At 38.4% G+C, this 72,089-nt stretch overlaps 1 protein-coding gene across 3 annotated transcripts; it reads left to right on the top strand.

Moving 5' to 3' along the window:
• Positions 1-42,015: 42,015 nt before the first annotated feature.
• CDC7 (cell division cycle 7) lies at positions 42,016-68,450 on the top strand. Of its 3 annotated transcripts, none has more exons than XM_006054477.4 (13): positions 42,016-42,169; positions 42,545-42,744; positions 42,848-43,025; positions 51,588-51,671; positions 53,421-53,556; positions 56,815-56,908; positions 56,994-57,136; positions 58,025-58,277; positions 58,909-59,004; positions 59,769-59,947; positions 60,749-60,831; positions 65,183-65,332; positions 66,648-68,450. In XM_006054477.4, exons 3-13 carry the CDS (start codon positions 42,911-42,913, stop codon positions 67,043-67,045), a joined length of 1,731 nt encoding a protein of 576 aa, XP_006054539.1. In that variant the 5' UTR covers positions 42,016-42,169; positions 42,545-42,744; positions 42,848-42,910; the 3' UTR covers positions 67,046-68,450. The 3 variants fall into 3 exon arrangements, with proteins under 3 accessions (XP_006054539.1, XP_025144073.1, XP_025144074.1); XM_025288288.3 differs by having other exon boundaries at positions 42,831-43,025; XM_025288289.2 differs by lacking the exon at positions 42,545-42,744 and having other exon boundaries at positions 42,061-42,169; positions 42,831-43,025.
• The last annotated feature ends 3,639 nt before the right edge of the window (positions 68,451-72,089 follow it).

Here is a 72,089-nt window from a genome sequence, read left to right as displayed (position 1 = left end):
TGGGGAAAGAAAATCACTTTGGCTTTCCCTCTCTTTGTCCCTGGCATTTAATCTGTCATCAAGCCATGCAGATCCTAATCTTTCCTTGTTATTTACCCCTTTCATCCATCTTTGCTGCCTCTGTTCTCATTGCTGCATTTGGATTCCTACTATAGAAACCTAGCACATCACCCATCTTCCAGTCTTGCCCCTTTCCAAAGTAGCCTCCATACTTCTTTCAATGAACTGATGATCTTTGTAAAACACAAATCTGGTGATGTCAAGTCCACTTTAAAATATTAGTGATTTCCTGCTAAACACACTTAGAAGGAAGCTCAATGTCTTTATTCTAATATACAAGGGTTATCTTGACTTGGCCCAAATGTTGCAAACAGATGTATTTTGTTTGGCTACACAATATTTTAATAAGTTTGGGAAAATTCACATAAAAATCTGTATGTTAGATCTCTTGACAGATAACCAAAAAGATACCTGGCTATATTGGGGCCTTCATTCATAGTGACAACGTCAGGCTGGAGTGAGGAATAGTTGTCCATTTGGACAAAGCATGTGTTCTCTGGTTTGTTACCATCTCCACTCTCCATATTGTATTTCACCTAGTCTATTTCACTCGTTCAGCATATCTGCTTAGCTTCTGGAAGCATTTTTGTTTATGGCCTATGGATACCCTTACATCATCCGCTATTACCTCTTCCCACACACCCTTATTTTACTGAATTATTTATATTAATAGGAAGTGGCAGTATTGCAATGTCATGTAGCTTACAGACTGTGTGACTTTGTAAATGTTGCTTCCTCTGTTTAGAATATTCTGCCTTTACCCTTTATCTATCTAACCTCAGTTTTCCTTCAAAACAACTCTAACTTTCCCCTGATTCCCACTCTCCTTTCTTTGCCTCTTCTTTGCAATTTTCAACTCTTATAACCTCACTTTTATTGACCCCACCACACCTATATCTGCTCTTTCATAGTAACTATCATACCTGCTATAGTTAATAATTAGTATATTTTCTGCATTAGACTGTAACCTTCTTGAGAGATTTGCATGTCGTTTATTTAGCACAGTGCCTGGCATCTTGTAAGAGCTGAGTAAATACTAAGTGACTGCTGCTGAAAAAATTAACTTAGAAGTAATAGGCAAAACCACACAGTACAAAAGAGGACATAAAACAATATGGGAAGAGGGAGAGGACTGAACAACAGCTAATGGGTGAGAAAAGTGAAAGGAAAGAAAGAACTGCTTTAAAGGGGAATTTGTCTATACTGTCACAGAGGCAAAAGGAAGAGAGTTTCAAGTCCAAAGAAAGGAGACACAGAGTCATCAAATGCCCTAGAAATACCAAGGATGGCAGAGTATTGAGAAAGCCCAGGCTTTAGACAAACTGAAGTCTAAACCTTAGTTCATCATTCATTACCAATATGAATCTAGCAAGTTACTTAATTCATTACTTAGCTCTTTTGAAACTCAGTTTCTTAATTTGTCAAGTAAAAGCTACTGTATCAAGGGAATGAGTAGAAATAAAAAGCCAAAAACTAAGAGAACTATTTTCATTAAAAATGCCATCATATGTCTCCTTTGGAGAATTGTCTGTTTAAATCTTCTGCCCATTGTTTGATTGGACTTTTTGTTTTCCTGGTATTGAGCTGTATAAGCTGCTTACATATTCTAGAGATTAATCCTTTGTCAGTTGTTTCATTTGCAATTAAAGACACATGTACCCCCAAATGTTCATTGCAGCACTATTTACAATAGCCAGAACATGACAGCAACCTAGATGTCTATTGACAGATGAATGGATAAAGAAAATGTGGTACATATTTACAATGAAATATTACTCAGCCATAAAAAAGAATGTATTGAGTCAGTTCTAATGAGGTGGATGAAGCTAGAGCCTGTTATACAGAGTGAAGTAAATCAGAAAGAGAAAAACAAATATCATGTATTAATGCATTAATATGGAAATCTAGAAAAATGGTATTGATGAACCTATTTGCAGGGAAGAGAGACACAAACGTAGAGAATGAACTTGCAGACACACTGAGGGAGGGAGAGAGTGGGATGAATGGAGAAAGTAGTATCATAGCATCAACATATATACACTATCATGTGTAAAATGGATAGCTGGTGAGAAGTTGCTGTATAACACAGGGATCCCACTCTAGCACTCTGTGATGACCTAGAGGGATGGGAGGGGGAGAGGAGAGAAGCTCAAAAAGGAGGGAATATATGTATAATCATGGCTGATTTGCATTGCTGTATGGAAGAAACCACGCCAGGAATGTGAAGCCAAGTGGGCCTTAGGAAGCATCACTATGAACAAAGCTAGTGGAGGTGATGGAATTCCAGTTGAGCTATTTCAAATCCCAAAAGATGATGCTCAATGGACATGAGTTTGGGTAAACTCCAGGAGTTGGTGATGGACAGGGAGGCCTGGCATGCTGCAGTTCATGGGGTCGCAAAGAGTCAGACATGACTGAGCGACTGAACTGAACTGAACTGAACAGATGGAAGAAACCAACACAACATTGTAAAAATTAAAAAAGAAAAAAGGAGAAAAAAGAAAGTTCATGTAAATAAAATTTTATTACATGTATTAAAAAAAAGCGCTATCATACCCTGGTACCCTTCTATTAGTGTGTGGCAGATCCATTCTCTTGCATTTTTTCATAGAACAACAAGGCCTCAGGACTTTAGGCCATTAAACAGTGGTAACCAATGGGGTTGATAGTGATGCCCAGCAGAAATAATAGTACCAATAAAAAGCAGCAATGGAGGACCATACAGATGCCCAACAAAGCCCAGAGAAAGCAGCACTAATGCCTGGAAATTTGCAGCAACATGTGCATGCCGGACACAGTGGTACCCAAGAAAGATGGTCACTGGCTGAACTTGTCTGTGAACACAAGAGGTTCCATCTGAGGACTCTCAGAAATATTTTAGTGAAAGGAGGGAGTTTTGAGAAGCATTAGTAGGTAATGGCACCCCACTCCAGTACTCTTACCTAGAAAATCCCATGGACCGGGGAGCCTGGTGGGCTGCAGTCCATAGGGTCGCTAAGAGGACACTACTGAGCGACTTCACTTTCACTTTTCACTTTCATACATTGGAGAAGGAAATGGCAACCCACTCCAGTGTTCTTGCCTGGAGAGTCCCAGGGACGGGGGAGCCTGGTGGGCTGCCGTCTCTGGGGTCACACAGAGTCGGACATGACTGAAGCAACTTAGCAGCAGCAGCAGCAGTAGGTAAGAGCAAAAGCTGGCAAAATTTGGGTTATACTACCATGGACAGCTGTTAAGATTCAAGATAATGCATAGTGGAGAACCTGGCAGTTTGCAGGCACTTTATAGGTACTCACAAAAGATGATATGTATTGCTATTATCATGATGAGAAGAGCCAGTCATCACAAAGACCTCGTCACATTAACTGCCTTCCACTTGCTTTTTATAGGTACTATGTTTTACCTTTTCTTTACCTATGATTATCTCTTTCTAAATTCAACCACAAGACCAGTCTTTTTCTGCATACCTGCCCACGTTTCCTACTTTATTCCATCCTCCACCTTGGGTCCCAATGTTGTAAAGCATCAAAGAAATCCAATTTGAAAGATTTCACTTCATTTAGCCGATACAACGTACCTTCTGCCTTATCTGCAATGGAAAATATGCCATTTATTCTAACTTCTCACTCCTTTCCCTTCAGGCAGAACCTGCTATCTCCTGCGCATTTCCCTCATATTTTTGAAACACTAGCAATAGACATTTATGGAGGGCCCAGTAGGATATTCAGTTTTCCTGTCTCTTCACTAGGAACCAGTGGTTTATCTTTTCCATGTATGACCTGAAGGAATAAAAGAGCTCCTTCATGTTTCTAATAGTCTCGACTGATAACTTACTCAATAACTGAAAGATAACAAGTTGCAATAGTGTGCTTGATCTTTTAAAAAAAAAATACCACTCATATAATTTTACATGCTTGTCTTGATCATAATTTGATTACAAATTACATTGTCCAGTTTTAATGTAAGTATTGTTCACAATTAAAAAATACTTTTCAACTTTGTCATGTTCTAAAGGTTCCTCAAAGCAAAGGACAATTAAAGTTTATTTTTGAAATATTGCAAATTATAAAAAAGAAATTACTTCATAATGTTTATATGATCCTTTAAAATTGTTTGAACAATAGACATACATAAATTTGCAGACATAGAGTCCATATTTTTTTTTCATCAAACTGACCTTTAAATATACTAGAAAGGTAGAGTAACTGTAGTGCCATGTACACACACACACACAAAGTTTATTTATTAATGAAAAATAAAATAATTGCATTTTCTAACAATAAAGCTGAAAAACAGCCTTTCCTACACAAAACTGAATATTTCCAATGAGGACAACCAACAAAATTCTCTAGCAACAAAAAGAAATTGAAGAAGGCGATGAGTTGTTCTAAACTCTAGAGTTAGTTCATTAGGTTCTAGGACCATTAGTTGATTTTCTGACTTTCTGATCATTCTTGACAGCCTGATCTTGATAACACCTAAAAAGGCAAGAGACACTTCAGAAGATCAAGGTAGTGGACTAGAGCAGAGAGTCTGTGTTTACTGAAACCATCATGGCTTCAGGTCACTTATTTTCATCTTCAGAATCTAATCCACTTCATAGGATATTAAATAAACATATATATGCTATCTATGGATAACATATACACATTTGGTAATTTTACTAGAAATTGTCTTAGTGAAATATCATACATGGTTCAAAAGGAGTGTTTTATCTAGGCAGCATATACTTTTATATACTCATAAATATTTAAGAACTCTGAATACATTGGTATGTAACGTAGAATTGCAGATGATTTGAAATTCTTTTTGCCACTGGAGGTTGAAAAGGCAAAGAAGGTTTATAAAACCACAGCAATAGATGTGGATGATGAAACAAAGGAGAAATGACTAAATAGTATACATTTATTTATATACATATTGAAAGTATGATTTTTATATCTAAGTAGCTAAGAGTCGGGCACGACTGAGCGACTTCACTTTAACGCATTGGAGAAGGAAATGGCAACCCACTCCAGTATTCTTGCCTGGAGAATCCCAGGGACAGAGGAGCCTAGTGGGCTGCCGTCTATGGGGCCGCACAGAGTCGGACACAACCAAAGCGACTTAGCAGCAGCAGCAGCAGCTGTTGACTTACATCATCTAGATTTGAAAAACCCTTCTTGATCTCAGACTCTTGAATGATTGCATTGACTTCATTACATAAGGAAAAATCTTGGTAATTAAGGCTTTGGGTATATCTAGCTTACCTCCAAATGGGAACATTTTAATAGGCTTATATTAACTAGACAGCTTCCCCAATGGCTCAGCAGGAAAAAGAATCTGCCTGCAATGCAAGAGACACAGGAGATGCAGCTTCAATTCCTGGGCCTGGAAGATCCCCTGGAGAAGCAAATGGCAATGCACTCCAGTATTCTTGACTGGAGAATTCCATGGACCGAGGAGTCTGGTGGGCTACAATCCAAAGGGTCACAAAGAGTCAGACACGACTGAGCAACTAAGCATGCACACCTGTGTATAAACTAGAAATAGGATGATCGCATAATTTATTGTTCAAGTCGTGACAGTTTGGGGAAAGAAAGGGGACACTAACCAGATTGCTCATGAAGAAAGCAGGCATAAATTAGGACTGGCAAATGGGTGTGCATGTTCCTTCTAGTCTAGCTGGAGATAAATCCCTTCTCCTGTTTCAACTTTCTATAAACATTTCCCAGTTTCAGCCTTGTCCCACCCCCATGGCACTATGGTAGTGTGGAGGGAGAAGTCCATCTTTCATCCCTAACCTAATTTCTCCGTTAATTCAAAGAGGCTTCGTTTTCCCTTTGAGAGATTTCTTCATCAGCAACATTTATTTATGTCCAGCATCAATAAATCAAATGATTATCAAAATTATGTACAACATATCCATCAACTAGATAAAAGATAAAAGACTTTCAAAGACTAAAGACAAAAGAGACTGTAGGTTATCACCTGATGACTCTGTTTAAAATGTAGTGGAATAATATCTATGAAGTATTAATAGATTATTTTTCTTTGACACTTTCTCATCTTTTAACACTCCCCCTCCTTTGTTGCCTCAGGGAAGGGGTATTATAGAAGAAAGCAGATTTTAAGAGAGCCTCTTTCTTGCTTTTAAGTTTCAGAACCTGGGCCCTGAGGGGACCTGAACAGACTCAGGGCAGTTTTTAGAAAAACAGAAAAAAAAGAAAAGAAACAAAAAAGAAAAAACAAGAACCTGGCTTCTGGCCTGGAGGGTGGAAGGAGGAGAGTCAAAGGGAAGAAATAAAATCTTAGAAGCTTGGTCCTTGAGAAAAGAGCATCTGCACTTCCTCACTCCATCTGTCAGGTTGAATTGAGACCTGCAAGAGCCTACAGAAACTCAGGGTAGGTTTAGGAGAGCCAAGAACAGAGGGAAGTCTTGTAGGTGGTGAGACCCTGGGGAAGAGCTGGCACCTTAGACAGCCTCACTCATCTCCCAAGGTGGTGCAGAAACCATGGAATGCCTTCTGTGTGCCCAAGATGGTGATGCCCCGACATCTTACAGAGTCTTCACTGCCCAGCTCGTCATGAGAGTACCTGATCGAGCAGCAGAGTGAGTGCTGTGGCCCAAGAGGAGGGGCCGAAACCCGAGGGTCTTTAGGAATGAGTCTGAGAGCCAACTCAATGACAGGCTGCAATGAGCATGGACTGAGGACCCAGTGAGGTTATAGTGGCCCCAGAGGATGTCAGCTTGGCCAGATGAACTAATATCCAACCCCAAACTCCCACCCTGGCACTCTCTGAACATCAGTACCACCATGGAAAAAGGGAAGAGAAACCCCAATTTAAATGAAGCTATGTTTCAGCCATCCAAGGGAAGTCTCAAAACAGAACCTAGGTTGAGTTGGAAAAAGAGAAAGACATTTATATTTCTTGTTTATCTGTTTTTGTGGATGACAACTTGAGCCCAGTAGATATAGATAAGGACATGCAAGACAATGAGCCATACTGTGACCTATTCCAAAAGAAGAAGGAGGAAGAATATCGGCCAGAACAACATTGAATCCAGACCTCCTCTACTTACACAGTGAGTTCAGATAGGTCCTCTGCCCCTCCATTCTATTAAAGCCACTTTCACCCAGTCTTTTAATAAGTCTTTTCAATGTCATTTCCTTGACACAATCCCCTTCTTTCTATCTCCAATACCACTGCCTTAGCCCAAGCACTCACTGTTTCTCTTTTGCACTAATGTGGTATATTAATAATAATAAAAATAATAGCAAAACAAGCTAATGTTTATTGGGGCCTCCTTAAGTGGCAGGCATTGTGCTGTTTACAGTATCTCTATATTAACTCTTTTCATTGTCACATCAATCCTATGAGGTAGTTACTAGATTTATCCCCATTTCACAGATGACAAGATTGAGGCACAAAGAGGCTAAGTAAATTGTCCATGGCCATACAGCTAGAAAATGAGAAAGTTGGAAAACCCAGGCCTAGGCGTTTGTCTCCAGAGCTATTTCAAATGACTACTCTATCCTTCTTCCTCTTAGTTTCCCAACTCAGCCTGCATCTAATAGTGTACTTCCCTCTTCCACATTATTACTGATGTAATCTTTCTAAACCATAAATCTAAAGTGAGTACATCTTTTATAAAACCCCCTAATTGCTCCCCATTACTTTTACCATAAAATTTAAACTTCTTAGAAAGCTGATATGATTTAGCTCCTGCCTGTCCATTCCCATTCCTGGAAGCATAGAATTTTTCTAACATATAGTACTGGCAGTTATTCCCTGACCCAAATGAATAGACTGGATGTCTTACACACAGACACCCCAATTTCTGCTTGCTCCTTTTATGAGTTCACTTCTCTGCTTCTTGGTTTTCAAAGAACATGTTTAGCACCTTAAACTAAATATATATAATGTTAAGTTCTAATCAATAACTTTCTTGTCTGATTAGTGAATTTTTGGTCTATATTCCCTTCATTACCATGAGCATCCTAAAGTCAAGCTATATTTAATTCTGTTTGACACCAGTCAGAATGGCTGCGATCCAAAAGTCTACAAGTAATAAATGCTGGAGAGGGTGTGGAGAAAAGGGAACCCTCTTACACTGTTGGTGGGAATGCAAACTAGTACAGCCACTATGGAGAACAGTGTGGAGATTCCTTAAAAAACTGGAAATAAAACTGCCTTATGATCCAGCAATCCCACTGCTGGGCATACACACTGAGGAAACCGAAGGGAAAGAGACACGTGTACCCCAATGTTCATCGCAGCACTGTTTATAATAGCCAGGACATGGAAGCAACCTAGATGTCCATCAGCAGATGAATGGATAAGAAAGCTGTGGGACATATACACAATGGAGTATTACTCAGCCATTAAAAAGAAGACATTTGAATCAGTTCTAATGAGGTGGATGAAACTGGAGCCTATTATACAGAGTGAAGTAAGCCAGAAAGAAAAACACCAATACAGTATACTAATGCATATATATGGAATTTAGAAAGATGATAACAATAACCCTGTGTACGAGACAGCAAAAGAGACACTGTTGTATAGAACAGTCTTATGGACTCTGTGGGAGAGGGAGAGGGTGAGAAGATTTGGGAGAATGGCATTGAAACATGTAAAATATCATGTATGAAATGAGTTGCCAGTCCAGGTTCAATGCACAATACTGGATGCTTGGGGCTAGTGCACTGGGACGACCCAGAGGGATGGAATGGGGAGGGAGGAGGGAGGAGGGTTCAGGATGGGGAACACATATATACCTGTGGCAGATTCATTTTGATATTTGGCAAAACTAATACAATTTTGTAAAGTTTAAAAATAAAATAAAATTAAAAAAATAAAAATAAAAAACTAAAACGTGACTCCATCAGTGAGTGACCTAAAAAAAAAAAAAAAAATTCTGTTTGTATTGGACCAGAATGTGGCAGGCACTCAATATAATTGCCAAATGAAACAACTGATCAAAATATTTTTCACATCCTCATCCGTTCTGCTCAATTCAACAATAATGTTACAAATATAAATGTCAGGGACTTTGAAATACTTTTAAATTCAATTCTTCCAGCAAGATTATAAGACAGCCATTAGCATTTCAGTTTTAAAGATAAAGAAAACTGAAACTGAGACGTGCATATAGAGCAAAACAAGAATAAAATGTATTATTCTGCAGGATTTTTTGAGAATTAAAGATAACCTAAATAAGAACAAGTACTAAACATAGCAGTAACTCAATAACTGGTGATCCTTACAATTATTGATTCATGGTAAGTGCCAGGACTGATTAACGTTTCCTAACTATATGTCAGGACTGGTCCAGATATACCACATCTGCTCATAATTTAAAATGAATGGCTCCCTTTTCTTCTAAGAAAGTGACTTCCTTTCTTTAGTGCTCATTCTGATTCTTTGATGCTAGTCCCTGGTTCCCACAAGGTCCACATTTCTAACTTCCAGAAATCATTTCACAAAATGAGGCACAGCTCCCCTCTGGGGACCTCCTGATCCTCCTTTGCAGAATACATTCTTACATTTTTCCCAGCATTTTAAAAGAATTTCCTTCCTGACTTTAAGACACTGGACGCGGTCCGCTTCTTGTCATTTTAAGAGTTGATGAGTTACAGCCTTGCCTATGCACAGCTATGGAGGACTGTGAGAGGACCAGCTGGCTCTGCTCAGATGAACCAAGCTAGACTCCCTCAACCTTCAATTTCACTCTCCAGCCCTTGGAAATGCTCATGGGGTAACACAAAATATTTGCTTCCCATTGCCGGGTGGGATTGGGTTGGTGCTGCCCAACCCAAATAAGCAGTCTCTAATTTTAGGATGCCAGTCCCAACTATGCTCCTAACCTGAAGGCATGCTCCCCCTCCTGGCACTTCTGGGCCTTCTCCCCAGGAATTTTAAGGAAAAAAGAAAGGAAGAGAGGAAGAGTACAAAGAAAAGCCAAGAGGGGGTCCCAGATGAGACCCTCACACTCACTCAGAAAATAGGATCTCAATTTGAAGATCTATTAGAGTGGAAGTGAACAGTGAAGCCGACAAGTTACACTGATGAGTTGTATTTGGGCCACAGTGAAACTGTTTGCAGGTGTTGCACAGATGAATCTTAGCAATTTACCAACTTTTTTTTACTCCATGTTTCCTCCTACCTCACAACCCTTCTCTCTACATAGGTGGCAGATAGAATACAAGGAGTGTGTCAAAGAAAAGATGATGGCAAGCCATAGATAAAAATTCTTATTTTATGCACTTCAAATTCATAAGCTTAATATTATTTTATCAGACTAAACATTTTACATATATTCTCTTCTTTAATCTCCATATAAGTATATGGTGTGGTAGACTTCTGTGCCTCCCTCAAAGATATCCATGCCCTAAGCCCAGAAACCTGTGAATATGTTGCCTCAAATGGTGAAACTTTGTGGATGTGGTTAAGGATCTCAATAAATAAGATGTGGTTCCTGCCCTCAAGGAGCTCATTATCTGACTCTAAAAGTCTTAAACTTTGGCACAAAGAAATGACACTCAACTAGTTAGTCTCCTGGATGTGAAAAAATAATGAACTGCAGAAGCAAAGAACATCTTGTTGGATGTTGCTGTTCTATTTTGTCTAGAAAATTTTAGAAAATAAAATTCTAGTAAACAGCAGGGGCAGTGGGGGGTGGGGAATGTTAGGATATTGAGATAGGGAAATAAGCCTGGATTATCCTGGTAGATATTGCATAAGAACCTGGAATGTTAGGTCCCTGAATCAAGGCAAACTGGAAGTGATCAAACAGGAAATGGCAAGAGTAAACGTCGACATTCTAGGAATCAGCAAACTAAGATGGACTGGAATGGGTGAATTTAACTCAGATGACCATTATATCTACTACTGTGGGCAAGAAACCCTTAGAAGAAATGGAGTAGCCATCATAGTCAAGAAAAGAGTCCCAAATGCAGTACTTGGATGCAATCTCAAAAATCTGTTCATTTTTTGAGATCTCTGTTCGTTTCCAAGGCAAACCATTCAACATCACGGTAATCCAAGTCTATGCCCTGACCAGTAATGCTGAAGAAGCTGAAGTTGAACAGTTCTATGAAAACCTACAAGACCTTTTAGAACTAACACCCCAAAAAGATGTCCTTTTCATTATAGGGGACTGGAATGCAAAAGTAGGAAGTCAAGAAATACTTGGAGTAACAGGCAAATTTGGCTTTGGAGTACAGAATGAAACAGGGCAAAGGCTAATAGAGTTCTGCCAAGAGAACTCACTGGTCATAGCACACACCCTCTTCCAACAACACAAGAGAAGACTCTACACATGGACATCACCAGATGGTCAACACTGAAATCAGATGGATTATATTCTTTGCAGCCAAAGATGGGAAGCTCTATACAGTCAGCAAAAACAAGACCAGGAGCTGACTGTGGCTCAGATAATGAACTCCTTATTGCCAAACAGACTTAAACTGAAGAAACTGGGGAAAACCACTAGACCATTCAGATATGAGCTAAATCAAATCCCTTATGACTATACAGTGGGAGTGAAAATAGATTTAAGGGACTAGATCTGATAGACAGAGTCCCTGATGAATTATGGACAGATGTTCATAACATTGTACAGGAGAGAGGGATCAAGACCATCCCCAAGAGAAAGAAATGAAAAACAAGCAAAATGGTGTCTGAGGAGGACTTACAAACAGCTGTGAAAAGAAGTGAAAAGCAAAGGAGAAAAGGAATGATATACCCATTTGAATGCAGAGTTCCAAAGAATAGCAAGGAGAGATAAGAAAGCCTTCCTCAGTGATCAATGCAAAGAAATAGAGGAAAACAAAAGAATGGGAAAGACTAGAGATCTCTTCAAGAAAATTAGAGATACCAAGGGAATATTTTATGCAAAGATGGGCTCAATAAAGGACAGAAATGGTAGGGACCTAACAGAAGCAGAAGATATTAAGAAGAGGTGGCAAGAATACACAGAAGAACTGTACAAAAAAGATCTTCAAAACCCAGATAATCACGATGGTGTGATCACTCACACTCACCTAGAGCAAGACATCCTTGAATGTGAAGTCGGGTGGGCCTCAGGAAGCATCACTATGAACAAAGCTAGTGGAGGTTATGGAATTCCAGTTGAGCTATTTCAAATCCTGAAAGATGATGCTGGGTGACTGTGCTGTACTCAATATGCCAGCCAATTTGGAAAACTCAGCAGTGGCCACAGGACTGGAAAAGGTCAGTTTTCATTCCAATCCCAAAGAAAGGCAATGCCAAAGAATGCTCAAACTACCCACAATTGCACTCATCTCACACACTAGTAAAGTAATGCTCAAAATTCTCCAAGCCAGGCTTCAGCAATATGTGAACTGTGAACTTCCTGATGTTCAAGCTGGTTTTAGAAAAGGCAGAGGAAGCAGAGATCAAATTGCCAACATCCGCTGGATCATGGAAAAAGCAAGAGAGTTCCAGAAAAACATCTATTTCTGCTTTATTGACTATGCCAAAGCCTTTGACTGTGTGGGTCACAATAAACTGTGGAAAATTTTGAAAGAGATGGAAATACCAGACTACCTTACCTGCCTTTTGAGAAACCTGTATGCAAGTCAGAAAGAAACAGAACTTGACATGGAACAACAGACTGGTTCCAAATAGGAAAAGGCTGTATATTGTCACCCTGCTTATTTAACTTCTATGCAGAGTACATCATGAGAAATGCTGGGCTGGAGGTTGTACAAGCTGGAATCAAGATTGCCAGGAGAAATATCAATAACCTCAGATATGCAGATGACACCACCCTTATGGGAGAAAGTAAAGAAGAACTAAAGAGCCTCTTGATGAAAGTGAAAGAAGAGAGTGAAAAAGTTGGCTTAAAGCTCAACATTCATAAAACTAAGATCATGGCATCTGGTCCATCATCACTTCATGGCAAATAGATGGCGAAACAGTGGCTGACTTTATTTTTCAGGGCTCCAAAATCATTTCAAATGGTGATTGCAGCCATGAAATTAAAAGACCCTTACTCTTTGGAAGGAAAGTTATAACCAACCTAGACAGCAAAAAGCAGAGACATTACTTTGTTAACAAAGGTCCATCTAATCAAGACTATGGTTTTTCCAGTAGTCATGTATGGATGTGAGAGTTGGACTATAAAGAAAGCTGAGCGCCAAAGAATTTTGAACTGTGGTGTTGGAGAAGACTCTTGAGAGTCCCTTGGACTGCAAGGAGATCCAACCAGTCCATCCTAAAGGAGATCAGTCCTGGGTGTTCATTGGAAGGACTGATGTTGAAGCGGAAACTCCAATACTTTGGCCACCTGATGCAAAGAGCTGACTCATTTGAAGAGACCCTGATGCTGGGAAAGATTGAGGGCAGGAGACGAAGGGGATGTCAGAGGATGATACGTTTGGATGCCATCACTGACTCAATGAACATGGGTTTGGGTAGGCTCCAGGAGTAGGTTATGGACAGGGAGGCCTGGCATACTGCACTTCATGGGGTCTCAAAGGGTTGGACACAACTGAGCAATTGAACTGAACTGAACTGATCCTGGTAGATCCAATGTAGTCACAGGGTCCTTATAACAGGGAGGCAGAAGACTCAGAGTCAGAGAAGGAAATATGATGGTGGAGGCAGAGATGAGGTAAGGTGAGGTGAAATGAAGGGGAGAGCAGGGGAGGTGCAGGAATGAAGCTGTCATTCTGTCAAGCTGTCATTCACGGGTCTAACCAGGACCAGGGAATGTTTCTGTGATATTGACAAGATTCGTGTTTTGTCCAGACATAAGAATAGAGTGGACTTGTGTTTGTCTTGATGCATCCTGGTCACAGACTGGCCTTTCAGATGTTGCTGTTTTGTGAAATTGCTTATGTTGAACAGGAGAACAGAATGGCCTCGCCAACAGTACAAGGCTAGCTCTTGTATGTTAGGGGTTGCTTCTTTCTTCCTCATTTTTTACATTGTTTGTACAATCACCCATTTGATGTTTCATTCTTTATTTAACCATGCCTTTCTGTTGAACATATAGGTTGTTTCCATATTTTCAGTATTATAAATAAACTTGTAAATTTAGGCCTCAAACTGCCTTAAATAATAAAGAAGATTTACTGGCTCCTATAACTCATACGTCAAGTAAATGAAAAGCCCAGCCACAGGCTGGGAGAAAATATTTGCAAATCAAATACCTGATAAAAGCCTTATGTGTCTAAAATACATGACGAACTCTCAAAACTCAATAAGAAAACAACCTAATTGTTTTTAATGAACGAAAGGTTTGAACACATTATGAAAAAGTTATACGTTTGGCATTCAAATATAAACATATGAAAATATGCTCTGCATCATAAGTCATTAGGAAAATGGACAATGAGATACTACTATACACTGATTATAATGACAAAAATGAAAAAGACTGATCATACCAAGTCCTGGCAAGGATGTAGAGGAACTGGAATTCTTGTAAACTGTTGGTGGCATGTAAAATGGTACAATCACTTAGGAAAATGGTTTGGCAGTTTCTTAAAGTTCAACATATACTTACTGCATTATACAAGCCTTTCTACTTCTAGGTATTTATCTTAAGAAAAGGAAATATATGTCCATAGAAGTGATCATAGCAATTTTACTCATCATAGCCCCAAACTAGAAACAACCCAAATGTTCATCAACAGGTGCATGGATCAACAATTGTGGTATATCCATACAATAGCACACTACTCAGCAATAAAATGGAATGAAATTTTGATATATACCACATGAACAAATTTTTAAAATAACTATGCCAAATGAAAGAAGCCAGATCAAAAAAGTGCACTTATTTATATAAAAAGTGCATTCTATTTATATAAAACTCAGAAAACACAGTTAGTCTATAGTGAAAGAAAGTGTATCAGATGTTGCCTGGGGAATGAGACAGGTGGGAGTGAGTGATTACAAAGACACAAGAGAAAACTTCTGAAGGGAGAAGTTCACTGTCTTATTTGTAATGATGGTTATACAGGATACACATACACTCATTAAATTATGCAATTTAGGTGCAGCTTATTTTATATCATTATACCTCAATAAAACTTTTTTAAAGTCGGGGAGGGTAGGGACTTCCTGGTGGTCCAGTGGTTAAGACCTTCTAATGCAGGGGGTACAAGTTCAATTTCTGGTCAAGGAGCTAAGATCCCACATGCCTCGTGGCCAAAACACCAAAATGTGAAATAGAAACAATACTATAACAAATCCAATAAAGACCTTAAAATGATCCACATAAAAAAAAAATCTTAAAAAGTGGGAGGGGAGGGGTAGCATGGGGTTTAATGGAACCTGTGACTGTCATCACAGATCCAATTTCTTTCCCTTTCCCCACTGTGCCTCCTGTTCTGCAAGACAGAAAGCATCCCCCAATTGACAGGGAATTTCCAAGCTAGTTGACTGAGACCTGAAATTCACCCTGACTGAATACGCTTAGGTCATGTGGCTACTCTCCATTAACTACAGCCAGGGAAAAAAACTTGGGGAACTGGGTTCACCACTGGAGGTGGGGTCATGTATCTTTGCAGCTCTGAATATTTGTGAGAATCTTAGAAGGAGAATTACTTTGGGGGAAAAAAAAAGTTTTAAAGGGCTAATGTCCTGGAAAAGAAAGGAAAAGAAAAGCACAGTGAAAAGGGGTAATTGAGGGGAGTTTAGTGAAGGACTATTTACAAAGATGGGAGGAAAATTAAAGAGTTAATGAAACTGCTGGGGGGACCAACAGCAGCAGGAAGAATGGGGCGATGGGACAGGGAACCTGCTCCATTTTCCTGACCCAAGGTGAATGGAGGAGCTGTTCTTGGGACCTGGTGAGAGTGAAAACTGAGGGAGAGGAGTTATGGGTTACTGTGGCCCAAGGTAGGGAACATGGTCAGTCAATTTGGAACTCAGCAGGGAAGGAGCTGGGAAAACAAAACCCCAACTTCTCTTTCCTCTTCATCCTTCCCCGGTGGTTAGCCAATCTCATCCAGAGTCTAGAGGGTAAGAGATCCTGGGTGATGTGGTCGAGTCAGTAGGGATTAGCCTCTCAGGGTGCAGAGTAAAGTGGATATTGAACAAAGAGAATGTCTAACCCAGTACTTTTTGCTCGATTGCTTTCCAAAGAACTACCATTTATAATATTGTATTTTCCAAATTACGACATTTTGATTCCACTTGTTTAACTTAGCATGAATAGAATGCTAATTTATTTGAATTGCAAATTTATGCTAATTAGCATTTGAATGCTAATTTACATTCATTCAAAATTTTGATATAGTTCCATGTATCTTAGCATCTAGTATTACTGCTAAAAGTCTAGAAAGTTTATTACCTTAGCGATTTTTTAAAAAAAGTTTTTGAATGAGGCTTGAAATTTCTAATCCAGTTCTGAAAATATAAAGAAATGCTTTCGTAGAAAACTGTATTTTCCTTTCCTGGGACTTCCCTGGAAGTTTAATGGTTAAGACTTCATGCTTCCATTGCAGTGGGGGCACAGGTTCAATCTCTGATCAAAGAACTAAGTCCTGCATGCAGTGCAGTCAAAAAATAAAAATACAATATAAAATATAAAATTTTGTGTTTTCCTTTCTTAACATACCGCTGCCAGATGCTTACTGAGGGACTTCTGTGACCTGCTAAGAAACAGCCTTATGTCTTATCCCTATCACCACACCATTTGCCAAACATGTTTGATGTTGTCTTAGAAAAACTAAAGTTCTCTGAAAGGCAGGGCAGCTAGGCATCTGGTGTCACAAATGGGAAACGGCTTTTTAAAGGAGTGTCTTGCTAGCTTCAAAGGCTTAAGTCAAAAGAAAGTTCAGGTGATTACTTTCTCTAGGTTTCTACCCTCTCCCCAAATTCATAAGCAGAATAGTTCTCAGTTCAGGTCAGTCGTTCAGTCATGTCTGACTCTTTGCGACCCCATGAACTGCAGCACGCCAGACTTCCCTGTCCATCACCAACTCCAGGAGTTTACTCAAACTCATGTTGATTGAGTCGGTGATGCCATCCAACCATCTCATCCTCTGTCATCCCCTCTCCTCCTGCCTTCAATCTTTCCCAACATCAAGGTCTTTTCACATGAGGCAGTTCTTCGTATCAAGTGGCCAAAGTATTGGAGTTTCAGCTTCAGTATCAGTCCTTCCAATGAATATTCAAGACTGATTTCCTTTAGGATGGACTGGTTGGACCTCCTTGCAGTCCAAGAGATTCTCAAGAGTCTTCTCCAACACCACAGTTCAAAAGCATCAATGCTTCAGCACTCAGCTTTCTTTATAGTCCAGCTCTCACATACATACATGACTACTGCAAAAACCATAGCTTTGACTAGACAGACCATTGTTGGCAAAGTAATGTCTCTGCTTTTTAATATGCTGTCTAGGTTGGTCATAGCTTTTCTTCCAAGGAGCAAGCATCTTTTAATTTCATGGCTGCAGTCACCATCTACAGTGATTTTGGAGCCCAGAAAAATAGTCTCTCACTGTTTCCATTGTTTCCCCATCTATTTGTCATGAAGTGATGGGACTGGATACCATGATCTTAGTTTTCTGAATGTTGAGGTTTAAGCCAACTTTTTCACTCTCCTGTTTCACTTTCATGAAGAGGCTCTTTAGTTCTTCTTTGCTTTCTGCCATAAGGGTGGTGTCATCTGCATATCTGAGGTTATTGATATTTCTCCTGGAAATCTTGATTCCAGCTTGTGCTTCCTCCAGCCCGGCATTTCTCATGATGTGCTCTACATAGCAGTTAAATAAGCAGGGTGACAATATACAGCTTTGACATACTCCTTTCCCAATTTGGAACCAGATTTGGAACCAGTCTGTTGTTCCATGTTGAGTTCTAACTGTTGCTTCCTGACCTGCATACAGATTTCTCAGGAGGCAGGTAAGGTGGTCTGGCATTCCCATCTCTTGAAGAATTTTCCAGTTTGTTGTGATCCACATAGTCAAAGGCTTTGGCATAGTCAATAAAGCAGAAGTAGATGTTTTTCTGGAACTCTCTTGCTTTTTCCATGATCCAACGGATGCTGGCAATTTGATCTCTGGTTCCTCTGCCTTTTCTAAATCCAGCTTGAACATTTGGAAATTCATGATTCATATACTGTTGAAGCCTGGCTTGGAGAATTTTGAGCATTTCTTTGCTAGCAAGTGAGAGGAGTGCAATGAGCAGTAGTTTGAGCATTCTTTGGCATTGCCTTTGGGATTGGAATGAAAACTGACCTTTTCCAGTCCTGTGGCCACTGCTGAGTTTTCCAAATTTGCTGGCATATTGAGTGCAGCACTTTCACAGCATCATCTTTTAGGATTTGAAAGAGTTCAACTGGAATTCCATCACCTCCACTAGCTTTGTTCATAGTGATGCTTCCTAAGGCCCACTTGACTTCACATTCCAGGATGTCTGCCTCTAGGTGAGTGATCATACCATTGTGATTATCTGGGTTGTGACGATCATTTTTGTATAGTTCTTCTGTGTATTCTTCCCACTTCTTAATATCTTCTGCTTCTGCTAGATTCATACCATTTCTGTCCTGTATTGTGCCCATCTTTGCATAAAATGTTCCCTTGGTATCTCTAATTTTCTTGAAGAGCTATCCAGACTTTCCCATTCTCTTGTTTCCTAACTGGATACAAATATAAAACAGCAGTCCTCTCTATTTGTCTTTAAAAAATGTAAACACATGGTAGGTGCCACTAAATGAAAGAAAAAGATGGGACATTCCACCTGAAAACAAACCATATTACGAAATAGGAGAGCAACCGAGGAAAGATAGCAACTACTTTCCACTGTAAAACAGGTTCATGCCTTTACTTTCCAAGGTTTGATATCTGTTTTAAAACGATGTTTTCTTGGAGCAGCAGTGGGCACAGTCTAATCATTGAGTCCCTCTGAAGACCACCTTGATCGGCAAATCACTTGAGCCAAAACCTATCCAATGAAGGCTATGCTTCAGGTAGACAGCCAAATGCTGTAAGGCAGGGTTTCGCAAACTTCAGTGTGCATGAAAATCACGTAAAATCTTTTAAAACTACGGATTCTATTTGAGTAGACCTGGGGTGATGCCAAGAACCTGACTCTCTAAGCAGTTCCCAGATGATGCTGTTGGTCTTTGGAGCACGTATTGAATAGCAAGGCTATAAGAGAGTGCAAATTCAGGGTCCATCCTGATAGCAGATGTGTGATGCAGGAGGATAAAACTTGTCATGTTGGAAACTAGTGGGAACTGTGGTGAACTAGAGCATGCATGCTCTGCCTTCAAGCATTCAAGCAGCAACCTTGCGCTTTTTCTAAAAAAAAAAAAAAACAACTGTGGTTGAATTCCACCCCTACCAGTTTTCAACTGCTGCACAAAGGAAAAGGATGTCAGGCAACCTTGGCCTAGTAGCAGAACCTGAATAATAAACTAGAGGGTTAATGTTTACTTGCTCAGAATTTTCTCTCAGTTTAGCCCTCCATGGACTCTTGCCTCAATATTTCAGGGAACATGCACGTTAACTAATAATGAAGCAAGCTGCTGCACTTAAAACTTTCTAAAAGATACTTGAGCCCAAGTAGTACATCTCTGCTTTCTCTCTGAAACACAAGAGGCTCAGAGCAGTATTCTCCCTAATTTACAATGAGGTGATATTTTGGCACCTCGAGGGTTCCTCTGAAGTCACAGAGTGGCAAGATCAACCGAAATAGCCACCATGGTACCAGGCATGGTGATGCTTAAAGGGAGGGGGGCTGAAGTAGAAGGGGGAAAAGAATCACATGGTAATTAAGATTGACAATTCTTACATATTAAGATTCATAAGAGAATCTTAGGAGAACCCCTGAGTACACCCAGAAATATCAGGATAGTGTAGGATGGGATTTCCCAGGCTCTAGGAACCTACATAGGTAGACTGAACAAGAATTAGCCAAACACATGGTATGTTAAGATCACTAAGAATTGGTTCATTTGTCTTATGTGGTCACTTGTGTCCATATTGTTTTATATTCCATCTTCAGTTCCATGTTTTGAAACAGATTAGACCAGAACAATCTGATGCAGATGTAACATGAGCCACACATACAATTTTAAATGTTCTAGCAGCCACATTTAAAAAGTAAATAAGTGAATTTTATTTTAATAATCTATTTTAATCGAATATATAAAAATGTATAAGCATGTACCAATATAAAAAATGAGATTTTTTGCATTTTTATACCAAGTTTTAAAAATAAGTATGTAGTTTATCCTTATGGAACATCTTCAGTTCAAACTAGCCATATTTTGAGGGAGTGAAAGTTGCTCAGTTGTGTCTGACACTTTGCGACCCTATACAGTTCATGGAATTCTCCAGGCCAGAATACTGGAGTGGGTAGCCTTTCCCTTTCCAGGGGATCTTCCCAACCCAGGAACTGAACCCAGGTCTCCTGCATTGTGGGTGGATTCTTTACAGCTGAGCCACATTTTGAGTACTCAATAGCTATTTGTGGCTACTATTTTGGACAGCATAGGATTAGAGTATACTACATACATCTTGTAGTTTAAAACTCTCAATTCACACACATATTCTTAGTCCATAGGACTGATTTCAATAAAACATAAATATTATTTACTATGCCTTAAAATTTATTCTAAAATGTATTATAATTAATATGATCATTCATTTCATAAAAATCCATCCCAGAGAATATATTTATTTACCAATCTCCCTCCACTTCAAGTGCTTTAGTAGAGGATCTGATTTGGTGTTGACCAGCCACAAAGCTATGTATTAACTGCTTTAGTTAATGGAACTTAATGAATGAACAAATTTTTTTCTCAAGTATTGGTGCTGTATATATATGTTAGAGGTTAATTGAAGATTATAAAAATGGAAACAAAGTTATTCATAGTTTTAAAGAGTTTTGGGGGACCAGTGAAACATGTTAAAATTATGTACTTTGAGAATACTGAAAGTGAAAGTGCTCAGTCGTGTCTGACTCTTTGCGACCCCATGGACTATAGCCTACCAGGCTCCTCTGTCCATGGGATTTTCCAGGCAATAGTACCGGAGTGGATTGCCATTTCCTTCTCCAGCGGATCTTCCCAACCCAGGGGCCGAACCCAGGTCTCCCGCACTGTAGACGGGCGCTTTACCATCTGAGCCACCAGGAAGTAGTGGTTTAAGCAAGCTATAACTAGAGTGATCATCTGTTCCAGTTTTCCAGGAACAATGCCAGTTTATGTCTGTTGTCCCATCATAATTATTAATGATTCCCCCTCTTCACTCTCAAAATTATCCTAGCTTAAACAATTTTGGATCAAGTATATAGTCATCTTAGCTGTAACAAAATGACCATATACTTTAAGGCATATGGTTACCACTTTTTTTGTAGTAAAATTATTACCACATTTTTGTGGTAAAAATCTGAACATTAATGAAGCTTGAATTTAAATTACTAACACATATATAACTTATGCTTAAATATTCTTTCTCAAGAAAAACAAAAGCCTATGTTGAATTTTCCTATGTAAAATCTTGTACTTAGGATAAAGAAAGAATGAAGGGCCCGTCTATCTTTTTTACTCTTCATTCCAAGACTATATTCAATAGATGTATGTTACTACAAAAATGAATTCTAGAACATTGATCCATGGGCATCATAGAGTTCCTTTATTTTCTATGCCCTACTCTTTAATATTAATTATTTTGTTCCTACAGGCTGACATAGAACTCTAACCAATATGTTAGCATTCAAAAGGGGTTTGTTTTTGTTTTCAAAAAAGAAGCTATATAGATGTAAAGTATTCTTTCTGCCACTAGGGTTATATAATTACTTATTTTTAAACAAAATTAGGAAAATATTTTAAGCAGTTTATATTAAATCACAACATAATGTTTATTTAAATTCCTTGAAAATGAAATTCACTAAAACTTTAGTGATTGAACATAACATTGGTGGAATCCTATTTCAGAAACTTTGATAATACCTCAGAATTAGGCATACTTTTCTGTGCATTGCTTCAGAAGTCTTGAGTTCTGTGTTTCACACAGTTGATGTCTTTCTGACATGCTTAATTGGCAATGAACTGAATTCCTTTTTTTTTAAATGTATTTATTTATTTATTTTTTGGAGGCTAATTACTTTACAATATTGTATTGGTTTTGCCATACATTGACATGAATCTGCCATGGGTGTACATGTGTTCCCCATCCTGAAGCCCCCTCCCACCTCCCTCCTCATCCCATCCCTCTGGGTCATCCCAGTGCACCAGCCCCGAGCACCCTGTATCATGCATAAAACATGGACTGGTGATCTGTTTCACATATGATAATATACATGTTTCAATGCCATTCTCCCAAATCATCTCACCCTCTCCCTCTCCCACAGAGTCCAAAAGACTGTTCTATACATCTGTGTCTCTTTTGCTGTCTTGCATACAGGGTTATCATTACCATCTTTCTAAATTCCATATATATGCGTTAGTATACTGTATTGGCGGAGAAGGCAATGGCACCCCACTCCACTACTCTTGGCTGGAAAATCCCATGGATGGAGGAGCCTGGTAGGCTGCAGTCCATGGGGTCGCTAAGAGTCGGACATGACTGAGCGACTTCACTTTCACTTTTTCACTTTCATGCATTGGAGAAGGAAATGGCAACCCACTCCAGTGTTCTTGCCTGGAGAATCCCAGGGACGGGGGAGCCTGGTGGGCTGCCGTCTGCGGGGTCGCACAGAGTCGGACACGACTGAAGTGACTTAGCAGAGCATACTGTATTGGTGTTTTTCTTTCTGGCTTACTTCACTCTGTATAATAGGCTCCAGTTTCATCCACCTCATTAGAACTGATTCAAATGTATTCTTTTTAATGGCTAAGTAATATTCCATTGTGTATATGTACCACAGCTTTCTTACCTTATCTGCTGATGGACATCTAGGTTGTTTCCATGTCTTGGCTATTATAAACAGTGCTGTGATTATTAAATATGCTACCGAGATGGGCTCTCAGTTGACTGATGGGGAAGGAGTCTGAGCCTGCAGATAATTTGTCTTTAATTCTTGAAGCAGGTTGAAAGGAACAGACACAGATAAGTGTTGACATGTAGCCACCCCTCCTGCATGGTTGACTTGAGATGTAAACATGGGTTTTCTAATTCCAAACCAAGGCTTTTCTCACTTCCTTCAATATGTCAGATATTATCATGTAATGAAAAGAGCAAACTCTTGGAATTTGGGGGAGTGAACTAGAGAGGGAATACATAAGCAGATATAAATTTGTTAATGTTCTAGTTCTTAGGTTTGTAGGTATTCATTATACTATTAAAAATAAATAAATAAATAATAGATGATGCAAGGCCCAGTGATAGCAGCATGTCCACAAACCAAAGATTATACTTAATTAAATCTGTGCTAATGGAGGTACAATTTTTTTTTTTTTTTTTTTTTTTTTTAGTTCTAGCACTGTTCTTGAAAGCTATATGAACTTGGCAAGACACATAACCTCTCTGAATTGAACTTTTGTAAATTTGTGTGTTTTAGCCAGGGTTCTCCAGAGAAATAGAACTGATAGGAGACAAAGAATGAAAGAGAGGGGGGATTTATTACAGGAATTGGCTCATGTAGTTATGGAAGCCAAAAGTCCCACAGTCTGCCGTCTACAAGCTGGGAAAACAGGTGGTGAAATTCATTCCAAGTCTGAAGGCTTGAGAATCTGGGAGTGGGAGGTAGGGGAGGAGGGGTGATGGTGGAAGTCCTGATCTGAGTCAGAAAGCCTGAGATTAGGAACACGCATGTGTAAGGACAAGAGAAAGTCCTTGTCCTACTCTCTTTTTGTTCAATGGATTGGATCATACCCTCCAGAACTGGTAAGGGCAATCTTTACTCACTCTACTGACTCAAATGCTAATCTGGAAACACCTTCTCAGACACACCGATCCCCCCAAAAAATGTTTTACCAGCTCTCTGGTCATCCCTTAGCCCAGTCAAGTTGACACATAAGATTAACCATCACACTGTTTGAAAAAAAAATAAAAACCTGGTTTACTACCTGCCCAACAGGATTATTGAAATATTGCACTAAAAAATTTAATGTGAAAACAACAACAACAACACAGTGCCTGGTTCATAATAAGCAAAGTTGGGGGACTTCCCTAGTGATCTAGGGATTACAAGTCTGTCTTGCAATGCAGGGAACTTGGTTTCCATTCCTGATTTGGGAGCTAGGATCCCACATGCTGCGAAGTGACTAAATTTTCGTACTGCAAGTACTGAACTTGGACTCCAGAGCTGGAGAGTCCATGTGCCATAACTAAAACACGGCACAGACAAAGAGATATATAATTTTTTTAAAATAGGCATGGCTAGTTTTCTTCTTTTTCATACTACCTGCTTCCCCTCTCAATGTCACTATCCACATAAAACCTCTTTTCATCAGTCATAAGAAGTTGTTTTTAATTACTTGACTGCTTTGTTCATTTTCTGTTGCTGACACTTCAGCTCCCACTCAATCAGGTATAATTTGCTAATATCCTTTTTGACATACTCCGATTTAAGTTATGATAAATGCTGTGTACATTTAAGGAAGGAAGGGAAAATGGGAAAGTAACTATAATGGGTTGAATAGTGCCCCCAAAAGATTTGTCCAACTCCAAATGTCTCCCATCTGTGAATGTGACCTTACTGGGGAGTAAAAGGGTCTTTGTAGATGTAATTAAGCCAAGGATCTCAAGATGAGATCATTCTGGATAACCTGGGTAGGGCTTTAATCCATTTACAAGTGGCCTTGTATGAGACATATAAGGAAAAACAGGGAGAGAAAACAAGGCCATGTAAAGATGCCTGGAGAGATTGGAATTATGCTGCCACAAACCAAGGAATACCTGAGCCCCCAGAAGTTGCACCAGGCGAGAAAGACCCTGTCTAGAGCCTTCAGAGAGAGGGCAGCTCTGCTGACACCTTAATTTCAGATGTCTGGCCTCCAAAACTGCAAGAGAATAATTTCTGTTGATTACAGCAGCCAAAGGAACTGATACAAGAACTAGCAACTACTGAATGCTAGCACTCCTATAGGAGCTTCCAACACATTGTGTTGTTTAGTCCTAGAAGAACACACTCAGGTAGTATTACAGTCAATGCTTATTTTTAGATGAAGTAACTTATCCATAGTTACAGAGCTAGTGAATAATGCTCAGTTGTGTCTGACTCTTAGCGACCCCATGGACTGCAGCCTACCAGGCTCCTCCATCCATGGGATTTTCCAGGCAAGAGTACTGGAGTGGGGTGCCATTGCCTTCTCCGAGTGAATAATGAGGTGAGATTAAATCTAACTTCATCTGATCATGAAGCTCATACACTATTGTACCATGCTAAACGCTAACTCTCTTTAGTCATGTCTAACTCTTTGAAACCCCACAGACTGTAGCCTGCCAGGCTCCTCTGTCCATGGGATTCTCTAGGCAAGAATACTGGAATAGGTTGCCATGCCCTCCTCCAGGGGACCTTCCTAACCCAGGGATTGAACCCACATCTCTTATGTCTCCTGCATTGGCAGGTGGGGTCTTTACCACTAGCGCCACCTGGGAAGCCCATGCTACCTGTCAAATACATTATGGTTATCAAAAGAGAAAGTTACACTGAAAAAAAAAAGAAAAAAAAAATCAAGGTTTTTGGTTTTTTTTTTTAAATCATAAACGTGTGAAGTAGTCTCACCATTAAAGTGTCCATAAATATTTTCCACCTGCTTGATAATTGAACAGGCAAGAATGTTAAAGTAGAGATAAAATGAAATACTCTGTTAAATATGTCAAGCAGTGCTGTACTTCAATATTGGTTCTTATGTTTCTTTCCAATCTTCTATCTTTTCTTTTAGGTGACCTTAGTTTTTCATTTATTCATTTAATTATTCATATGTGCCAGATATTGTGCTAAGTGATAGTGATTTAAAAATAAATATAATTCCTGTCCAAGTTACTCTAGAAGGAAAATTACAGCTTTTAAATTGTATAAAATAGATTATTCAAATACTTTAACCATCAATAATGTAATGCTACTAAAATTTTCATACCTTAGGCTCTTTACTGCTACTTAAACAATGAAGAATTGATGCTTTTAAACTGTGGTGTTGGAGAAGACTCTTGAGAGTCCCTTGGACTGCAAGGAGATCCATTCTGAAGGAGATCAACCCTGGGATTTCTTTGGAAGGAATGATGCTAAAGCTGAAACTCCAGTACTTTGGCCACCTTATGGGAAGAGTTGACTCATTGGAGAAGACTCTGATGCTGGGAGGGATTGGGGGCAGGAGGAGAAGGGGACAACAGAGTATGAGATGGCTGGATTGCATCATTGACTCGATGGAAGTGAGTCTGAGTGAACTCTGGGAGTTGGTGATGGACAGGGAGGCCTGGCGTGCTGCGATTCATGGGGTCCCAAAGAGTTGGACATGACTGAGCGACTGAACTGAACTGAACTGAAACAATGAAGATTTGCCACCTCGGTGTGAAATATAAATTTACATAAGCTCAGTTTTATACAGTATGCATGGAACAAGTTGTCAATATGACATAAGTACATGTAGTTACTGGTCATGACAATAATGGGTGGGAATGGGTAAGGGTCAAAGGAGACCCATACAACTTCTAAGTTTTTTCATAGTTTAGCTCAACTCACTATGTGAATTTTCCCAACCCAGGAACAAGAGGTTTATCAGAGATGATCTCATTTAAGAGATCACTGGTCACTAGGTGACCAGTCTCAGAAGACTCTCAACATTTCTGTTACTTAAACCTGTTAAACTGCATTTGTATTGAACACCTCTCACACGTGTCAGAAGATAATTTTCTATTTCTATTCATTTTTTTGCACATCCTTTGATAGAATCACTGATAGTTAAAACTGTAGAGTTTTTAAGGATATCTATCCCTGGTGGCAGATGGTCAATAATTCACCTACAATGCAGGATACCCAAGTTCGATCCCTGGGTAGGGAAGATCCCCTGGAGAAGAGAATGGCTACCCACTCCAGTATTCTTGCCTGGAGAATCCCATGGACAGAGGAGCCTGGTGGGCTACAGTCCGTGAGGTCACCAAGAATCAAACATGACTGAGAAACTAACATTTTCACTTCACAAAGCAAAGCTTTGGAGGACTGAAATAGTATTTCTCTCTGGAGAAGAGGGCAGATTTATTTGTTGACCAGTAAAATAAAGATCATGTCTTTCACCAGAGAAAAGTTTAAGCAGATTGCTTGTGACCACTCTGGCATGTGCAACCTGCAAGGGAAGAGGGAGAACAGAAAACAATGGGGAACAGAAAACAGTGGATAAATACTTAAGGCTTCTCTTAAATCTGGGTGAAAATTTCCACAGCACATTTCACAAGCCCACTCAGAGAATTCTGCAAGATCATCCACAGGGGTGGCCAGACCCTTAACACATCCTTGTCTTGGCTTCTCCTCCTTCCTATCTTTTCTGCCTGTTCCCTGGAATCACACAGTTTAATAAATGTTACTGGCCTTAAGGGGAACCCACACAAAGACACCGTCTTGTATGTCTAGGTTTTAGCCATTGTTATTTTCCATAAATTAATATCTGGAGTGTTTGAAGAGTTATTATTATCAGTGTTGGGACTAAGCTGCTTAATGCAAAAATCCTGGGTGCTAACGGAATCCAGTGCTTTTCAAGTGCCTTAAGAGGAGCGGTTAGTTCTTTTCTTAATTTTGTCATAGGACTTCCTAATTGATGTTTAAAAAGAGAGAATGTAAACTGATGACCACAAAAAAGCATAGCAGAGAGAAGTGGGCATATTCCATGAATGCATTAGTTTCTACAACTGCCTACTCAAGATTAACTTAAAAAAATAAGAAAAAAGACAGGAAAATTTGAGGTGCTGGCTGTTAAACCAATTTTATAATAAAGTGTTCACTTTGTTCAAGCAAAGTGTAAAGTTACAGGAACCTATCCTTCATTTTTAATATTCATGATGACCATCCATGGGTAAACTGCAGTGGAAATGTGGTGGAAAGAATGCATTGGCCAGGGGTCTTGCTACAAGGAACTATCCTGTAAAGTTAACTTGCTTTGACAAGTTCCAGATGTGCTTCATCTGACCAGAATTATTGAGATCCCAGAGCTGAGCACAGATTAAGGAGATGTGATTTCTGACGATGAGTGTTTGTATAATCAATTGTCTGTCTTATAGAATCGAAAAACAGAATCTTTAAAAAGTTATCATTTTTGGTAAGACTGCTATTATGCTTTATGTGTATGTCACATGAGAGGAGGTACTGAGCATTTTCACTTCTGGGTCTCTTTTTCCTTTCTCCGTTATATTTTGATTGCCACTCTCAGCCACTTTCTTAGCTGCTTGATGGCTTGAGGAGATGGTGGCTATACCTTCTTAAAGTTGATAGCTTACTCCATCCAAGGATGGCTAGTAGGTAAGGGATCCTCTTTAGATCCCTCCAACATATTCTGAGATTAGAGTTACCCTTTTTTGAGGAAGTTTCAGGTTTCTAAAGAGGTGCTATAAAAATTCTCCAAAAAAATTTATGGTGTAACTTATGCTGCTGTTGCTAAATCGTTTGTTGTGTCTGACTCTTTGCAACCCTATGGACTGTAGCCCACCAGGCTCCTCTGTCCATGGGATTCTCCAGGCAGGAATACGGGAGTCAGTTGCCATGCCCTCACCCAGGGGATCTTCCCAACCCAGGGTTCGAACCCTTATCTCTTACATTGGCAGGCAGGTTCTTTACCACTAGTGCCACCTGGGAAGCTGAGCATAACTTGTAATTTGCTCCAAATTTTAAGACACATGCTACTCTCTCTTTTTCACATGGATAGAGAGAAAGAATGTATTAGAACGTTAGTAACAACATAAGTGTGACTTAAACTGTTAAGAAAGATTAGAATCATTGCTATTGAGAACGCTGAAATAATTTTATGGCTTTATCACAACCCATCACTAGCTATACAAGTCAGGAAGGAAAGGTTCAGTGGATCTTTGCCTTCACTTCAAAAAGGCGCTGAGTATTTGCTAGCTACTCTCTCCTCATATCAGAATTAAATACCAAAGTTTTTGTCCATCCAGAGTCACATTGTTAGCAAAGACTTCCAGATATGGATTTATGCAATATTTTTTCCACTCTGCCTTCTCTATTTTTTTTTTTTTAACATGGAGAGGGTGATTAGGGACACTCTTATCAAGGAAAAGAAACTACAATTAGAAAGTATTAATCACAATTCTTAACTATTTTAATCAATAAATACTAGAGTGTCTTTTCTTTTTCCATATTAAATAGTTGACTTACTGTATGGTAAAAATTTCCTCTGCATGCTTTAGTGGCATTTGTTTAATTTGTAAGTTCATGCCAAAATGCAAGCTTCTTTTGTGATGCTCCAGAAGTTGACAAACATTTTCCATAAAGAGCCAGATAGTAAATATTTTAGACTTTGTGGGCCACACATCTTTGTGGCAAATATTCAACCCTGCCATTGTAGAGCAAAAACAGCCACGGACATTACATAAACAAATGAGCATGGCCATGGCCCAAAGAACTTTATGGCATTGAAATTTGGTTTTTGTATAACTTTCTTATGTCACAAAATAGTAGTCTTTAAAAAAAATTTTTTTAATAATTTTCAAATGTGAAATTCATTTTAGCTTGCTATGTGTACAAAAAACAGGCAGCAAGCTAGATTTGGCCCAAGATCATTGATGTTCCAATATAACTTATGAGAGTTACAGTTTATCATTGTGCTTAAAGTTTCAGAGTGAACTGTGCCTATACTTCCATTTAAATGTATTTTAGTCTTTGGGGGGAGGGGCAGGAATTTACTACCTTACTGTAAAATTCTCCAAGCCAGGCTTCAACAGTACATGAACTGTGAATTTCCAGATGTTCAAGCTGGATTTAGAAAAGGCAGAGGAACCAGAGATCAAATTGCCAACATCTGCTGGATCATCGAAAAAGCAAGAGAGTTCCAGAAAAACATCTACTTCTGCTTTATTGACTATGCCAAAGCCTTTGACTGTGTGGATCACAGCAAACTGTGGAAAATTCTGAAAGAGATGGGAATACCAGACCACCTTACCTGCCTCCTGAGAAATCTGTATGCTGGTCAAGAAGCAACAGTTAAAATGGACATGGAACAACAGACTGGTTCCAAATTGGGAAAGGAGTATGTCAACGCTGTATATTGTCACCCTGCTTATTTAACTTCTATGCAGAGTACATCATGAGAAACACTGGGCTGGATGAAGCACTAGCTGGAATCAAGATTGCTGGGAGAAATATCAATAACCTCAGATATGCAGATGACACCACCCTTATGGCAGAAAGCAAAGAAGAACTAAAGAGCCTCTTAATGAAAGTGAAAGAGGAGAGTGAAAAAGTTGGCTTAAAATTCAACATTCAGAAAGCTAAGATCATGACATTTGGTCCCATCACTTCATGGCAAATAGATGGGGAAACAGTGACAGACTATTTTGGGGGGGCTCTAAAGTCACTGCAGATGGTGACTGCAGCCATGAAATTGAAAGATGCTTGTTCTTTGGAAGAAAAGCTATGACCAACCTAGACAGCATATTAAGAAGCAGAGACATTACTTTGCCAACAAAGGTCCATCTAGTCAAGGCTAGGGTTTTTCCAGTAGTCATGTATGGATGTGAGAGTTGGACCATAAAGAAAGCTGAGTGCTGAAGAACTGATGTTTTTGAGCTGTGGTGTTGGAGAAGACTCTTGAGAGTCCCTGGGACTGCAAGGAGATCCAACTAGTCCATTCTAAAGGAAATCAGTCCTGAATATTCATTGGATGGACTAATGCTGAAGCTGAAACTCCAATATTGTGGCCACCTGATGCGAAGAGTTGACTCATTGGAAAAGACCCTGATGCTGGGAAAGATTGAAGGCAGGAGGAGAAGGGGATGACAGAGGATGAGATGGTTGGATGGCATCACCAACTCAATGGACATGAGTTTGAGCAAACTCCAGCAGTCTGTGATGGACAGGGAGGCCTGGTGTGCTGCAGTCCATGGGGTCACAAAGAGTCAGACATAACTGAGCAACTGAACTGAACTGAAGCACTATTGATGGGATTGTAAAACGGTATATGCATGCTCAGTTGCTTCAGTCATACCAGACTCTTTGCAACCCTATAGACTGTAGCCTGCCAGGCTCTTTGGTCCATGGGATTCTCCAGGCAAGAATACTGGTGTGGGCTACCATGCCCTCCTCCAGGGGATCATCCTGACTGAAGGATTGAACCTGAGTCAGCTGCTGTGGCAAACTGTATGAAAAACTCAAATAATTAAAAATAGAATTGCCATATAAGCCAGCAATTTCTCTTCTGGGTAAATATCCCAAGGAAATGAAAAGGTCTTGAAAACATATTTGTACACCCAAGTTTATAGCAGTATTATTTACAATAGCTAAAATGTGGGGAAATTTTCAGTGTCCACTGATCAATTAATAAATAATAAAAATGTAAGGTATGCCTACAATGGAATATTATTCATCCACAAAAGGAAGGAAATTCTGACGTATTCTACAACAAAGGTCTTGAAAACATATTTGTACACCCAAGTTTATAGCAGTATTATTTACAATAGCTAAAATGTGGGGAAATTTTCAGTGTCCACTGATCAATTAATAAATAATAAAAATGTAAGGTATGCCTACAATGGAATATTATTCATCCACAAAAGGAAGGAAATTCTGACGTATTCTACAACATGGATGAACATTAAGGATATTAGGCTTAGTGAAATATCAGGCACAAAAAGACTGATGCTGTATGATTCCTCTTCCGTATGGTACCTAGAGTAGTCAAATTCAGAGAGACAAAGTAGAATGATGGTTTCCAGGGGTTAAGAGAAACAAGGAATGGGAAGTTACTATTTGGTGGTTATAGAGTTTCCATTTTGCAAGATAAAAAAGAGTTCTGAAAATGGACGGTGGTGATGCTGCACAATGATATGGACTTAATGCCACTGAATTTGTTTGTTGTTGTTGTTTTAGTTGCTAAGCTGTGTCAAACTCTTTTGTGACCGCACAGGCTATAGCCCTCCAGGCTCGTCTGTCCATGGGACTTCCCAGGCAAAAATTGCATGCTTAAAAATGGTTAAAATGTTTAAGGTTATGTGTATTTTACCACAATAAAATTTTTTGTTTTAAATATAGTTGAGGTCTAACATAAACCAAGACCTTTGTAATCAGAGTCCTAGATTCAAATTCCAGCTCTGCTACTTACTAACTGGTTGTTGTCAGCAATTTACTTAGTCTTTTCTAAAGCTCATTTTCCTAGGCCATAAAACAGTTTCAGGAGTTAAAGAATTAATGAGATAGCACATATATAGGTCTTACTACAGGGCCTGATTGAGTGCCTAGTGACAGCCCCTATCCAATATAGCCTTTCTCTTATACCGATAATTCAAACATATATCAAATGAGATTAAAAGGGAATTCTTAGAGGTTTTCTCTTATTGAATTGCTATTAAACTTTCTTAATTTCTATTTAGGATGCTTGGATGAAAGGAGAGGCCCCACGTTCAGTTGCTAGAATTTATCCCTTGATGCCACTACTGTGTTGTTTTACCTATAAATATCCATTTCTCTTAACATTCAGGCTTCCCTGGTGGCTCAGATGGTAAAGAGTCTGCCTGCAGTGCGGGAGACCTGGGTTCGATCCCTGGATCGGGAAGATCCCTTGGAGAAGGAAATGGCAACCCACTCCAGTATTCTTGTCCGGAAAATCCCATGGATGCAGGAGCTTAGTCAGCTACAGTCCATGGGGTCGCAAAGAGTCGGACATGACTGAGCAACTTCTCTCTCTCTCTCACCATTCCAGTTGAAGACTAAGCTTAAACATTATCCACCTACCTCAACTAGAGCTGGACCCTGAGTTCGGCAGGTCGGGGGAGGGGGTGTTGGAACCATTTATCCCAATTTTCTTTCAACTATCCACCAGGTTTTTCAAAACAAATTTTTATTTGAGCCACAGCAAGCAAAAAAAAAAAAAAAAAAAAAGCCACCACGTGTCAGCCTTTTTGTGATCTAGCACCTATATACAGGGAGTATCTGCTCTGCTTGTTCATATTCTCCCACCACGAACTCCAGAGCAGCATATTCTCTTGTTTTAGGTGTTTTCTCACAGGAGAGATGTGTCTGGAGGCAAGTCCCTTGTAAGTGACCTTTCCTGGACTGTTACTTTGACTGCTACTAATGCTCATCTTCAGGGAAAAGCAAAAAAAAAAAAAAAAAAAGACAGAATCGAGTTTCAATCGGACATCCAGACAAGAAGAATATACTTCGGAAGTTCCTCCTGTGCCCAGGGCTCAGGCTGTCCCCTCTCCAACCCCTTCTCCCCACAGGGCTCCACTGCTCACTAACTACTTCCCTCCAAAATGGCTACACAAGAAGGGATGCCTTCCTCACTGGCTAATTTGTTCTTACATCCACACACTAAAATCACTGACCTAGTTATTACTGCTTCAGCTCTTTTCTCCTGTGAAGGAGACCACATTTGGCAACACTAGAAATAACATTTTTGTGGTCACATCAGCAGTGATGAAAGCAGAGCTGTTACTTTTGCTTTCTTGTAAACTTTTAGTTTATAAACAAACTAGCTGTGTATCTCCTTTCAACGTCTTTCAAAGAGGAATAAGCACAAACAAAATAGAAGGGGCTTGAGTGCAGCATAAAGCCTCAAGTAGGAATAAATTCATTTTGAAACTTTTCCATAAAAAGACCATTTTAGATCGCCTATTTCAAGTTTTCACTCTCGCTCACTCATTCTCTAAACATTTACTGAAAAGCTCACATTGCTTATAGCCTTTTCCTCCTTTCGTTTATCTTCTACTCTCTCTCCTAAGTGATCTTATATAACTCGTTTATTTCTCTCCCCACCCCTGCCCATTTTCTTTACTAGCTCTCTATTGCCCATATTTTGAGAATAGCACGCAAGAAACCTCATGATGAGGTTCCTGTTTACTCTTTAGCTTTTCTCCTACCAATCTTCCTCTATTTGTGCTGAAATAATACCAAACAACTTACAGTTTCCTGAACAGTCCTCTTAGTCTAAGAGAATGCCTCTTCTTCCCCCCATCACTGGGGAACTTCTATCGAATTTTCAAAACCCAGCTTGGATTTCAATTCCCCCTGGAAAAAGTTTTCTGATTCAGAATTAATAACTCCTTCCTCTATGCACTTATTCCATTCTATTCATTCATTTATTTGACAAATTCAATAACCTTTGACAAATATTTACTGACCTACTTAATACATGTCAAGTACTATCTAGGGAATTTCATCACCATTGTCGTCATCCTGGCTAATACTAACACACTATGCCAGGCACTGTTCTATATAATACATTTATTATTTCATTGACCTGAGCAACAACTCTGTGAAGTATTAATAGATACTCTTACTATTCTCATTGTGTAAATGAAGCAACTAAATCCCAGAAAAGTTAAGTAACTTGCCCATGCTCACCCTGTCAGCCCAGTGTGAGAGAGCATGTTTAAGACAACCCTTGTCCATATCATAACAGAGACAACAAGTCTAATGAGGAAGACTGACATTAGCAAGCAGTTATAACACAGTGTGATACAAGAATGAATACAAGATGCTATGGATGCATGTGTGTGAGGCTAACCTATTTAATCTGTATATAACGATTTTGCAAGGCAGTTATTTTTCTCTCCCAAATTGCTAATTAACTTCAGTTCATTCATGGACCTTTGTGTGTTTCAAAATTCCCTTTCTGTTCTATGGCAGTTTCAGAGTCAACTCATGGACAGCTCTTTGACTTTTAAATAATTTATGATTTTATTTATTTATTTTTGGCTGCATCATGCGGCTTGCAGGATCTTAGTTCCCTGATCAGGGACTGACCCTTAGCTCTTGGCAGTGAAATCGTGGAATCCTAACCACTGAACTGCCAGGGAATTCCCTATAATTTTATTTTTGAAATAAACATTTTTTTCCCCCATGAAACTCTAACCACTGAACTGCCAGGGAATTCCCTATAATTTTATTTTTGAAATAAACATTTTTTCCCCCATGAAACTCGAAATGTTTTGTCCTATGTGTATTTTACAATGAATATCTATGATTTTATTTTATAGCATGTAGGCTTATTTCATTTACCTATTTCTTAGTCCACTCGGGCTGCTATAAAAAAAAAATCATAGATTATGTGGCTTAAACAACATTTATTTCTCACAGTTCTGGAGGCTTGGAAAGTCCAAGATCAAGATTCAGACAGATTGAATGTCTGGCGAGAACACGCTTCCTAGTTCACAGACAAGAACTACAGTATCTATATCTATGACCATTGCTCCGTGCCCCACCAGCAAAAGAGGTGAGGCAGCTCTCTGAGGTTTCCTATGTAAGAGCCCTAATCCCACTCATGATGCTCTGTCCTCATTGCCTAATCACTTTCCAAAGGCCCCATCTCCTAATATCGCCAATTTGAGGGATTAGGTTTCAGTATCAACATGTGAAGGGGAGAGAGGCATAAACATTCAGTCCATAACAACTACCCTGAGACAGTTTTTATTTATATTCAAAAGCTATATACAGTCGACCTTTGAACAACACAGGGTTAGGGGTGCTGACCCTTTGTGCAATCCAAAATTCTTTACAGCAGGCCCTCTGTACCCACAGTTCCTACATAATCATGGTTCTACATCTGAGCACAGCACACAGCACATCTGAGGATTAAGACAACTTCAGATCCTATAGTACTGTGCATGTGTAATCACTCAGTCTTGTTTGACTCTTTTCAACCCCCTGGACTGTAGTCCACCAGGCTCCTCTACCCATGGGAATTATCCAGGCAAGAATACTGGTGTGGGTTGCCATGCCTTCCTCCAGGGGATCTTCCCAAACAGGGATCGAACCCAGGTCTCCCACACTGCAGGCGGATTCTTTACCAGCTGAGCTAACTAATCCTGATATAAGTGAACTCACACAGTTCAAACCTGTGTTGTTAGAAGGTTAATTGTAACTGTTTTATTAGCATCCTACAATATTTATCTTTGAGGAGTTTCTAGGAGAGTGCCTCAACTTCTCAGCTTAATAGTGGACACAAGAAAATAAGTGGGGAGAGGATAAAACTTCCCATAACTTTTCATTTTTATACACTAAGTGTTTCTTTCTTTCTTTTTTCCTTTTCTTTTTTTCCATTAGTAGGTACCTCCATACAGAGATATGATGAACAGAATTATTTGGAAGTCGTGCTGGGAACTTATTCTGCATCAACTGTACAACTATGCAGGGCTCTTCATTCTTCCCAGAGTGAGAGACTCTACTCAACTCATATTAAATATCTACTTAAGTGGTGGGCGCCTGGTTTTCCCCCATGCTAGTTGTCTATAATCATTTGGAACTTAACCACAGATTGCCTGGTGTCCAAGAAGTTTGAACCCCACTAATGAGATTATTCACCCTTGCTGCACACTGAAGTAAAATAGGGAGTTTTAAAAGAATCTGATGCTTAGACCCTACTCCTAGAAATACTGAGGTAAATGGTTTGTGCTTCCAGATTTTTAACGGTTTCTTAGGTGATTCTAATGTGCAGCTAAGGTTGACAACCTGTGCTATAAACCCGTGATTGTGAGGCCTCAAACATTACACAAATCACCCAGGATCCCTACAGTCCACTGTAGGTTCTGATTCAGGAGATATGGGGTGGGGCTGAGATTCTGCATTTCTTTCTTGCACCTATGTGCTGAATGGTCTAGTGGTTTTCCCTACCTTCTTCAATTTAAGTCTGAATTTGGTAATAAGGAGTTCATGGTCTGAGCCACAGTCAGCTCCTGGTCTTGTTTTTGTTGACTGTATAGAGCTTCTCCATCTTTGGCTGCAAAGAATATAATCAATTTGATTTCGGTGTTGACCATCTGGTGATGTCCATGTGTAGAGTCTTCTCTTGTGTTGTTGGAAGAGGGTGTTTGCTATGACCAGTGCATTTTCTTGGCAAAGCTCTTTTAGTCTTTGCCCTGCTTCATTCTGTATTCCAAGGCCAAATTTGCCTGTTACTCCAGGTGTTTCTTGACTTCCTACTTTTGCATTCCAGTCCCCTATAATGAAAAGGACGTCTTAGTCTTTTATAATGAAAAGGACTTTGTGTGTTAGTTCTAAAAGGTCTTATAGATCTTCATAGAACCATTCAACTTCAGCTTCTTCAGCATTACTGGTCAGGGCATAGACTTAGGATTACTGTGATATTGAATGGTTTGCCTTGGAAATGAACAGAGATCATTTTGGATAAGATCCAAAAGATCTTATCCAACAAAAGATCCATTCTGTTTGGATAAGAGGCTTATGGTGCTTTCTAATGGGAGAGACTGACTGAGGTGAAACTGGATCTTGTTCTGATGGGCAGGGCCCTGCTCAGTAAATCTTTCAAACCAATTTTCTGTTGATGGGTGGGGCTGTGTTCCCTCCCTGGGGCCAAAATATGGTGGAGGTAATGAGATTGGGGGAGAAATTGGATTAGAGAAAATAACTGAGCCTGAGCATGGGTTTGGAATGGGGATAATTTGGTCTTTTCATACCAAAACACAGCTTTTCCTCTAGAAAATTTAATTACCTTCTGGAATGCTCGTATGTCTGAAATCCAAGTTTTCACCATTCCACACACAACATACTATCTCTGTCTTTCTAACTCAACCTTATACCTCCAATATACCAACCCTTACACTACAGAGAGTTCCAGTTCATTGTTCCCAGCACTTCTCATTTATCTACTGACTGATTGGCCCATCAGTCTATTTATCACAATCTGATATCTTCCTAAAACCTTTCCCTTTCACCTCCCAAAGACTTAGTTGTGCAGCATTACAATCATTTCCTCATAAACACCTTGCTCCTTTCTGTGTGATACTCATCCTTACTTAAATCCAACCATACCTTTCCACATTTGCATTCTCTTGACTGACGTTTACTTGAGAAAATAAACATAATGCTATGCTGTAGTAAAGTAATGCTCCAAATTCTCCAAGCCAGGCTTCAGCAATACGTGAACCATGAACTTCCAGACGTTTAAGCTGATTTTAGAAAAGGCAGAGGAACCAGAGATCAAATTGCCAACATCCGCTGGATCGTCGAAAAAAGCAAGAGAGTTCCAGAAAAACATCTATTTCTGCTTTATTGACTATGCCAAAGCCTTTGACTGTGTGGATCACAATAAACTGTGGAAATTTCTGAAAGAAATGGGAATACCAGACCACCTGACCTGCCTCTTGAGAAGCCTGTATGCAGGTCAGGAAACAACAGTTAGAATGGACATGGACCAACAGACTGGTTCCAAATAGGAAAAGGAGTATGTTAAGGCTGTATATTGTCACCCTGCTTATTTAACTTATATGCAGAGTACATCATGAGAAACGCTGGGCTGGAGGAAGCACAAGCTGGAATCAAGATTGCCGGAAGAAATATCAATAACCTCAGATATGCAGATGACACTACCCTTATGGGAGAAAGTGAAGAGGAACTAAAGAGCCTCTTGATGAAAGTAAAAGAGGAGAGTGAAAAAGTTGACTTAACGCTCAACATTCAGAAAATTAAGATCATGGCATCCGGTCCTATCACTTCATGGCAAATAGATGGGGAAACAGTGAAAACAGCGACTGACTTTATTTTTTGGGGCTCCAAAATCACTTCAAATGGTGATTGCAGCCATGAAATTAAAAGATGCTTACTCCTTGGGAAAAAAGTTATGACCAACCTAGACAGCATATTAAAAAGCAGAGACGTTACTTTGTCAGCAAAGGTCCATCTAGTTAAGGCTATGGTTTTTCCAGTAGTCATGTATGGATGTGAGAGTTGGACTATAAAGAAAGCTGGAATGCAGATCAGGAAGCAACCGTTAGAACTGGACATGGAACAACAGACTGGTTCCAAAAAGGAAAAGGAGTGTCAAGGCTGATTATTTAACTTATATGCAAACTACATCATGAGAAATGCTGTCGAAGAATTGATGCTTTTGAACTGTGGTGTTGGAGAAGACTCTTGAGAGTCCCTTGGACTGCAAGGAGATCCAACCAGTCCATCCTGAAGATCAGTCCTGGGTGTTCATTGGAATGACTGATGTTGAAGCTGAAACTCCAATACTTTGGCCACCTGATGCGAAGAGCTGACTCATTTGAAAAGACCCTGATGTTGGGAAAGATTGAGGGCAGCAAAAGGGGAAGACAGAGGATGATATAGTTGGATGGCATCACTGACTCAATGGACATGGGTTTGGGTGGACTCTGGGAGTTGGTGATGGACAGAGAGGCCTGGAGTGCTGTGGTTCATGGGGTCACAAAGAGTCGGACACAACTGAGTGACTGAACTGAACTGAACTATGCTGTCTGAACTCACTTTAAACTTATGACACAAATATAAAAAATATAATAAAATAAACTTATAACACAAATATAAAACCCTGCTGGCAGTATCATCATCTTTCCACAGTACACCTTCTCACTCTCAGAAGATACCTCTGACTTTCTCTCTCTTCTAACCTCTAATATCCCCTTCTTGATGAAGACCTCATCTCACATTTTACTAAGAAAATTGACGTAATCAGGTCAGAGCCATCTTACTCTCCCACCCAAACACAAACCGTTGTTTCTGAATTAAATCTTCTATCTTTCCCTCCTATTAAAAGGATGGGAATCTTGGTTCTTTTCAAAGGTCCATCCCCTCTCCTTATGGTTTGGGGCCATTCCTTCATCCTCCTCTGTAATGACATTATCACTTAGATATGTTAACAGTCATCTTAGACTTGATTATTGATTCCTGTAGGTATTTTCTTTTCCTTGAACATCAAATTTTTTTAAACTACATCATTCCCACAAAAAATATAAACACTTACCAGCCAATATAACAACCAAAAACTTCCCTTGCTCTATTTGACCAACTATAGCCACCATCCTGTTTCTTTCATCTTCCCCTCCAAAAACAAAAACAAAACCACCAACCAACCAACCAAAGAAACAAAACCTTAAGACTTGTCCACTTGTACACCTTTTGCTCTTCATACACTTCAGTCTTTCTGTCTCACTATACCTCTGAAACTATTCTTGCCAGAGACTAATGATTGCCATGTTGCCAATTCATTGTCACTTCTGTGTCATCTGTATCCTCGCTACTTAACTTTTGGGAAGCATTTGCTATAGTTAACCACTTTTGTTCAATTGTAACACTTTCTCCCCTTGATTACTATGACATCACTTTCTTACCTCACAGGTTATTCCTTCTCAGTCTCTTGCTGGTTCTTCTTCCTCTGCTGCACAACTTTGAAATGTTGGAGATTCCCATAGCCCAGTTCTCTATCTATAATCTGCTTGGATAACCTCATCTAGTCCCAAAATTTGAAGTTTCATGTATAAACTCATAACTGACATATTTATGTCTCCAGCCTTGACTCCATTCCAGATCAATATATTCATTTGTTTACTTGACATTATCACTTAGATATCTTAACAGGTGTCTTAGATTTATTATCAATGTCCTCCACCAAAATATCACTAGAAACACAACTGTAATGAATTAGTTAGGTTTATTATTTGTTTCAATGAGAATGTACACCACAGAGAATCATATGACATCTCAGTAACAGGGTGTTAGAAATTTGGATTTGTGTGAACTGTGGTATTGGAGAAGACTCTTGAAAGTCCTTTGGACTGCAAGGAGATCCAACCAGTCCATCCTAAAGGATATCAGTCCTGAATATTCATTGGAAAGACTGATGCTGAAGCTGAAACTCCAATACTTTGGCCACCCGATGCAAAGAACTGACTCACTAGAAAAGACCCTGATGCTGGAAAGATTGAAGGCCAGAGGAGAAGAGGACAACAGAGTATGAGATGGCATCACCGACTCGATGGACATGAGTTTGAGAAAGCTCTGGGAGTTGGTGATGGACACGGAAGCCTGTTATGCTTCAGTCCATGGGGTTGCAGGGAGTTGGACACGACTGAGCAACTGAACTGAACTGAAATATTGTGATTCAGGGAAGGGCTCAAGGAACAGGGACTTTGCTCTGGATTGGAAGCTGTAGGAAGGCAGAAGTAATTCTTTAATTGTGTGTTTTAGTTAGTACTATCCAGAGTGACTGAGTATCAGCTACTGGTAAGAGGCTAAAATTATAATTAGCAAAGAAGCAGCAGTCAGCCATATCAGCAAGGATAAGGAAATGTTTGCTCTTTTTTGTGGCTTGGACAATGGTTATATTTAGTCTATATTCAGACATGATTACAGAGTGATCTTTTTCTTGCTCTTGATCCATCACTGTCAGAGTGGCCTTGTCTGATGTTGATGTTCTGCGAAATTTCCCCCCTTCTAACTTACCAAACTCATTCCTATCTCAGCACTTACTCTCTCCTTTGCCAAGCAGTCTCTTTCCCATTTGGTTCCCATCATGGTGCCTCCTTCTTGGTGACTATCACTTCTTTCCACTTTTTCCTTTTTTGGAGCCCTCGCCAACATCTAAAAGAATGTTGTTCATTTGTTTGTTTATTGCCACTGCCTCACTGGAATATGACTTCATTAAGGGCTGGAGGTTTTTTCCGTCATATATTCACCTCTGCGGTCTATGGGGTCGCACAGAGTCGGACACGACTGAAGCGACTTAGCAGCAGCAGCAGCAGCAGCAGCAAGCCCAACCTAAAGAAACAGGCAGGAAAGCCAAGGGCTCAAATGTATACTGACTGATTGACTGTCACTAGGTTCATTTCCTCGAATACAGTTTATTTTAACGGATAACTAAGGCACTCAACAAAAAGAAGTGAATCTGGGAGTCAAGAAAGTTGTCTTTTTTTCCAGAGTGCCCAACGTCTCTGTAGTCAGGTACTGTTAGGACTACAGTACCTGAAACTTTTGAATTATCCCCTTTCCTGAAAATCTATTAAAGCCCTAACCTTAAGTTTCATTCTATTTTTTATTAAAGGATTATTCCCGGACTTTACATCTGTAACAGTTCTTCCAGACAGCCAGGGCCTTAGGGAAGAAACCCAACTCCCTTGCGCAATCTCCCAGAAGCAGATGCCACAGCGCCGAGGGCTTTACAGTGCGCATGTGCAACTGGAAGGGGCGAGGCGGGAAGTGTTGCGCAGGCGTGTTTGGCCGACTCGGAGGCGACGACCCAAGCATCTGGGAAGTCCCAGAAGCCGTATTCCTTTAAACCGTGAGTTTCCGACGGTTTGATCCATGGCGCGGGTTTGTGAGGGATTAGGAACGAATTCTAGATTGTGATTTCCCTCTCGTTGCAGCTCAGTAACTCCCCAAACCCTTGCGGATCCCACTGACCCGCGGCGGGAATGTGCTGCGCCTGCGCACTAAGCATCCAGTTCGGTCTCGGGTCTGAGGGACTAGGTCTTTCCCCGCGGAGCTCGCGGGCCGGCCTCCGGGAGGGATCCTATTTATGTCCCCCTTCTCTTCCGCCCGGCGCTCCTAAGACGTGACGTTATCATTTCTCCACCACGTTGCACGGGGCCTTGGACAAACCTCCCGGCGCTCCCTTTCAGTAGTCAAAAGTTCTCCTCCAACCCTTTTCCTCCAGGTCAAACCGTTCTCCACACTAAGGCCTCCCCCACCCGATTCGCTGCCTCTGCAGTTCCCACCGCCGTCTGCTACCGGAAACTCCCCCGGTAGGCAGTTTCCCCTTCAGCCCCTGCCGGTATGTCTGGGAGATGAAAGTGAAGCCCATGGAATCTTTAGAAATGGTTCACGGTTTTCCTTCCTTTGGGGATTTGGACAAAGGTGCGTTTTTTAAGTGTTTGCTTTGGGGACAGTAGCATTTTTAGTGCTTAGTTCACTAAATGATTTAAACTTCTCATCTTCTCCAGTATTCTGATTTTCACAGCTGCTTTGGTCCCCCTGTGGACATGACTCTGTAACTGGCATTTTGCACCCCACTTGCTTTGTGATGGAGCCTGCTTTGGGGATTCAGATGGATGAGCCAATGGCTTTTTCTCCCCTTGGTGGCCGGTTTCAGGCGGATGGCTCATTAAAAAAACAAGGGCAGAATTTTAAACCACCAGGTATGTGTTTATTTCCGAAGACATGTAGGCAACAATTCTGTAATTTCCATTATTAAAAAAACAACCAAAACACTGAATCTTAAAGTGAGTTGTATGTTTATATAGGAGTAGTTTACGAATCGGTAAAACATAAGATTTAGGATTGGATTGCATTTTAGAAGGATTGTAGTCCAGCCATGTCGTTTTACAGGTGAAGCTGCTAAAATCTAAATATTAGTGCTTGTCTAAGATCACAGTTTGTTGATAGCCAAACTAGAATTTCTCTTCTAGACCTGTGTTCTTACTTCTACTCACCATATTGCGTTAAGCTTGAATTTAGAAATGGACATTGGAGGGACTTTCACTGAAGTATTCAAAGGTAGAATTCACTGACAAAAGTAAATGAAGTGTCTGTAGCAGTACTAAAGGATTGTATCTCAGTGTACATCATGAAATGTTTGACTCTCACCCAGACCTTGAAATGAGAGTATCAAACAGTGCCTGATCTTGTACACTATAATGTGCACCTTTATCCCTGCTGTAGCACTGTGTCTGCAGCATAGTAGACATTCAATAAATATTGATTAAATAGGAGTTCCAGTTAACTGTTGATTTTTTTCCCCTTAAAATGTAGCTAAATCTTCTTGTTCCATCTTTGTCTTAAGCATATTTAGTGCTTTTTTCAAAAATACTAATTTTGACTTTTTGTTCATGAGATATACCTATATACACACAAACACTACAAAACAGACTTTAACTTGAACCCTGGAAAAATATGACATCCCATGTTTTTGCTTTCTGACTAAAGCTTAACTCATCTTTGATGTTAAAGTACCCTATTTGATGAAAGTACCCTTTGATGTCCCTATTTGATGAAAGCCACTAGTATTCCAGTTAAAGTTTCTACACTTAAAACTTTACACTTAAAAGTTATTTTTGATTTATGCTTTGTATTTGCTGCCCTCATCCAGTCCCCCAATTTTATCTTCCCATTCCCACTTTCATTCCATTACACTTTGCTCCTGAATTACAGTGAAGTTTCTTACTTAAGCTGCCACCTTTCACTTCCTTTTTCATCTTCCAGTTCATTTTGTACACTGCCACTAGAACAATCTTAAAATGCCACTTTCATCCAGTTTCATGGATACTCTCCCTCTTCCCGTCCATTTTTTTGCAATTACTTGTTTTTTGAGGTTCAGCTTTCCCTATGTCATCAGACACATACAGTAACAGTCATTATATTATTATTCTTGTATTATTAAGCACTCTGTGTGTCTTACCTCTTCAGTAATACTATAAGCTCCTTGAAGGCAGTATCTTGTATAGCTCCCGATGTACATTATGCATTAGGCAGAGTATATGAATAAATGAATCTGACTTGGCTCTAACAAATGTTCAGGTAAAAGCTGCTATTCTAATACTCTTCTGAAAATCTGCTAGGAAATAAAGAGTGGGGTGGATTTTATTCCAGATTTCCAAAGTTTTGTAGCTTTTATGTCACAGAACATTGAACGTTATAAACAATACTTTTTATAATTTATAAAGCATGCTAAATTGTATTCATATGGTTATTTTTTATTTGACCCTTAATAAAAAGCTAACATATCAAAAACATAATTTGAATAAGGAATAAAGCTGATGAAGTCCAGGCACATAACTGTTTCATGATCTAGTATGATTTGCCTTGATAGAATAACTTTTGAATGGTGGGATTTCTGTATATCTTTTTATTCCCAGAGCCTTACTCTGTTCAGCACATAGTAGGTGCTTGAAAATATTTGAATGCATGTTTTAATGCAAGGATATAAAGTAAAAATCTTAGTATAATGGGTTCATAGTATGACCCTTTGTTTTGGGATATTGGTCAGCTTTTTATATAGTAACTTTTTTTTCTAATTATTGTACATGCTTAGAGAAGATGGCACCCCACTCCAGTACTCTTGCCTGGAAAATCCCATGGACAGAGGGGCCTGGTGGGCTGCAGTCCATGGAGTCGCGAAGAGTCGGACACGACTGCGACTTCCCTTTCACTTTTCGCTTTCATGCATTGGAGAAGGAAATGACAACCCACTCCAGTGTTCTTGCCTGGAGAATCCCAGGGATGGGGGAGCCTGGTGGGCTTCCATCTATGGGGTCACACAGAGTCGGACACGACTGAAGTGACTTAGCAGCAGCAGCAGCAGAGAAGAAAATATAGAAAGAGAATATGCCACTGTCCAGATGTTGCCACTGTTGACATTTTGTTACCTCTTTAGTCTTCCTGTGCATACAGAGATACATTAAAAAAAAAAAATTGGAATCACAGCCAGTTTATTTCTAATCTTCATTTTTCACTTAGCAGTTGATTGGAGAAGGAAATGGCAACCCACTCCAATGTTCTTGCCTGGAGAATCCCAGGGACGGGGGAGCCTGGTGGGTTGCCGTCTCTGGGGTCGCACAGAGTCGGACACGACTGAAGCAACTTAGCAGCAGCAGCAGCAATATGTATCTTGAACATTTCTTAGTGTAATTAAATATTCTGTAGCTTAGACTGCCTAATGTTCCATTGCATGATATGCTGTAATTTATTCAATTGCCTTTTCTTACTGAACCTTTAGATTGTTTGCCATTTATCCTGTTACAAAAAATGCTGCAATGAATGAAGTACCTGGCATAGTTTATTCTATAATAGATATTATCTATAAACAGTAGATATATTTATAAATGATAACTATAAACAATAGATATTATTTAAACTATCAAAAGTTTATTCTTTCATATTTTCAGCAAGCTTTTTATTTTTATTTTTTTGAGTGTCTACCATATGCCAAGTTTAGTAAGTGATGAAGATCTTTTCAGCGAAAGAAGAAACTCTATGTGCTCCTAATGTCTCCTCTATACTGTTGAACTGTATTGGAAGGCTTGCTTTTGGTGTGTTATGTGAATAGCCCTCAGCCCACACTTCTAAAGTGGGTTATAGGTAACATCCTGGTTTGCCTGAAACAGTTTCAGTTTATGCCTGTTATCACAGTGTAATTATTAGTGCCCCCTTTCACTCTCAAGAGTGTCCAGTTTGGGTGATCTCCCTAAATTATGTGATCTTAATTTACATTTGCTGCTGCTGCTGAGTCGCTTCAGTCGTGTCCGACTCTGTGCGACCCCAGAGACGGCAGCCCACCAGGCTCCCCCGTCCCTGGGATTCTCCAGGCAAGAACACTGGAGTGGGTTGCCATTTCCTTCTCCAACGCATGGAAGTGAAAAGTGAAAGGGAAGTTGCTCAGTTGTATCCGACTCTTAGCGACCCCATGGACTGCAGCCTACCAGGCTCCTCCATCCATGGGATTTTCCAGGCAAGAGTATTGGAGTGGGGTGCCATTTAATTATGTATAAAACAAGTTACAGGAAGCATAATTTTAGGCAGTACATGAAGCCCCAGAATAAGCAAGACTTATATTCCTAGAGTATCAGTGTTACTCCATAGTAAGTAATTGAAAGCATTTCATTTATATGATATATATTTCTTAAACCTCTTTACATTTACATAACACCTTGCTAGGTGCTAGTAATAAATCAGTTCATAAAACAGACAAAAAAAAATCAGTGCCCTCAATCTAGTGGATAGAGACAGAAAATAGATAAATACTATATTCAAAAGTGATTAGTGCAGTGAAAAAAAATGTAGTGGGGGAGGGGAGATAGGTATTGGGGAGGAGATTGTGATTTTAGTAAACTGGTCAGAGAAGGCTTCAGTGTGGTAACATTTTTTAAAAACTAATGTGTATTTGTTTTTGGCTGTGCTGGGTCTTCGTTGCTGCGCAGGCTTCTCTCTAGTTGCAGCGAGCCAGGGCTACCCTTCACTGCAGTGTGACAGCTTCCCACTGCAATGGCTTCACTCATTGCAGAGCACAGGCTCTAGGTTGCTTGGGCCTCAGTAGTTGCTGCTCCCAGGCTCTAGAACACAGTTGTGGCGCACAGGCTTAGTTGCTCCGTGGCATGTGGGGTCTTCCCAGACTGAACCCCTGTCTTCTGCATTCGTAGGCAGATTCTTTACCACTGAGCTACCAGGGAAGCTCTAGTATGGTAACACTTGAACTAGGACTTGAAGGTAGTGAAGGAGGAGCTGTGAATGTATCTGGGGAGGAGCATTCCAGGTAGAGCAATCAGCAAGTGTGAAGGCCCTCAGCTGGGAGTGTGCTCGCATTTAGAAATAGCTAGGAGGTCATGTGACTGCAAGGAGATGAGTGATGAGAGTGAAGTCAGAGAGGAGGGAAAGGAGGTAGTTCTTTGGCTTTTATGTGAAGCAAGATGTGAAACTATTAGTGGATTTGGGCAAAATAGTGATATGGTGACTTATGGTCACTCTGGCTGCTATGTTACAAATAGATTATAGGTCCTTGAGGGTGAAAGCAGGGAGTATAGTTAAGGAGGCTGTTGCTATGACCAATTTAGATATATTACGAAACAGGAAAAAATTCACTTAAAATTTCAAAACAGAAGCCTAGATCTTCATTTAAATAATATTTAATAATTTAAATAATATTTTAGTTTGTGGACTTTTCAGGGTCTTTCCCCAATCCTCAAAGTGTATTTTCATTGGTTTCTGATATTCATTGGTCTCTGCCTTTAGTAGTATTTTCTAGCTTTTGACATAAATACTGTCTTCCATGATCAACTCTCATCTCCCACTTCAGAATCTGAGGGTTTTTCCACACTGGGGATTTTTCATTCACTTTGATTGTCAGGAAGTTTTTCCATTCAGAAACATCAAAGTTGTTCTGCAAGCAGGAAACCTTCATATAATCATAATTTGAATTTTGTACAGATGGGTAACTGCATAGTAAGTGCTGGTGGTACGGAAGCACACTGAGCTTGCATAGTCATTCACATGGCTTGTGCATTACAGTATTTTCTTACTACTTGTATTTTCTTTCTAGTTATTTCTAACAGCTAACCAGCGTCTCTGCTACTAACTGCCAGCTCATGTTTATGCAAAGGGAGGTTCTGAACATGGAACTCATAGGAAAGCCATAGAATGTTATAGTTGGAAGGTGAAGTTCATCTAATTCAACTCCTTTGTTTTACAGGTTAAAAACCTGAGCACTAATGTGGTTTAATGATAGGAGTTGACTCTAGACTTTTTAGATTTCAGAGTGTCTATATCAGCACTGTCCAGTAGAACTTCCTGTAATAACAGAGATGTTTGTATGTTATCGTATGTGGCTAGTGTGACTGAGGAAGTTAATTTTTAATTTAAATTTATTTAATTTTGATTACTTAAATAGCCATATGAAACTGTATCATCCTACTACAAAGCTATTGATGTTATTAATCATGTACACAGCAAAGCATACACACAAACACTTTAATACATTTAGTAATAAAAAGACCACAAAAGGTTGTTAAAATATTTCATCATACCTAAATACTGTTGATTGTTAAGGTATACCATTATTTTATGTACTGCTCAGAAATGCTGCCAGTTATACTGTGACACAAGGCTTTTCCTTATCACTAGAATTTTTTTAATATACCTACTGGAAGAGTTCTTTAGCTGTAACTAGACAAATAATTATATATCTCCAGTACATACATTAAAAGGAAAATAAACATTTTGGATCTATCTCTTCTGAATCACTTTTGTATTCAGAGTCATTGATACCCTATTTTTTCCATCCTAGTATTGTTCTCATATATTAGTGATGCAGAATTTCTTTGAAGAATTCATTAAAAAAAAAAGCCATTGTTATTGGGTTCTTAAGAGCTCAGTTATGTGGAGCTAGCCTATGTTTGATTTGTTCTTCATAAACTCTACAATTCCTCCCTACAGTCATTTGGGTCTTAAGAGTTAAATGTGAATGTTCCTCTGATTTTTAACATTTTCTCCAGGTTATTGACACCTATTCTGTAAGTTTTGATGCTGACCAACCACAGTTGTAAGTTGCATCCCAGTTTGAGAGTTGTTAAAATCGTGTCTTAGAATCAAAGAAATGTTATAGCAAATTGAACATATTTTAGTGCCTTTTCATGATGCCTTTTCTGTGACACTGGAACTTGAAGTTGGTTGGACTTGACACTCATTAGACATGATTATAATTGACTGTGGCAACTATGACTGCTAGAAAGCCAGCCTTCCCCACAGGCCTTGGTTTTGGTTTCCAGAGTGAAGGAGTGTGGTAGCTAATAGTGAAGGGATTTCTGTTGTCTTTGGCTTCACTCTGTTGTAACTTATAAACTTTTGCTTTTTTTTTTTTCTGCAGTTGTCTGAGTGACCATAATGACAGTAAAAATTCATTCATTCAACGAATGTGCCAGACAGTATTCTAAGAGCTGAGTGCTTTGTGAATTATACAGACAGGGAGCCTGTACTGATGGAGCTTATATTCTAGTGGGAGGAGGCAGACAACAAACAATTAAATAAACAGTGTAATTTTGTAGCAGATAAGAACTCCAAAAGACAATTAACAGGGTAAAGTGGATAATGGGAGGAGTGCTAATTTAAGTAGGATGTCAGAGGAAACTGAGGATTGATCTAGCCAATGTAAAGTTATAAGGGAAGAGGATTTCAAGCAAGGGGAACAGAAAGAGCAAAAGCCCTAAAGAAATGTTAGTAATCATAACCGCAACAATAAGAATCACCAGTATAATTTATTTAATATTTACCATGTGTCAGACATTGTGTTAAAAGTTGTGCTTGAGTTTTGTATATTGTTTTTTAATCCTCATAGTATTTTAGCAGCATGGGTACTATTATTACCCCATTTTCTACAGATGGAGAAACTAAGGCTTACAGATATAAGCTGTGTGCTTTAGAAAGGTCTTACCGGCTGGAGCCAGAATTTTGATTTAGACCTCTCATCTCTAAAACTGGTTCACATAATTACTGTTATATTGCCTCTTGTAGTATTGAAATCCATGAAGCTGTTCCAGTTCACCTGCACAGTAGGTGGGAAGGTGTTTTAATTGTCTAGTCGCCAAGTTGTGTCTGACTCTTTGTGAGGGTAATTTAAATAATTTAAGTAAGTTCTTTATGTTACTTAGATGGAGTGATAGAGTAGAAAGACTTCTGGATTAGGTCTTCTTGGCCTCTTATATAATTTTCACCTCTTAGTATTCTTCCCCTCAAATTTATCTTCCACTTGTCATCTTCCTGCTTAATAACTTTACACGGCTTTTATTTGCATCCTGCCTTTCCTTTTGAATTTTATTGACCACACTCAATTTTTATCTTCTCTCCTACTCTCCCCTCCCTCCACAGTAATCCTTGCCTTTTTCCCTTTGCTTGTCTTTGCATGCATAGTAGTTCCTTCCTAAAATGCCTTCTTGTACAATTCTCTACTTGGTAAATGCTTCAAAACACAGGTTAACTGTCACTTGAAGCTTCCAGGCACCTTCAGAGATGTTCATTCCCCTCCCCTTCTACCTAGTAATATATATGAGTATGTGTGGGCTTAATGGCTCAGTCGTGTCAGACTCTGCAACTCTTCTAATATTACAATTAAAATCTTGTATTAAAAATGAGCTTTTAACCTCTTTCTTTTCCACTAGACTAAGCTCCTAGAAAACAGGAGCTTCACCAACTTTGTTCATTTGTTTTTTAATACACCAATTGCTGGGTATTTTTTAAAACACAGTGTTAAATGAGTGGGTCGATAGACTTGTCAGCAATACCTCTGTGAAATTGGGCAAGTGACTTAACTTCCCTGAATATGGTTTCCTTACCTGAAAGACCAGGATCATTATGTCTGTTCTCCCAATATCACAGTGCTGTTATGTAGATCTGAAAAAATGCTGTATCTGAAAAGATAATACATGTGTATGTACTTTGAAAATATCTTAAACTGTTGCAGATGCAGAGTGTGTTATAACTTTAAAAGGGGCTAATGCTTGGCCTAGATACTGTAATAAAATCTGAGGACTCTTAAGTATGTAAATCTCCTTTGTATCCAGTAGTTTATCACATTCTGAATTATTTCCTTTCTGTATTTTAACCATGCGGGCTTTTGCAAAGACCTTATATTTATTTAAAAGTAATGATTTATCTGCTTTCAGGATATAGGATACTACTGGTAATTGGGACAATTTTTAAAGAATATTTTCTTAACATTCCTGATACTTTTTAAGTAGAGCTTCTTTCTAGGGTATACTGTGATTATTCAATATATAAAACTTTTCCAAGCCTGTAAGATTTTGCATCTTTGGAGGAAGAAAATATAGTTTTCAAGAAAATTGCGTTGTGTCGTTGTCATGCCATCTAGTGATCGCAGCTCAGATTGTTTAGTTATTTTTTAAACTTATCTTCTTCACTGTGTTGTGCTCTATGCAGTGACAGTGTGTCTGTCGGAGTGTAATTTTAGAGTAGCAGCAATTGGGTGTGAGTGATTCAGTTACTTTTCAGTTTTGTCTGTTCCTTCAAGAGGTGTGTGAATTAGAGCAATTTGATGGGGTTTTAGTCTTACAATTTTAAGGTTTATTTTAGCTATTTTTGTTTGTAATTAATGTAATGTAACATTACTTATGTTTTAGAAATTATTTTGAGACATTTTAACCTAAGAAAATATAAAATATACTCATTAATTGTAACTGAATTCTTTTTTGCCTTGATAGGTGTTAAAAAAGATATTGAAAAGCTTTATGAAGCTGTACCACAGCTTGGTAATCTGTTTAAGATTAAGGACAAAATTGGAGAAGGTAATTTGGGTATATACTTCATTATCTTTATAAGCTCTTTTCCCCTCCTGTTTTCCTTTGTATGATCTTGGTTTTCATTATTATTTCTTACTGGAAAAATATCCCTTTTAAAATACAAGGACCATGGTTATATTACTAATTGGCATAACTTTTCTCTTTTCCTTGGAAATAAAGGAAGAATAAATACTTAAAATAAAATGAACAGTCCTATTTGAAACTTTATAATGTTATATTATTAAAAGTATTGATATCAATATATAAATAACTACTAATGATAATTATCTATAAAAAATAAAAAGTTTAATAAAAAATAAAAAGTGGGGGGATTTGATCAGGGAAAGCCAAATCTTTTTTTCTCTTTTTCCATTGCAGTTAGGTAGAATTAAACATATGAAACCTAAGATGGCAAATTGATGAAAATAAACTGGTAGAATATTTATAGGATGGTCAGTGTTATACATAAATACCATTCAGAGACACAATCATATTGACTGAATGAAGGGCAAATTTAGCAGACAAATGTGAAGGCAATGAGAAGATAAAAGATAACAGAACTTTTTGGTGACTATATTGAGAGAGAGAAAATAAAAACTTAGTAAAAAAGAAAAAAAAAACAACTATTTTTTCATTGTTTGTTTTTACAGTTAAGTGTCAGTTGAGAAAAGGCTGAGTCAGTGAGTGCAGAGAAATTAGAAGATGAGATGATTTGGGATATAAGAATCAAATCTTTACATCTTTTTTCTTACCTGTTTTTGACACTTAAGTCAATTTTCTTACCTTTTTTCCAGCACTGACTTAGTATTCAAAATCTTTGTTCTGAAAAACTCTGGTGTCCTCTTTGTTGTTACAGTTTACTTGCTAATTCATGTCCGACTCTTTGGGACCTCATAGACTGTAGCCCGCCAGGCTCCTCTGTCTGTGGGGTTTCCCAGGCAGGAGTACTGGAGTGAATTGTCATTTCCTTCTCCAGGGGAACCTTCCCAACCCGCAGACTGAACCCACGTCTCCTGCATTGGCAGGGTTCTTTACCACTGAGCCACCAGGGAAGCCCTTCTGGTGTCCTCCTAACAAATAGCTAACTATTCTTGGGAGGCAGAGGGATGGAGTGTGATCTGAGGCTAATAAGTTTGAAAATTACAGCATGTATAGTGCCTTTTTGGTTATTTATGATGTACTTCAATACATTAAAGGTCTAGAAAATTTTGTAATGAGAAATCTATCAATTTATTTTAACTCAGTGTTTCTCAAATTTAATTGACCACCCAATCTTTTATTTTTTTTCTGTTTAGTTTCATGGTAAATTTTAAAGTTTAAAAAACTTTTTAAAATGAAAAATGTTAAAGGTTTTCCTCTAAGATTATTGTAACTTTTGCTTCTAACAGACTTGAATCCAAGTCTACAGATAGTAATTTCAAATGGTAATATTGTGGAAAGAGATACTGGAATGGGTCATACCATAGAAATACCAGTATTTTATGCTGATCCAATCAAACAGATTTACTATATAGCTTTACTGAACTAATATACCACCTAAAGAAGTGACACCAGTTAAGAATGTATTAAAAATTGAAAATAAGTTCCATTTATTAATACAAATGTATTTGCTTTTTGTGTTCAGTATCATTAGAATATTCATGATAAATTATGATAATTTTAGTTTCCAAACAGTTTTTAAGAATTATTTTAGCATTGTCTCATAAACATTTTTAAAAGCCAAATATTGAAAGATTCTAATAAATTGTTTTACAGGCACTTTCAGCTCTGTTTATTTGGCTACAGCACAGTTACAAGTTGGACCTGAAGAGAAAATTGCTCTAAAACACTTAATTCCAACAAGTCACCCCATAAGAATTGCAGCTGAACTTCAGTGCTTAACCGTGGCTGGGTAGGTAACTGCTGTATATGATTTTTAAGATTTTTAGATATTAATAGATACCTCATAGGGATAATGAGATTGTCTGTGAATTAAACATCTTCTTCATTCAGGTGTTTACAGTTTGCTGGCACTTTTCCTCTAATTTTGGAATGGCTAGTGAAGTTTATATTAATTTTTAGGGTGGATTTCCCTTGAGACTCAGCTTGACTTCTCTTCTCTTACGACTTCTTCTAATCTTCCTACCAAATCATAGACCTTGTCTTCCATGGTCTAAAATGTGGGGAACTCATATTTCACATCTCCCTAGATATTAACAGCTTCATCTCTTTATTTTGAACAACAGAATCTACTAGCATGTTGGTCTCTCTCTACTAGGTCATTCCTGTCAACATAGACACGTAATGTAGTATCTCTTATCCTCCCTGTACCTCTGTCCCTCTTGCAGCTACTCCCATCATTTCTTTGCTCCCCTTCACAGCTAGACTTCTCAAAAATTAACCTGCACAAACCTGTTTCACTTCCATACCTCCCTTTTACCTACACAGACACACACACACACACACACACAGTGAGGCTACTCTCTGTGCTAAACTGAAACTATTAGTCCTTTAGAGTCAGCCCTGACTTCATTTTGCCAGTTCCTTTTTCTGTTCACATGAACGCCTGGCAGTGTTTAGCGTAATTGATTTGAACCGTTGTCTTTAGACTTCTCTACTGCTATCTGTTCCTTGATTTCTCCCTGCTTTATTTGGCCTTCATTTTCGGTATCTTTGTCAGTTCTTCCTCTTCTACCTGACCCCTAAATGTTGGAGTTCTTCTGTACTTGATCCTGGGCTTTCTTTCTCTAGGCTTTCTTAAGTGGTGTCATGTATTCCACACGGGTTTAAATACATAGTAGTGATTCCCACAAGTGTATATAACCTCAAAACTCGTATTTATATATAAACTCATGTTTATATATATATATACAACTCAGATTTATATATCTATGTATATCCACCTGCCTATTTGACATTTCCATTTGGGTACCTAATAAACATCTCAAACCTAGTACACCAGAAAGTAAATTTTAATCCACCCTCATTGGCCCCCAGAATTACCTATTGCCACAACCTGTTTTCATCTATCCATCTCAGCAAATGGCACCATAGTCTACCTAGATACCAAAGCCAGAAATCATCACACAGTTTCTCCATATCTCTCCTAGTCCATATCCATCATCATGTCCTGGCAGTTTTGCCTCCCAAATACATCTAAAATCTCATCCATATCTGTTTATCTTCTCAACTGCTGTCTTAGTCCAAGCCTCTGTTACTACATAGACTGCTTCTTCTCTTCCTCTCTTAAACCCATAGTCAAAGTACAGCCAGACTGATCCTTAAAATATAAAAATACGTATGTATGTAATTCAGACTGGATACTGTTAGTTCCACTAATTGTTCAATGTTTTCTCAGTGTTCTTTGGAAAATATCCAACTTTATCTCATGTCAGTCTTTCTACTTTCTTCACTGTGCCCTAGTTTCTCTAGCTCCTCAAATTTGAGTCAGGAGCTTTCTCACTTCAGGGCTACTCCCCAAACTGCTTCCCTAACCAGGAAGACCCCTGTCAGTCTTTGCATGCTGACTCCTTATCTTTCTGCCCTGAGCAACAACAGTATCACTTCAAAGCAATCTTTGATTTAAATGAGATCCTTTTTTTTTTCATTGTCATAGCACCGTTTGATCTCTTTTAAAACTCTTATATTTTGTCATTATTTGTTACCATGTTTATTATCCATATTTTCCACTAGATAGTAAAGTTCATGAGGGCAGAAATCATGTTAATTTTAATTCACCATCGCATCCTTAAATGTCTAACATAGTGTCTGTTGATTAACAGGGCGCACTAAGTATCTGTTGAATGAATGAACATGCTGTCTTTATTATAGAAGACAGGAGAATAAAGTGGCTACTGTAAGGCACCTACCTTCTAGTACCCTGAATAAGATTATTCCTTTTTCTATACTGTAAACAACTCCTTCTACAACTTTTTCTTTCCTAGTACTTCAGCAATGTACATGCTAAAGACATCTACCTGATCTTGTTTCCTTTCTAGTTCCCATACTGGTTTTTATTTTTTTATTTAACAGTTACTTCAGAAAAACTGTCTTGATGTTCTGATTCCATTGTATTCTGTTTTTCCTCCTCAAATCCTGTTTGGCCTCTTCTTCTCCATTTAAGTTACTTTCTGAAAATTAGTTAATTCTACTTTGCAGTTAATTCCCCTTTGCCAGAATGAAAACCTTTCCTCAGTCCTTATTTTCGTTGACCTCTTTACTGATCACCCCTTCCTTCAAAACTCCTTACTTGTGGACATTCCTGTCTGGGCTTTCTGCCCCTTCTTCCTTATTTTGCCCTCCAACTTGAGATTTTTCCAAGGCTCAGTTTTCTCTTTAATAATTTCATAACTTTAGGTATCACTTGTCTATAATACAGTCACTGACTTACACTTGACTTCTCACTTAAGATGTAGTCTTGTATCTAAATATCTTTAATCAAATTGATGAGGTTTTCATTTTAATGCTTTTTTCCCATTTTCTCTACATGCTTTGTTGGTATCTATGTTGTTTTACTCAGACTCAAAACCATGGAAATCGGTTTACCCTGTTTTCCTCATTTTTCTATGAAGTTGTGTGGTGGATAAGCCTAGGTCTGGAGCGTACTGCCTGAATTCAAATCCTGGCTTCATGACCTGCTAGTTTAGTTACCTTGGGGAAATTCCTTAGCCTCTCTGGTCCTCAGTGTCCTTATCTGTTAAAAAAAAGTCGGGAGGGGGGAATAATAGTACCATCCTTATAGGGTTGTTGTGAGGGTTATTTGAATTGTTGATCAGTATGATTGGTTGATTAAATCAGAGCTTGGCATGTAGTGAATGTTCAACAATTATTAGCTATTTTTAATTGATTTATTTATTACTGTTACCATCCTATCTCTAAGTCTTGTTAATTCATTTTTATTAGTCATCTTTTCCTTCTCATTCTGTCACTTCCCCATTTAAAGCTATAATTAACTTTGTTTTTGAATTATAACCTTATAACTGATGCTGTTTTTGTTTAAAAAAAAAAAACACCTCAGTTAAGTGAGTAGACTATCCTATATGGTGATGGCTTTAAGTTAGTTTCCTGGTGTTATTTATGTATTGTTAAAATTGCATTTCTTTAAAAAACTTCATAAAGTTTCAGTTCATTTGACCTTTCCTCTAAAGTTCATTGTTCATTTTTCCACTAGGGGGCAAGACAATGTCATGGGAGTTAAATACTGCTTTAGGAAAAATGATCATGTGGTTATTGCTATGCCATATCTGGAGCATGAGTCCTTTTTGGTAGGTTTTAATATTTCTTGAATTTTTATCGGCTAAATATTTCCTTGAAAACAATCTTATAACCTTATTCATAACTTTATTTTAGGACATTTTGAATTCTCTTTCTTTTCAAGAAGTACGGGAATATATGTTTAATCTGTTCAGAGCTTTGAAACGCATTCATCAGTTTGGTATTGTTCACCGTGATGTTAAGCCGAGCAATTTTTTATATAATAGGCGCTTGAAAAAGTAAGTATGGAAAATTACCAGAAAATATTTATACTTGAATGAATTTGTGCTGTGGGGTCCATCTCTTTGACTTAAAACATACCACAACAACCATGCACAGATTTTTCTGTTTTAGATTTTCATTGTGGTTCGGGAAGGAAAATACCCTCAAGGAGAAGATAAAATTGTGTTAGTAAGACAGTATACATCATTAGATGTGCCATGGCTCAGTGGAAATAGCTAAGAGACTTAGAGAGCTTCTAGTTTTTTTTTAAACCTTATACATTTCTCTGGGCTTCATTTTAGTAAATGAGGGGATTGGACCACATGATAGCCAATTTCCTATTTCAACACTAAAAGTTTTGCATTTTTTATTTTTTTCTGGTGATGATATACATAGAGGCATTGTAAGCTGACAACTTAAAAACTGCTGTTTATACAGTGGATCATATTGAGTATAGTAAGGAAAATAGAACCATAACCTCTTTTCTTGGGCTTCTGTACTCCTGACTTGTAAATTTAAACCATGATTTTTAATTTATTTTTATTTTAAACTTGTTTAATTAAAGATTATCTGCTATGATGCCATCTCTGCCACCATCAGAGAACAAAGGGTCGTGTTTACATTTGCTTTCCTTGTCTGCACAAGCCATTGGAAGAAGGGGAGAAAAGATGTTTTCTGTGTGGGGGAGACATCTTTCCTTAATTCAGTAGTTAGCTATTTAATTGTCTAAGACAAGTTTTACCTTGTCTGTAAAACTTAACTTTTCTTTCTTCAAGAATATTTTAAATCCTTAATTTATCACCAAAAGATTTACAGTTTCTGTGTGAATGTGGTTTGAGCATATTATGATGTTACTAAGCTTTCAATGTTACAGAGAAATAAAAATGCTTATTTTTGTTTCATAGGTATGCCTTGGTAGACTTTGGTTTGGCCCAAGGAACCCATGATACTAAAATAGAGCTTCTCAAATTTGTCCAGTCTGAAGCTCACCAGGAAAGCTGTTCACAAAATAAATCCTATGTAATCACCGGCAACAAGATTTCATTGAGTGGCCCAGCAGCACCTAAAGAGCTGGATCAGCAGTCTACCCCAAAAACTTCTGTTAAAAGGCCCTACACAAACGCACAAACTCAGACTAAACACGGAAAAGATGGAAAGGTTCTACCTCTTTGATTTCTTAAGTACCAGTACAGTTTTAGAAATGTACTCTGTCCAACAGAGGGAGTTCTAATTCTAGGATGATACTTGCAACTAAAAAATATATATATATATATGTTGTTTATACTTGTTATAGATTCAGTTTGTTAGATTTCACTGAGATTTATAATGGATTGTTTTATGATTTGAAAACTGAAAATTTTGCTTGGTAGGTTTATAATGTCTTTGTCACTACAATTGTATTATATAACAAAAATGGAAAATAATAAATTTACCCCTGCATGTGTAAAGTTTATATTATCCTTTTTAAAAGAAAAACATTGTAGAGGGAAAAAATTCCGAAGTGTCTATCTCCATTTTAGCTGCACAGCAACATGTAACATCCATGCAGGTGGTTTTATAATTTTTCAGTTATGTGTATTTGTGGACTGTGATAACACTGTATGGTGGTTAAGAACTCTGTCTAGACTATTTTCTCCTTTCACAGAAGTGTTTTGGTGCCTGAGGATGACTTGGATGCAGCTGCTTTTGTTTTATGTCACTTAACTCTCTCAAAACTATGGCAGAGTACAGCTGGCAGAAAGTGTTACAGATATAATCCTTCTTTTCCTTGTTTTTGTTGGTATTGTAGGAGGGATCTGTAGGCCTTTCTGTCCAGCGCTCTGTTTTTGGAGAAAGAAATTTCAATATACGCAGCTCCATTTCACATGAGAGCCCTGCAGTGAAAGTAAGTAATGTAGCTTAATAGTGTAATCATCAGTCAGTGTCACACTGGAGAGAATTTAGGGAATGGCTAGATTAGGTTTTATTATCAGTAAGTTATTAAGCTTTTTTTCTTTAGCAGAAGGTGTTACTGCTTTGAGCATCTATCTAGTCAGTGCTTTGATTTTCTCCAGGTATGAACTTTTCTAGTGGAATATTTCGTCATTTTTGATTAGCTGCCTATTGTTGCTCTTTCTCTAAGGGAACATTTAGACCTTGTCTGAATGGTTGGAGTTGTGAGCTCCCAACAACTAACACATTTCTGATACACAGTTGATGGCATAAAGATGTTTGTAAAGTTTAAAAAACTGTCATCTATGTTAAATGGTTTTAAATGGACTTAGGATATCCTATAGCAGCTAGATACCATGAGCAACAAATTAAAACTGATTTTGGCTGATATAATTGTGCAGTTTACAGTTCTGAAATGGAGTTAGACACTAGAACATAACTGTTTTTTATACTTTTGTAACATTTCAGGGAAAGTTCTAATAAAGTGCAATTCAGATATTCCCCAAACTAGATCTGGTTAGTAAATTTTTATGTTTACTCAACACAGAAACCTAAAAAGAGCTTAAATGTTTTGATAGGCAAGTGTTTGTTTACATTCCAACAGCCTGTTCAGCAGTTTTGAAAGTTATACTTCCCCTATTGCTTTTACTGTTACTAGCATATACTAGCATCATGTTAAATGTCATGAAAATAGAGGCTATGACTTTTCTTTTACAGCTTATGAAGCAGTCAAAGACTGTGGATTTACTGTCTAGAAAATTAGGAACAAAAAAGAAGACCATTTCTACAAAAGTTATGAATAGTGGTGTGATGAGGAAAACTGCCAGTTCTTGCCCAGCTAGCCTGACCTGCGACTGTTACGCAACAGATAAAGTTTGCAGTATTTGCCTTTCAAGGTAATGTGTTTTGATGGTGCTATAAAACCACCAGTATGGTGCCAGACAAGATGAGAAATTACATTGATTTTGGTGGACAATTGATAAAAGTGAGTGAAAAGAAAAAAGGCGGTCCTGTGAACGGCACAGGCACTGATACAGAAAAGTACCTTGAAGAGCAGATGACAGCTGTTGTCATGCTTGTCCCTTTACACACATGTGCTCTTTGGGAAGCACATTTGCTTTTACATGAAATGGTTTTGTAGCAGTAGGGATAGCTCTTTTGAAACTTCAAAATTGCATGCTTTACTTGGTGATTTAAGCTTCTTTTCTTTATTCCTGCCTGTGTAGAGTAACCTGAACCAAATACTTGAACTCTTCTCTCACTCCCACCTTCCAACTCTTTTGCCACACATGAATTCCTTTCTTCCTTCAGGACTTTCATAAGCTTTCATGAGCCTTTCCTGATTAACTCAAGTGTATAAGTGAACAAGTATCTCCGTAATTAATCACTCCAAACAGATATACATTTTTATATCCCAGAGTTCCTGTTTTAGTCTATTTTTCCGTTATGACTCTTATCCTACACTACCTCTTTTTATGTGTGAAAGTACCTTGAAGCCTTCTGAAATAAGGCCTGGGAACTGGTGTGTGAAGGGAGGCCTATAGAAGCAAAATCCAGGATTTTCATCCCACTGGGTTATCATTTGCTTTGTAATAACTTTTATTTATATAGATGTCAAAGTAGAATTTACTGTGAACTAAACTGATGAGTGTTATTTTTTTGGTTTTAAATAATTAAACTGATTTCATCATCATAAGGCGGCAACAGGTTGCACCCAGGGCAGGTACACCAGGATTCAGAGCACCAGAGGTCTTGACGAAGTGCCCCAATCAAACTACAGGTATGTTGCACCAGAAATACAGAATCCAGTTAAACTGGTTGCCATAAATTTCATTGTATGGTTTTTGTCTACTTATGACTAAATTTGAGCTCTTCTGCTTTTAACTGAATTATATAAGTGGTTCTAGCAGTGTGACATTCCCTTTTTGAGATAGTATTATTAATGAAATCTAGTGTTGCCTTTTTTTTTCCCCAATAGATTGCATTTTGCTTATCTAGTTACGAGATGACTTAGAAATAATTTTAACATTACCTTTGTGGGGGGAAAAATTGTATTTAGTAGTCTTTGCTAACTTAAGACTTGTAACTTTTTATGTTTGCCTAATACCTCAGAATTCTTCTGGGACACACATGATTTTGTGTTTGATTAAATTTTTTTTTGTTATTGTGAAAACAGTATAATAGTGTTAAAGAGTTTTTTTTTTTTTTTTATTTTTTATCAAAGAATAATTGCTTTACAGAATTTTGTTGTTTTCTGTCAAAACTCAACATGAACCAGCCATAGGTATACATATATCCCCTCCCTTTTGAACCTCCCTCCCATCTCCCTCCCCATCCCACCCCTCTAGGTTGATACAGAGCCCTAGTTTGAGTTTCCTGAGCCATACAGCAAATTCCCCTTGGCTATCTATTTTACATATGGTAATGTAAGTTTCCATGTTACTCTTTCCATTCATCTCACCCCCTCCTCCCCTCTCCCTATGTCCATAAGTCTATTTTCTGTCTGTTTATCCTTTGTTGCCCTGTAAATAAATTCTTCAGTACCATTTTTCTAGATTCTGTATATATGCATTAGAATACTATATTTATCTTTCTCATTTACTTCACTCTGTATAATAGGTTCTAGGTTCATTCACCTCTTTAGAACTGACTCAAATGAGTGCCTTTCTATGGCTGAGTAATAATTCCATTGTATATATGTACCACAACTGCTTTATCCATTCATCTGTCGATGGACATCTAGGTTGCTTCTGCATTCTAGCTATTATAAATAGTGCTGCACTAAACAACGGGATACATGTATCTTTTTCAATTTTGGTTTCCTCAGGGTATATGCCTAGGACTGGGATTGCTGGGTCATATGGTGGTTTTATTCCTAGTGTTTTAAGGAATCTGCATACTATCTTCCATAGTGGCTGTATCAATTTACATTCTCACCAACAGTGCAGGAGCATTCCCTTTTATTCACACCCTCTCCAGCATTTATTGTTTGTTGACTTTTTGATGATGGCCATTCTGACCAGTGTGAAGTGATATCTCATTGTAGTTTTGATTTGCATTTCTCTAATAATGAGTGATCTTGAGTGTCTTTTCATGTGTTTGTTAGCCATCTGTAGGTCTTCTTTGGAGAAATATCTGTTTAGGTCTTTTTCCCACTTTTTGATTGGGTTGTTTGTTTTTCTGGTATTGAGTTGTATGAGCTGCTTGTATATTTTGGAAATTAGTCCTTTGTCAGTTGTTTCATTTACTATTATTTTCTCCCATTCTAAGGGTTGTCTTTTCACCTTGCTTATAGTTTCCTTTGCTGTGCAAAAGCTTTTAAGTTTAATCAGGTCCCACTTGTTTACTTTTGTTTTTATTTCCATTACTCTAGGAGGTGGGTCATAGAGGAGCTTGCTTTGATTTATGTCATTGAGTGTTCTGTCTATGTTTTCCTCTGAGAGTTTTAGTTTCTGGTCTTACATTTAGGTCTTTAATCCATTAAGTTTATCTTTGTGTATGGTGTTAGGAAGTGTTCTGATTTCATTCTTTTACATGTAGCTGTCCAGTTTTCCCAGCACCATTTATTGAAGAGGCTGTCTTTGACCCATTGTGTATTCTTGCCTCCTTTGTCAAAAATAAGGTACTCATAGGTGCATGGGTTTATTTCTGGGCTTTCTATCTTGTTCCGTTGGTCTGTATTTCTGTTTTTGTGCCAGTACCATACTATCTTGATGACTCTCACTTTGTGATATAATCTGAAGGCATGAAGGTTGATTCCTCCAACTGCATTCTTTCTCAAGACTGCTTTGGCTATTCAGGGTCTTTTATGTTTCCATATGAATTGTGAAATTTTTTGTTCTAGTTCTGTGAAAAATGCCATTGGTAATTTGATAGAGATCACATTAAATCTGTAGATTGCATTTGGTAGTATAGTCATTTTCACAATATTGATTCTTCTTACCTAGGATCATGTAATATCACTACATCTGTTTATGTCATCTTTCTTTCATTAGTGTCTTCTAATTTCCTGTGTACAGTTCTTTTGTCTCCTTAGGTAAGTTTAGTCCTAGATATTTAATTCTTTTTGTTGTGGGATTCACTGATTAGGTGAGTGGGATTCATTCCTTAATTTCTCTCTCTGATTTTTCATTGTTGGTATATAGAAATGCAAGTGATTTCTGTGTATTGATTTTGTATCCTGCAGCTTTGCTAAATTCACTGATTAGCTCTAGTAATTTTCTGATACTATGTTTAGGGTTTTCTATGTACAGCATCATATCATCTGCAAACAGTGAGAGCTTTACTTCTTTTCTGATTTGGATTCCTTTTATTTCTTTTTCTTCTGTGATTGCTGTAGCTAGGACCTCCAAAACTATGTTGAAAAAGAAAAAGTCTGTAACCTGAAAGAGTTGTTCTGGAGCAGGAACCCAGAAAACATCTTATTTGAATAGATGAATCCTGTTATATTCACTTATATTATGGACTTTACAGAAATGTATTCATTGATTGTGAGTTTATTCTGTGCTTGCTAATGACCTAAAAAAATGAATAAAACTATCTGCTTCCACTCTAGTTAGGACACACTCGCAGATAATTATAAAGTAATTGTTAAGTGTGGTTCTAAAACTTTATACAGAGTATTTTAGGGATACTTAACTCTTCTTATCTGAAGGGATTATGGAGGGAAGTTCATGGAAGAAAGAACATCTGAAAAGAGAATGAATTGGAATTGGGGATTTCATGGGCAGAGGAATTCAAGAAACAGCATGGTCATACAGGAATCAATAAAAGTTTAGTGTTGCTAGAATATATGGTGAAAGTCAAGGAGTGGTGAGAAACCAACCTGGAGAGAGGTAGACAAGTTTGGATCACAGTTGTTACATGGTTTAGACTATATCCTGTAGGTTTTGGAACGTTATTCTAGGGAAAAAGATGGTAATAATTGTATTCTAGATGGGTCATTCTGGTAGGTATGCAGAGAGGAGGTGTGTGCAGGTCCAGATGAGAGATGGTGAAAACCTGAATGAGGGTGTTAATAATAGGAATGAACAGAAAGTGAAGAATTGGAAAGGTGGCCAAGCTTGATAGATAATTGGATGTGGGACTTGGGTATGAGCTGGTGGGGAAAAGGCATCCAGGATGTTGATCAGATTTCTACCTTAGGAGATTTGAATGGGTACCAATAACCAAGGGGAGAATAAAGAAGTAACGTGTACAGGGAAAGATAAAGATGACTGGGGTTATCATTGATTTGAGATGTTTGTAGAAATCCACATCGAGATGTCCAATAGAAAAAAAAGTAGGTGAAGTTCAGGGAGGTCTGGACTGTGTAAAAGGTATTAATAGTTGAAGCTGTGAAGTGGATGAAGGGCCAGTCAGGGAGAGTATACAGGATAGAAGTTGGAACTCTGGGGAAACTCAGCCCTTAAGGCTTGGAGAAAACATTGAAGGAGAAGGCACAGCTACAGAGGAAACCAAGAAAGTCAGGTGATGCAGTGGTCAAGGGGCTGGTGATACTGGAAGTTCAACCATTAGGAGAGAAGAGATCCCTAAAAATGAATTTTTTAATGAGTTTCTTCACATGAGGCTGAGCTGGTCTTAGTCATAACTGTAAGAACTCTGGAGATTAAAGTTTCCACAATAAAAGTTAGGGTTAGCATCTGGCTGAAGATGAACTTCTAATGTTTAATACTTCTCACTAAAGTGAAACACTCTCAGTACTATGCTGTGTAACTCATGGGGTACATTCAATTCTTCTTTCCTGTGTAGCTACTTTGGATGTTTTTTTTTTTTTTGGATGTATTTTGATGTTATAAAATGTGCATTCACTTAGTGATGAAATGTCCTTTTAAACTTAACCAGCTTTCATGTTGCTCAAGAAAGGAAATACTGTATTTTGCATTAAGGATGTTAGACCAGGGATTCTCAACCTTGAAATTATGTAAAAGCACCTTAGGAACTTAAAAAACTGATGCCTAAGCCCTGCTCCAGCACAATTAAATCAGAACCTCTGAGGAGATTGGGGCAGGGCATCAGAATTCCTCTAAGGTTCTTAAGAGGGTTTGAATGCTCAGTAAAGATTGAGAGCTACTGATGTAGAAGTATCATAGATTGCGGATTTTTTTTTTAAAGTGTGTTTTCTGTTACAGCAATTGACATGTGGTCTGCAGGCGTCATATTCCTTTCTTTGCTTAGTGGAAGATATCCATTTTATAAAGCAAGTGATGATTTAACCGCTTTGGCTCAAATTATGACAATTCGTGGATCCAGGGAAACTATCCAGGCTGCTAAAACTTTTGGTAAGCAGTTTTATATTACAGAATGAAACACATACCTTCGCTAATCTCTTGCAGATTAGTTAATAAATTATTACAAAATTCTCTGTACAAATAAACATGTCCTGTGTTCCTAAAGTTCTCTGGTGTTAGTAACTACAAACTATGGGACACTCCTTTGGGACAAAATTTCAGTCAGCCCACCTCAAAAGTAACTGGGCTGCCTTTTGCCCAGCCCCAGAATCAGTGTGCTTTAATCAAAGTTGCATATCAAAATTATCAGAGGAGCCTCAGGAAATACATATACTGGTCCCATCCCACGTTTTCCTGGAAAATATGATTCAGAAAAATGTTACACATAGAAAGGGTTGACATTTGTTAGTTTGAGAAAACAAGTGATTTTGACCAAGAGCTATTTCTGAGTAAGAACCACTGCAAAAATGATTATCCATCCCAGTGCCATGGTCTAATCTACCAGGAAAAGTCAGTGGCAGTTGTGGTCCTGCAGCAGAGTCAGTCTACAACCTTGTACCTTGTTGGAAACTATTGGGTTAGCCGAAAAGTTCACTCGGAGTTTTTCCCAAAACCCAAAAGAACCTTTAGACAAACGCAGTGTTAGAAGAAACGTACCTGAGGGTAATAGGATGAAGTACGGCATACATACTTGGGAGATGGAACCAGAAAGGAAAGCAAGATTGTTACATCAGAAATTGTGTTCTTGCATGAGTATGTTTTTCAGTTGGTTGAGAAAATGATAGCTTCTATCTTCAATGAATTCATAGTCTAGTAGGTGAGACAGACAGATATTACAATACAGGTTGCAATACAGAACTGCAAAAGTAATAGAAGTTGTCACAGGATACAACAGAGGCTTAGAATGATCAACTCTCTGAGAGTGTCAGGCCTCACAGAGGTAATAATGCTTGAACTGAGTGGTGATGTAAGTGGGCGTATTCTGGGCATGGGGGTGGAGGGGTGCAGGGCATCCTCATCAAAGACAGGAAACGTGGTCAGAAACATGTAGATGCTTGGAAGGGGAAGAGGGAATGGGGACTGCAGCTGATTAAAGATTACAGAATATGATGAAGCTGAGATTTTGGCAGTCAAGAGAGTCCTTTATGTTACTTATTAAGGCACTGCTTTCTACTTACTGTCTCCCACTTTATGAGTTGACCTTCAACTACATGATGTAAAACACAACTAAAATATAGCACATGGTGCTCTGTCTCCCATTCAGTGTAAATATATGCACAAAGCAAACAGTTGGACTTGCATGTTTCTCATGGGAGAGACTTCTGATATATTCAAATAATGTATATGTATATTTTTTCTCTTTTAGGCAAGTCAATATTGTGTAGCAAAGAAGTTCCAGCACAAGACTTGAGAAAACTTTGTGAGAAGCTTAGAGGTATAAATTCTAACACTCCTAAATTAACAAGTGATATACAGAAGTGCAGTTCTCATGACCCAGCTTTTTCAGAGAAGACAGAAAACCATAAAATTGTTCACTTCATACAGACACCTCAAGTGCAGCCCTCAGGGAATCCATCGTATAGAGGTGACAGTAATGGCTGTGGGGGCAATTTTGAGGAGTCTACTACCAATCTAGAAGGCTGGGATGAGGTGCCCGATGAAGCTTATGACCTGCTTGATAAACTCCTAGATCTGAATCCAGCTTCAAGAATAACAGCAGAGGAAGCTTTGTTGCATCCATTTTTTAAAGATATGAGTTTATGATTATTCTTCAATGTTTATTATTGTGTATTGTGAGGTAAAGTGAAAAAGAGTTATTTGTAATAGTCATAAATTCTTGATTAGAGACCAGGTCAGGGTGAATAATTTATTTAACCCTAGCAGATTCTAAAATACAGATTAAGATTACTTAGGTTGCCTAGGATAGTTCTTGGACTGACAAAATGAGCTTTGACTTAGATCTACCAAGTAGAATCAGATCTTTCATTTACCTAATTGTTTGTCACTGCCATCTGCAGAAATAGGAGCAGTTTTAGCCTGGTACATCGGCTTCAAGGTATGAGTCTTGAAATTGAGGGTTGTGACAGGGATTAAAGACTTCAGTGAGTCAAAAAACTTCAAGTTTACTGGTTTTTTTGAGCTATATGTGTTTCTGGAAAACTCAACCTGATACTGGTCCTCTAATTATTCTGGAGGTAGAGAAGATAATTTCCTTTTTTAGAGGCATGTAGTATACCTTTTATAAACATTAAAACAATGAGAAAATATTGGGATATTACTTAAAATTGAGTTTTATTTATTTATTTTTTAATACTTTTTTGTGTGAATTGCCATGTTTTTCTTAATGATTTCTCTCTTGATTTTTCTGCCTTCTCTACCCACATCTAAAACACATTCTCCTTAGAAATTTTATGGTGCTTTCCAAGGCTTCTGGGTACTTTGTTAAATACCACCTGTGTTCATAGTTGGGAAGTTAAAATAACGTGTTGATAAAGGGAAGCTGTGGCACCAAGGTAAAGATTGATAGTTCAAAATGCTTTTCTTTTTCTCTGAATATATATGGTTTTTGCATTCTATCTTAGATATAATTAGGTAGCTGCTAAAAGGAGAGTGAACACAGAATTGACAATGTTATTGGAGATTCCTCCTCTGCCTAGAGCCATTCAGATCTCTGTATCCTATTTTGAGTAAGTCGGTCCTGGTCAGAGAAAGATGCTTCCTAGAGTCTTGGGTGCATTGGGAAGAGTGCTAATGAAGTAGGCAAAGTAGAAAAGGAACTAAGAGGTTTATGTATTTTGACATACAAAATTATATATATATATATGTCAATTACATATATATATATATATATATATATGTGCGTGTGTGTGTGTCAATGACAGCATGTCAGATTTACTAAGAGAATTGAGTCTAGGGGTGTAGGTCTGCCGAGAAGTTTCCCACTTGGTAGTCACAGAGTATAATACAACTTAGGGGGATTTAACATTCATTTTGTTGTTTTGAGCATTGAAGTTAGTTTGGCATAATCCATATTCCATTTGGCAAGTATTATACTTGTATACAATGGTCATTGATCTACTGTCTTCTAATGCGGTAGTTTTTTCTGTTAAGAAAAAAAAAGAATGTTCTTGAATTTGTATGTTTAATAAAGTCATCCTCGTATTTTTTATGTCAGTGTCAGACTACTCATTTGAAAAATACATTTTTTTTAAAAAAAATAGTATTGACCACTAGGTACATTTTCCTTCTGGCATTAATGAGTTCTCTCTCAAACAAATAATAGGTAATAGATTAGCAGATATAGACCTGACAAAAGTAATTTATGAAAGATAGATTATCTTTTATAGAAATGTGGTTCACAATCAACATGTTCTCAGAAAATTAACAGGAAGAAAAATTTACTAAAAATGCAAGTAAGGAGACATTTTCTAGGAAGTTTAATATTCAGGGCTTTTGTTTCAACTTTCCATTAATGTCTTTTGAATAGAAAAGTTGAAACATTCAACTTTAAGAATAGAATTTGGTTGTTATGCAAGGGAAGGAAAATGGAGCTAGTCTTCTGAAAGATACGCAGTGTTACAAATTAGTTCTCAGGGAATTTCAATCCAACTAGATAATGTTGCCTCAATTTTGGCTGTTTTGTGGATAAAAATTAGCAAAGAGCTTCTCATATTCTTCAGGTTTTTCAGCCTTCTGAAGACTATTTTATAATCTCAGATATCTCCCTAAAAGATATTACAATAGTCATTTCTAAGGATGGAGAAGGCAGTGGCACCCCACTCCAGTATTCTTGCCTGGAAAATCCCATGGACGGAGGAGCTTGGTGGGCTGCAGTCCATGGGGTCGCTGAGGGTCGGACCCGACTGAGCGACTTCACTTTCACTTTTCACTTTCATGCATTGGAGAAGGACATGGCAACCCACTCCAGTGTTCTTGCCTGGAGAATCCCAGGGACGGGGGAGCCTGGTGTGCTGCCATCTATGGGGTCGCACAGAGTCAGACACGACTGAAGTGACTTAGCAGCATTTCTAGGGAAAGATTGAGAAGATAACTAGTTAATGCCATTTCCTATTATTTTGTAAGTTCCCAGAATATTCAGCTATTTTTCATTGTCAGCTTTTTAAAATTCTTATTGCTCAGACTCTTGAGATAAAGCTGTTACGGGTATTTTCATCTAATAAGCCATAGACATCTAGAACTATTAATGTAACAGGCTACAAGTATTGGTTTTTGAAACAGGCTGCAGCTCTCCAGCATTTTTAATGAAACTTTTCCTTATAAGGAGATGCTTATGTTTGTCTTAATGACCTAAATGAAAATGTGGCTCAAGAATGGTTATTCCAAAGAATTAAACTTAGTTTATTTCAAAATCAGAACAAAAGTCATCAAGTGATGTTATTAATCTGTTTCTGGCATCAGCATTTTAGCAACAAAATGGTGTTACAGATGTCAGAATATTGATTGCATGAAATCTTGAAACCCACAAAACTCGTAGGCTTAGGTTTTAGTAATTTCTGCTGTTTATGTAATTTCAGCCCTTCGCGTCACCGAAAAGTTATTTATCTTAAGAAACTGTGGCCAAATTTGGCGGGTAATGCTGTCTGCCAGTGTCTGCAGATGGATTGTTTCCGCCTACAACTGTGCGTGCTGTCTGTGGTCTTTAAAGAACACTAACACCAGGCAGAAATGTCAGTTCTCTGTTCAGATTTTTTTCCTATATTCTTAGAACTGATGTTGCCATTTCCTAATTTTGTCAAATTGTGTGTTTGAACTATCTTCCTTTCTTGAAAGGTGGGTATTATCACCCATGTACTAGATAAGTAATCAGAAGTAGTTAATGCTGTGTCAAATTACAGCAAGAGTTTCAACAAAGTAACCACAAAGGTCAGTGCTAAGGCAAGTATATAGTAAATAGTGACATTTTAGAGATCTGAAGTGAAAAGCCATGATCTTTGAAATGCAGTTTCAAGTTGGGTGAGAAAATTATTAAAGTGAAGTTCAGAGCAAAGTGACTGTGAAATAGTTCGTGCTTAATCTGACCTGCTAATTTTTTTTCCTCAATAGAAGAAAATGAACTAAAAGAATAGAATTTTCTGGATCTCTGCTTTGAGTACTTTAAAAAATTATCAGTGTATGTAAAAAAATTCAATAAGATGAGCATAAAAATTTATTTGGAGAGTGTGTACAAAACTTTTATAAGGCAAGAGAGATGACTACAAAATAGACATAAATGGTTTATTTAAAAAATTTTTTTCATCATGCCGGGGCTTATAGAATCTTAGTTCCCCGACCAAGGAAGTGCCAAGTCCTAGCCACTGGACCTCCAGGGGATACCCAAAATGTGAATGGCTTAGGATCCCCATGCACCATGAGCAAAATGCTCTTTTAAATTGAATGCATATGATGCTGTCCTATCCCTTAGGCAGATTCCATCTTGGACCCTATTGAAGCAGTTCTTTGAGGAAGGTAAGGATTTAGCACTAGAAAAGTAAATCCTATCTTATGAAGGGATATCAAGAATAAAATACCTCTAGAATCATCTCTAGTACTCGATTTAGAGAAGTCACTCTCTAGCAGGAACCAAGAAGATGAATCAAGGGATGGGCTTCTGACATCCTGAAATCAGAACAGTAACACTGTCAGCTGCAGGGGTGAGTGGCACACATCAGAAAGTGAAAGAGCCATCTGACAGTTCTTCCTGATCAGAACTTTTGCATACATTTCTTATCTATGTTCTATTCATGGTGTGTTTTTTATATATGTGCTTAATTATGTATTCACCCTTAGTATAAATTCCTTCTGTAACTTCTCTGAAGACTAGCATATGATCTAGAAATGACTCCAACTAGGACAAGACTAAGACAGTAAATCAGAAACAGATGTATGGCTCTGTAGCCTCACATTGTTATTTCAACTCTGTAAGCAAAAGATCAGGGGTCCGGGGAATCCAGCCACCTTCTTATTTCTCTAGACACTCATCTTACTGCTTTTTTACCCGATAGAAGTTTCTCTGTTTCTTCTGGCATGTTGCTGGTCTTCCTACACACTAATGTTCTGACTGAAATAAAAACCAGCCCCACTGTATGTATACATATATGAGTAATCTTTAGACAAGTATTAGCAATGCTCCTTTACACTTCTCCCCACGGTTAGTGAAATGAATGTCTGGTGTTCTGTGAGTGTGCAAGTCGTTTTAACTTTTTTTTTTAACTCCATAAATGGCCATATTAAATATGTACTCCCCTTAAAAAACTTAAAAAAAAACTCATTATTACTCTCTGTGTTAAATATCAGCATCTTTACATCTCTATATTGTGTATTATGAAGAAGCATCAGCAAGTGTTCAGTGAATGTTTGTTGACTGATTGCATTTAAGTGTTAGGGGCTTCCCTGGTGGCTCAGACGCAAGATTCTGCCTGCAACGCAGGATACCTGGGTTCAACCCCTGGGTCAGGATGAGGATCCCCTGGGTCAGGATGAGGATCCCCTGGAGAAGGGAATGGCTACACTCCAGAGTATTCCTGTCTGGAAAATTCCATGGAGAGAGGAACCTGACCCTGACCATAGCATCACAAAAAGTTGGACACGACTGAGGCATTTATTGAGCAAGTATTCAATGAATATTTGTTGAGTGAATACATTTAAGTTACATTTAATTAATTTACTTATGGAGGAAAGATATAAGCCAAAACCTCTCTTAATAAGGGTGCCTGTTTTCCTGTTTGGTACAATTTATTTTATAGGGAGTGACACCAAATTGTAAGAAAAATAAATGCTTCATCTCTCCTTGCATATGAAATTTAAATGA

Source organism: Bubalus bubalis, chromosome 6 (genome assembly GCF_019923935.1).
Source record: "Bubalus bubalis isolate 160015118507 breed Murrah chromosome 6, NDDB_SH_1, whole genome shotgun sequence".
In the NCBI taxonomy this organism is placed as follows: domain Eukaryota; kingdom Metazoa; phylum Chordata; class Mammalia; order Artiodactyla; family Bovidae; genus Bubalus; species Bubalus bubalis.
Note: the sequence above shows the minus strand (reverse complement) of the source record. Positions and strands in the feature narration are given on the sequence as shown.

Coding starts and splice junctions, on each gene's coding strand:
- CDC7 (XM_006054477.4), top strand. CDS start 42,911: ATGGAGCCTGCTTTGGGGATTCAGATGGATGAGCCAATGGCTTTTTCT. Junction 57,137..58,024: donor TATAATAGGCGCTTGAAAAA/GTAAGTATGGAA, acceptor TTTGTTTCATAG/GTATGCCTTGGTAGACTTTG. Junction 60,832..65,182: donor GTGCCCCAATCAAACTACAG/GTATGTTGCACC, acceptor TTTCTGTTACAG/CAATTGACATGTGGTCTGCA.